At 36.5% G+C, this 60,948-nt stretch overlaps 2 protein-coding genes across 4 annotated transcripts; one reads left to right on the forward strand and one right to left on the reverse strand.

Annotated features, from left to right (window-relative positions):
- Window positions 1-23,469: 23,469 nt before the first annotated feature.
- Window positions 23,470-47,119, reverse strand: LOC126817252 (tyrosine-protein phosphatase non-receptor type 9). 3 transcript variants are annotated; one of them, XM_050544061.1, is made up of 12 exons: window positions 47,069-47,119; window positions 41,362-41,505; window positions 40,148-40,237; window positions 39,454-39,578; window positions 37,987-38,092; window positions 36,280-36,390; window positions 34,870-35,531; window positions 34,134-34,294; window positions 32,782-32,860; window positions 27,028-27,178; window positions 26,179-26,383; window positions 23,470-25,468 (listed from the first exon to the last, which is right to left on the reverse strand). In XM_050544061.1, exons 1-12 carry the CDS (start codon window positions 47,102-47,104, stop codon window positions 25,245-25,247), a joined length of 2,094 nt encoding a protein of 697 aa, XP_050400018.1. In that variant the 5' UTR covers window positions 47,105-47,119; the 3' UTR covers window positions 23,470-25,244. The 3 variants fall into 3 exon arrangements, with proteins under 3 accessions (XP_050400018.1, XP_055956464.1, XP_055956463.1); XM_056100489.1 differs by lacking the exon at window positions 47,069-47,119 and adding an exon at window positions 46,831-46,954; XM_056100488.1 differs by lacking the exon at window positions 47,069-47,119 and adding an exon at window positions 43,447-43,548.
- A 187-nt stretch (window positions 47,120-47,306) lies between these two features.
- Window positions 47,307-59,390, forward strand: LOC126817278 (ubiquitin-conjugating enzyme E2 R2). Its single transcript, XM_050544126.1, has 5 exons — window positions 47,307-47,607; window positions 51,286-51,372; window positions 52,495-52,592; window positions 52,970-53,104; window positions 53,690-59,390. Exons 1-5 carry the CDS (start codon window positions 47,431-47,433, stop codon window positions 53,898-53,900), a joined length of 708 nt encoding a protein of 235 aa, XP_050400083.1. The 5' UTR covers window positions 47,307-47,430; the 3' UTR covers window positions 53,901-59,390.
- The last annotated feature ends 1,558 nt before the right edge of the window (window positions 59,391-60,948 follow it).

The following is a 60,948-nucleotide window of genomic DNA, read 5'->3' on the forward strand; positions in this document are numbered from 1 at the left end:
AAGTATTTATTTTAAGTAATAAGTATTTATTTTAAGTAATAAGTATTATTTTAAGTAATAAGTATTTATTTTAAGTAATAAGTATTTATTTTAAGTAATAAGTATTATTTTAAGTAATAAGTATTTATTTTAAGTAATAAGTATTTATTTTAAGTAATAAGTATTATTTTAAGTAATAAGTATTTATTTTAAGTAATAAGTATTATTTTAAGTAATAAGTATTTATTTTAAGTAATAAGTATTTATTTTAAGTAATAAGTATTTATTTTAAGTAATAAGTATTTATTTTAAGTAATAAGTATTTATTTTAAGTAATAAGTATTTATTTTAAGTAATAAGTATTTATTTTAAGTAATAAGTATTTATTTTAAGTAATAAGTATTTATTTTAAGTAATAAGTATTTATTTTAAGTAATAAGTATTTATTTTAAGTAATAAGTATTTATTTTAAGTAATAAGTATTTATTTTAAGTAATAAGTATTTATTTTAAGTAATAAGTATTTATTTTAAGTAATAAGTATTTATTTTAAGTAATAAGTATTTATTTTAAGTAATAAGTATTTATTTTAAGTAATAAGTATTTATTTTAAGTAATAAGTATTTATTTTAAGTAATAAGTATTTATTTTAAGTAATAAGTATTTATTTTAAGTAATAAGTATTTATTTTAAGTAATAAGTATTTATTTTAAGTAATAAGTATTTATTTTAAGTAATAAGTATTTATTTTAAGTAATAAGTATTTATTTTAAGTAATAAGTATTTATTTTTTAATTGCTATTGCCTACTCTTATTTAGAATTCCAACTGTAGAAGTTTGTTTCACAGGCGTGTTAATTTTTACTCTGGACCTAGGTTTAGACACTGTCCTTGCGGCTCTCCGTCCTGCACCACTGGTCGAGAAGGAGGGGAAACCCCGGAGGAAACACCCCGAGGAACTTTCTCGGCCAACACCGGGAACAAACCCGATACCTTCTTACTCAATTACCTACCGCGGTTGCACACGTCCTTAAAGTAGCTAAGTCTCTAAACCAATATCATCCAAAGTTTTCGACATTGAAAACACGAATTATTTGTCAATTTTAATGAACATTGATGTTGTGATCTTACCGGGAAAAGATGGACTTCTGATATCTAATATTTAAGACAAAATAAACATTTTATCATTGGTACACGAATCCTGTGGCATAATGTGTTTCAGCGCCATTTGTAACAAGGGACACAAAGAACGAGGCTAGAGATATTCCACAAGTCATGTCAAACTTTGACTGCATAGTCTTATCTGGATAGCATGTGCAATAAATACTATCGGTGTAGACTGGAATAACCAGATTGCCATTCGATTGAGACTTTTGACATATTTCGCCGAATAACTGATTAGAAATTAAAGTAAAAATGGAAACGATTGAATGTAAATCAGTTTATATACATTCATATTACATTATTATATGCGTTGCGACCCATTTGCGTCCATATTAGCGATTTAGCTCTTTTAAATCTATGCTATATTTTATTAAATGCGACTGATGTTTCTGTGTAAACCCAACGACAGACGTTTATTTGGCAATAATGCCAGGTGCTCATATGATCGTGTTAATCCATGATTTATAATGTCGGTAATCTACTTTATATTTATAACATAAATATTTAATGGAAATGAAATGTTGATTAATATATATAATAGTTCAAGTATCGGTATTGTAAACGAGGGAATTGATTTTTAGTTTAACTTAAAACTTGTATAGGGATTCATAGAACTCAGTACCGTACACGCCATATATATAACATTGTCCAGCGCGTGTTGGTGCCGCCGTGAGGCGACCGTGTATAGGATCCAATATAACAGTTTGTACGGCGAAAACTTTCTCCGCAAACTGTGACAGTTGTTGATGACACAGGAAGTAGTGGACCGATTCGGGACATCGTTTTCCTAAATTGTGTAAGTAGTATAAGTTATTATGTAAGTCCGGAGTCTCAAGATGAAGGGGAACTCCCGGCATAGTTTATAGTATTTCTGACATAAACCTGTGGTCTTAAACATCTCTCACCATCCTCAGCTTTACTCAATTGTGTTCAAATCACACTTCCATCTTCCTCTAGTCGTGAGTGTAGGGGGTTGAGGGCCGGGGATGGGAGCAAGGGTGCAAGGGTGGGGGTTCATCTCTTCATCTAAATCCGACCCAGCGCAAATCTAAACAAGATAAATCAAACGTACATGTTCTATTCGCCATTTTCATTTTGCGGGACCTTGGTTTGTTTGGAGTTTGGTGTGGGTTTTTTTTTGAGGGGGCGGGGATATTTTTTTTTTATTTTTATTTTTTTTTTTTTTTGCAAGACTTAATCCATACTATACATTATGTACACAGAGATCCATCTACTTCATACTTTGAGAATAAATCTCTGCTCTAAATGGCCGCCATATTACTGCTTTGTAATGCGGTTCTACTCCGTTTCACATCTGTCATACACGCAAAGACTAAATAAACTTTTTCAATTTATTAAATGGAAGTTTAGTGTCTGTTCTTAACAACGAGTTTAATCCTACACGTGGCATGTTCATAGTTGCCAGGACTTTTGGAAGATATAAATAATTTTGTTAATTCACCATTGTCTTCACTTAATAAATTACTAAGAAACGACAGTATTGGATATCTCTTATATTGAAGGTAAGCTCCCTACTGTATAATTTGAATGGCAAAACCTTGTTCAAACTTTATATATAGAGGATATTTGTCGTTTTAGAGTGAATAACATATTTTATTTCATCGAGAAGCAAGAAAACTTATATTTGCACGAATGCGTAGCATGAGTGAAAATATAAACGTTTTCTTGCTTAGAGATGAAATAAAATATGTTATTCACGACAAAACGACAAATGTTCTATTTATTTTATGATTTTACAATCATTTTAGGTAAAAACAACATGGACTACTGCTAGCCAGTGGAATAACACTTTTATTACTGATAAAACGCGGTATTCCACTACTGATCATAAAATAAATATTTTTATTTTAACTTGTGATTTAGAATTACATCCTAATATATCGGATATGTACGATTAATAGAATCGAGAATTACTTTAATAGATATTTCTAAATGTACGTAAGCATTAATTAATAAATGGAAAAGTCCATTTATCGACGAAATACTTGTTTTTTTAAATATGTTTCAATTAATGATAATTAGTGTCTCAAAATAATTAAAAATGGTTCGAGCTTAAATAAACGGGAAAATAAGAATTTATATGATTTATTAAGTGTTTAATTACTAGCGAATAGTTTACAATGTATATATACTATTCAAAAAAAGTAGGGGATATTTGATTTTTAAGTGTTATTAAAGTCACCTAATGAAACTGACGAAGAAACAAATGACAAAATGAAATGAAGTTCATATTCATCGATTTATTCCAAATGATCGTTAGACTAAGTAAGGCACAGACTGACCATTATAAGGGTAAAATGATACCCGGGGTCAAACAGCAAAGTTACCACAGCATCACAACCAAGTCAGTAACGGGTAAATCCTCCTCTGTTTGCCAAACAAGCATTGATCCGACGTGGCATACTCCTAATGAGACGTCTAAGGTCATTTTGGTCCAGATTGTCCCATTCCTGTTGCAACGCAGCAGCAACTTCTTGGACATTGGCAGGACGTTGTTGACGTTGACGTAACCTCTGTCCAAGCATGTCCCAGACATGCTCGATGGGGGAGAGGTCGGGACTCAGTGCTGGCCAAGGTAATGTGGTGATGTTCTGTTGTTGGAGGTAACCTGTAACGATCCTGGCCCTGTGACATCTTGCGTTGTCATCCTGGAAGATGAAACGGCGGCCATGACGTCGTGCGAACGGCACAACATGGACTGCCAAGATGTTGTCCCGGTAGTACTGGCCTGTAACACGCCCTGCAACAACATGTAAAGCCGTTCTTCCAGCAACAGTGATGCCTCCCCACACCATAACAGAACCACCCCCAAATCGATCATGTCTGATGACGTTAACGTCTTGGAAGCGCTCGTTTCGACGACGCCACACCCTCCTACGTCTGTCCAAAAAATCAACAGTGAACCTTGACTCATCTGAAAACATCACATTGCTCCATCGTCGATTATCCCAGTGTTGACGATCCCTACACCAACGATGTCTTGCCTGAATGTGATGATCTCTCAAACAAGGGATCACGCGAGGACGTCGGGCGCGAAGGTGACCCCTATGCAGTCGATTCCGAATCGTCTGGCCACTCACTCTCACACCACTGTCTGTTTGAAGACGAGCGCTGATCTGATTTGCTGTGATGACACGATTTCTCAAGGCCAAGGTACGGATAAATCGATCCTGGGCTTGAGTTGTCGCCCTTGGTCGACCTGAGCGTGGTCTGTCCTGTACAGATTGTGTATCACGGTATCTGGACCATAGCCTGCTTATGACAGACTGAGAAACATTCATCGTCCGCGCCACAACCGCCTGTGTTGTGCCGATCTGTAGCATGCCAAGGGCACGTAACCTTTCATTTTGGGTAAGCCGACGCATATCAAAATTTGTTTTCTGGTCACTAAAACAATTAAACTGATGTTTCCACCCTGGAATTCAATGCCACAATGACTGTAACATTCAAAGTCAGAGTCGTGCAAATCTTGGGTTGGACCCCCATGATGATCCCAAGCATCACCTGCATTCCATGCGGTAGCTATTGGTGCGTTTGGGCGTCACATGTAACTGGAAATGTTTCTTCTGTTAGGTTCTATAGTGACTTTTTTCGTAGTCATTTGCATATTTCAGTATTATGCCCCCAAAATCAAATATCCCCTACTTTTTTTGAATAGTATATATATATATTTAATAAACCTAAAAGTACTATGTATTTGATAGATTGTTTGTTTATTAAACATACATTATGCAAGAGCTAAATCTACATATTGCAGGTCTTTCTTTTGGTCTGAAATGTTTCCTAATTTATTAATTAGACATTAATTAACTCATCCAGGTCATAATCAAATCTCGATGGCATCGGATTTCTCTGAAATTAAATAGATTAGAACAGTTCAAGCTATATTTTGATTTAAGCTAAAAGTGGAGAAGCGAGACTTAGCTTCGAACAACCAGTACGGTGGTTGAAATTATTGCACACGTCTTGTCAAACCTTCACAGGCTAATATCTTCGCTCGCAATAGAGTAATTTGAATGAAATTTTCAAATTATTCATTTTACATAATCTATTTTCGAACTATTATAGCAAGAATGGCTAGTTCTTTATTTAAATCTTACATAATGTATCTTCAAAGAAATTTGTTATTTAGATCTAGGCGGTCTCTAACTAAGGTGTATAATTGACACTGGCATAAGCCTTTATATCTGCTAATGGGTGATCAAGCTGTTTATTGCCGGGAAGGAGCACAGCGAATTGTTAACAATAGCGTGATTTAAATGCGACGATAATTAAACGAACTCCAGAGGTTGAACAATATCCTGGAGATCAGCAGTGAACGTTACGAAATGTCCTACATTTCTACAACGACTGGGAAAATGAAGACGAGAACAATCATTAAACATACCTGGTTATCACAAGGTAATCAGTACAACTATTATTTTATATTAGTTACAATGTAGAAGTATTTTTACATCTGAAGCAAACTTATTCCAGGAGATGATGAAATGCGACACGCTTACAAGTAGAAATTACAAATAAGTAAGACGCTATTAGGGTTAATGTCATTGCTATAGCTACACAGCTAGGAAATATTACGTTAGTGTGGTATTCTGGTGTTCTCAATATTAAAGTAGCTAAGTTTCTAACTCAATATCATCCAAAGTCTTCAATATTGAAAACACGAATTATTTGTCAATTCAAATCAACACTGATGTTGTGATCTTACCGGGAAAAGATGGGCTTCTGATATCCAATATTTAAGACAAAATAAACATTTTACCATTGGTACACGAATCGTGTACCATAATGCGTTTCAGCGCGATTTGTAACAAAGGACTTGAAGAACGAGGCTAGGCATATTCCACAAATCATGTCAAACTGTGACGTCATATTCTTCTCTGGAGAGCATGAATAATAAATAATATTGGTGTAGACGGGAATAATTAGACGCTAAAGATTGCTATTCGATTGAGACTTCTGGCGTATTTCGCCGAACATAACTGATTATAAATTACAGTAAAAACGGAAACGATTGAATGTAAATCAGTTTATACACATTCATATTACAGTATTATATGCGTTGCGACCTATTTGTGTCAATTACTAGGTCCCAAATATTGGCGATTTAGCTCCATTAAAGATACATTATGAGAGATTAGATAAATAGCTGACAGTTCTTACTACAATAGCTAAAAACTAGATAATGTAAAGGGGATTTGCTGGAGATGTCAGTTCAAATTAATTTATTCTAAACGAAGTCATCACTGTTTGGAGTTTTCACAATATCTGGTAAATATTGTTTATTATCATAAAAACGAGACTTAGCCTCGCTTCTCCATTTTTAAATCAAATCATTAAATGGCCGAAGCTTTCTGATCTATTTAAAACTGAGTCATCCGAAGCCTTAGAGAGGGTTGATTATGGTCTTGTCATGTGTGTGAAATAGGCTTCATTTAACGCTCGCTTCCATCGCCGACAAAGGTCTTGTCGGAGCCATCTGATGAAATGAAATGGGGTTTAACGTCCTACTGTTCTGCTCCTAACCTGGGCAAATGAAGACGGGCATACGACATACAGTGTGCTATGAGGGAAATTTTGCCCGGGCAGCGGCGCTACGGCCTGCTCTTATATCGAATTCCAACTGCCAAGGGATCTTTTACGTGCACGCCAATGTGTACACGGGACCTCGGTTTTTCGTCCCATCCGAACGACTAGACAGCTGTCCTTGTCAGACCCTCCGTCCTGCATCACTGACAAGGGGAAACCACGCCGGAAAATCGGGATGAACATTGTCGGCCAATGCAGGGATCGAACACTCGACCTCCAGACTAGCGAGCCAGCGTCTTACCCACTTAACCACGTGACCCCCCTCATCCGATGCCTTAGAGGGTTGATTATGGTCTTGTCGTGTGAATAAATGTTTAAATAATAATTTGTTTAAAATGTGAAGCCACAATAAAGACACGCAATGGGTAGATTTAACTCTTATATAAATATATTTTTAATAATAAAAATTGATAAATATTGATTTAGATGGTTAAAGCTCTGTGATATTTTAATAATGATAATTGATTAATATCGATTTAGATGGTTTAAGCTCTGTGATATTTTATGTCATTAATAAGACTTTAATTATACTGATTGGTGTAAATTAATTTATTAATTCACATAATTTACTTTTTTTGTATATAAAACACCTTCATGTAATATCCCTTGTTTTTACGTTGATAACATCGTTAAGGCTAGGTCCTCACGGTCAAGCGATGCGTTACGATATGAGTGTCTCCACTGTGAAAAATGGGCGTAATTAAAAATTATAAGCAGTGTTTATTTTAAGTGTAAATTTTACACCACGGCTAGCATGACTACTGAACACCTGAATAGGTGTAATTGTGGAGGGTTTTGGATAAGCTACACTACTACCAGTGTTATACTGGATTTACACCAAAGGGTGTAACTATACTATTCAAAAAAAGTAGGGGATATTTGATTTTGGGGGCATAATACTAAAATATGCAAATGACTACGAAAAAAGTCACTATAGAACCTAACAGAAGAAACATTTCCAGTTACATGTGACGCCCAAACGCACCAATAGCTACCGCATGGAATGCAGGTGATGCTTGGGATCATCATGGGGGTCCAACCCAAGATTTGCACGACTCTGACTTTGAATGTTACAGTCATTGTGGCATTGAATTCCAGGGTGGAAACATCAGTTTAATTGTTTGAGTGACCAGAAAACAAATTTTGATATGCGTCGGCTTACCCAAAATGAAAGGTTACGTGCCCTTGGCATGCTACAGATCGGCACAACACAGGCGGTTGTGGCGCGGACGATGAATGTTTCTCAGTCTGTCATAAGCAGGCTATGGTCCAGATACCGTGATACACAATCTGTACAGGACAGACCACGCTCAGGTCGACCAAGGGCGACAACTCAAGCCCAGGATCGATTTATCCGTACCTTGGCCTTGAGAAATCTTGTCCTCACAGCAAATCAGATCAGCGCTCGTCTTCAAACAGACACTGGTGTGAGAGTGAGTGGCCAGACGATTCGGAATCGACTGCATAGGGGTCACCTTCGCGCCCGACGTCCTCGCGTGATCCCTTGTTTGAGAGATCATCACATTCAGGCAAGACGTCGTTGGTGTAGGGATCGTCAACACTGGGATAATCGACGCTGGAGCAATGTGATGTTTTCAGATGAGTCAAGGTTCACTGTTGATTTTTTGGACAGACGTAGGAGGGTGTGGCGTCGTCGAAACGAGCGCTTCCAAGACATTAACGTCATCAGACATGATCGATTTGGGGGTGGTTCTGTTATGGTGTGGGGAGGCATCACTGTTGCTGGAAGAACGGCTTTACATGTTGTTGCAGGGCGTGTTACAGGCCAGTACTACCGGGACAACATCTTGGCAGTCCATGTTGTGCCGTTCGCACGACGTCATGGCCGCCGTTTCATCTTCCAGGATGACAACGCAAGATGTCACAGGGCCAGGATCGTTACAGGTTACCTCCAACAACAGAACATCACCACATTACCTTGGCCAGCACTGAGTCCCGACCTCTCCCCCATCGAGCATGTCTGGGACATGCTTGGACAGAGGTTACGTCAACGTCAACAACGTCCTGCCAATGTCCAAGAACTTGCTGCTGCGTTGCAACAGGAATGGGACAATCTGGACCAAAATGACCTTAGACGTCTCATTAGGAGTATGCCACGTCGGATCAATGCTTGTTTGGCAAACAGAGGAGGATTTACCCGTTACTGACTTGGTTGTGATGCTGTGGTAACTTTGCTGTTTGACCCCGGGTATCATTTTACCCTTATAATGGTCAGTCTGTGCCTTACTTAGTCTAACGATCATTTGGAATAAATCGATGAATGTGAACTTCATTTCATTTTGTCATTTGTTTCTTCGTCAGTTTCATTAGGTGACTTTAATAACACTTAAAAATCAAATATCCCCTACTTTTTTTGAATAGTATATTATTGGGGAATAAATACTAGAACAGCGTTAATTTTACACCTTTTATTGGGTTGCAAAAGTGTAATCGATATTCACGAGTACTGAACACCAGAATAGGTGTAATTGTAGCCGCTAAAGGGTGTTTGGGATGAGCCACACCTCTACAAGCGTTTTATTGCATTTACACCAACAGGTTTAATTATTTTAGGGAAACATTGCTCCGAATAAAATGTTAATTTTACACCGTATCTTGCGTGACAAAAGTATTTGCGTTGCACAATTTGAGTGAGTTTTGGGGTATTTTTTGGTAAAACATGGCGTTAATTGCTCTTTTAGAGTGTTTACTAATCAGAATATTATCATGTATAATAATCTTAATAATATTTCATATCGCCTCAAGTATAAATTATTTTAGCTTGTATACACTTAAAGACGTGTAAATGTTTCAAAATATTACTAAGTACTAAATCTTAATTAATTATTCTTAATTCAGGTGAGGTGCATAAATGAATAAACCACATTTTTTCAGCTAAGTAGTAAGGATATGTGTATTGAATTTTCCTCACGATTTATATTCATTGTAAATTGATACACATTGTCTAATTGCCCAACATCAGTTAAATTTAAATCAGTCTGGTGGATATTTGTCAATTTAATGTCATTGTAAAATGAAGCGAAGTAGCCGACGGTCTATATGTAAACTGGGTCGGGCTAAACGCCCTGTACTTATTATCATAGAGACCTATAGCCAAGTTGAAGTTTTCTGAACTTGGAAGTCGTTGGCTTGAAATAAATATCCAACAAAACATATTATATCCGCGTTGGTGTAATGGAAGTGTAATTTAAGCGTAACATTACACTGTCTGAGTGAATCAATCAGGTTACACTACTGGAAGTGGCAACTAGTTTCCACCTGAATTGGTGTAATGTTCTACACCAATAGGGTGTTATCGGTTTGCACCACTAAAGGCTAGGAGTTACCCCTATTTAGGTGGCAACTAGTTTCCACCATAACTGATGTAAACTACTTTATCATTTTTAACAGTGTATTGAGTCCACGATCTGGCACGTGCAGATACGGTCGGATACTTTTCGATACGACCAACACGATTGCTATGACTAACCTCAGTATATGATAAGAACTGATAGGATCACCACGATTACTTCACGATTAAAACCACGATTTCAATCGTAGCACGAATCGTGCCAGTGTTTTAATCGCCAACTAATTAAAGGGGCTAAAGCGCTAATATTTGGGAAGTAGAAATTGACACAAATGGGTCGCAACGCATATAATAATGTAATAGGAATATAGGAATGTATATAAACCTATTTACATTCAATCGTTTCCGTTTTTACTCTAATTTCAAATCAGTTATGTTCGGTGAAATACGCCAGAAATCTCAATCGAATGGCAATCTGTAGCGTGTGGTTATTCCAGTCTACATAGTATTTGTTGCGCATGCTCTCCAAATAAGAATGGCGTCACCGTTTGACAATACTTGTGGAATATGTCTAGCCTCGTTCTTCTAGTCCCTTGTTACAAATGGGACTGAAACGCATTATGGTACGTTGCTACCCTTTCCCGGTAACATCACAGCATCAAATAATTCGTGTTTTCAATGTCGAAGATTTTGGATGATATTGAGTTAGAGACTTGGCTACTTTAATGTTAGGTTCCTACTGCGAGCGTGCACAGTTTTTATTACCTCGACGTATATTAGGACTTCTTATGCGGGGGGTGTAGCTTTAATACGTCGAAGCACAGCGCTCTCACAATATTTATTATTCAAGGAGCTTAAATCTATAAGAAACATTAGTACTAATTATTTGACGTCGAACTGGGTTTATTAACGAATGTAGTACTACGGACTTTTTTATTTGTTGTGGTTCCTTATGATCGTAAATAATACTACAGTAATAATAGTTTCACAGCTTTATTGGTAAACTGGAAATAACTTTGCAGGTTCCTCGTTCTCAAATATATAATGGCTTCTTGGAATAATCTGGTGAGAGTCTAATTTAGCTCTCCTCTACACCCTAATTTATACCCCCTAATTTCTGCAGGTCTTCGATAACCTTGACGTTAATTTCCACTCCATATAAGGAATAAAACTCTTTATTTCCCACCACTAACAGAGATAGATATTACCTTATTTGGTCTAACAACTATAGGTTAATAAACAGCCAGAATTTGATGACTATTTTGACAATGATTATAATTTGACCAAAACATCACTGTTTTTTGCGAATAACTATATCCACGTTCATTTAGTACGTGTGATTTGACTTTATAGACAAAATTGAAGAGACAATTTTATAAAGACCCAAAATTGTCTCAAGGGCCAAAGTGCTACACGAATGAACATAATTGTCCGTATTTCGTCTCTTATATTTATACCCAGTCGCTATCGCCAACTTAATATCTTAATAATAATTAAACTAGGAATATTTGAACATATACATGATAAGAGTTAAACATATAATACAAAATGTGATAGAAATTAACATATTTACATTATTGAGACGTAACTCAAATATAGGTACATACTAAATCAATGACTAAGATGCATGTTAAGTAATATTAAATTATTTTAAGATAGATGTTCAGAAAAGGTAAATAGATAAGACGGATTAGAACAAGCAGGGTTCGGAATAAAGATTAACTTATCCATTTTAAAGCAATTAGTCAGTTTAGATAAGTAATTACATGTATATCAAAATATATACTATAACACAACCATCACGATTCGCTTCGATTAAAATCGTGATTTTAATCGTGGAGTAATCGTGGTGATCCTATCAGGTCTTATCATATATCGAGGTCTGTCGTGGCAATCTTGTTAATTGTATGGAAACGTATCCGAGCGTATCTGCACGTACCAGATCATGGACTCAAAGGGATAATTCTATCGTAACGCATCGCGTGACAGTAGGAACCTAGCCATAATCCACATACAAACCTAAGATTAAAAGGGGGGAAAATGGAGAGCCTGTAGATGAACCAACAGCGCCCATGATTTGATGTCAATATTGATGGGTTAAGTAGGACGTTTAACACCGTTTCATTTTATTTCTCAGTAAAGTGCCGTCTTCATTAGCCCAGTTGGAGCCGAACAGTAGGACGTTAAACGCCATTTCATTTCATTTCTCAGTAAAGTAAGACGAGGTCCTGGTATCGCGATAGAACTATTTTCACGAAATTCTATAAAAGGGATATTGTTTATTGCGCTGTGCCTTATTTGGTCGGTATTTATAATCATCATTATATTTAATATGTTTATTTGTGTCCTGGTATCGTGACGAAAATTTTTTTTCGAATCTCTAACAAAAAGGAATTTTTATCGCGCTGTGCTTTAATGGCTCGGTATTTAGTATCACCTGTATAGTTGATATGTTTGTTTTTGTCTTTCAGGTGATAATTGGTGTGGTTTAATGAGACCGAGACTGTAAATTGGATACCTTTTAATTACAGTGGATTTAAAAATGCTAACGGAGATCTTTAAACCAATCAGTGGACCAGCCAAGCAAGGATAAGGCCAAAACAACCAAGGATAAACACAAATAATAACGTTAAAACCACCAAGGAAAACGTTAAAACCACCAAGAATAATGTTAAATCTACCAGAAATAGCTTTCCAGTTATAACTTGAACTCATCGAGGCAAAAATTTGATTTATATAACGCCCGTTTTAGTCGGGGTGGCTAACTTTAAAACAACTGGTGGATGACGGTAAACAATCGGTGGATAACGTCAAAACAATCGGTGGATAACGTTAAAACAACCGGTGGATAACGTTTAAACAATTGGTGGATAACGTTAAAACAATCGGTGGATAACGTTTAAACAATCGGTGGTTAACGTTAAAACAATCGGTGGATAACGTTAAAACAATCGGTAGATAACGTTAAAACAATCGGTGGATGACGTTAAAACAGCCAGTCGGTGGATGACGTTAAAACAGCCAGTGGATAACGTTAAAACAATCGGTGAATGACGTTAAAACAATCGATAGATAACGTTAAAACAATCGGTGGATAACGTTTAAACAATCGGTGGATGACGTTAAAACAACCAGTGGATAACGTTAAAACAATTGGTGGATGACGTTTAAACAATCGGTGGATAACTTAAAACACAAGGACAACATCGAATCACAACAGGGATATTTAACAAAGAATACACGCTATTCAAAACCATTTGTTAGAATGGCAAGTATAAATAACACTACGCTGACGTGTAAAATTAATAATTCAACGTCATCATTTATATCTGTAGCATTCTACGTCACTGTCGGAAGTTTGGAATCTTTATTTATAATAATTAGCAACCTCCTTATTTTAGTCAGTGTTATCCGGTTTCCTCATCTTCGATTGACCAGTAATATTTTAATTGCAAATCTAGCGGTAGCTGATCTGTTGGTGGGCGTGGTTCTAATCCCGGTTAACGTAGCCGGTATATTGGATCCAAAGTTTACCGAGACTAAATATGGTTGTACTGTGAAGGTTTTTAATTGGATATTTATTTTTGGAAGTGCCATATTAGGACTGTTTATCATATCTATAGATAGGCTAACAGCTATAATGGCGCCACTCACTTACAAGACCACCAACACAAGGCCGATAGCTCTGACAGCCTGTATAATAACCTGGCTATTCTGGCTATTAACTAGTATCTTGTCGTTTTTTGTTTTCAATACATGGCACTGTTCAAAGCTCTGTACAGTTGCTAACGTGATCCAGAAGGCAGCCTTTCAGTTTATAGCCTTTACCTTGGGAATTCCTTTCTTATTTAGCTGTTTATCGTTCTTAATAATCTTACGTAAATTGGCCAGGTTCGATAAGTCCAGCATCACTCGGGGAAATAAAGATATGAAAAGAAGAACAAGTTTAATGGCTATGGTGTTCGGTCTGTTCGTGTTGTTTCTCATTCCGTTGATAGTCAGTGCTGTATACGCGAGTAGTATAAGTGTGATCAGTAACCGCATTATGATAGAGTGGTTGATATTGTTAGGAGGAATGAATTCGGTCGTCAATGGTTTCATCTACGGTGTTAAAAGACCAGAATTTCGTAAAGCTTACTTGGCAATTATATTCTGTAGATCGGGGAACCGTGTGCATCCGGTTCAGACCACGATTCCCGTATCAACAATCTCAAGACGTTCTGATCAAATGACCACCACCGGTACTTCAGCCTGACCCCGAAACCACACGTTGAACTGTTTGCAACCGGATCAGCCCAAGATGCCCGTACCAACAGTCTAGACGTTCTGATCAAAAAGACACCTCCGGTACTTCAGCCTGAACTCCGAATCCGAACGTGGAACTGTGTGCAACCGGATCAGTCCAAGATTTTGGAATCAACAGTCTTTGGGTTGGTACTTCTGCCTGAACCCCGAATCTGAACGTGGAACTGTGTGCAACCGGATCAGTCCAAGATGCCCGAATCAACAGTCTTTGGGCTGGTACTTCTGCCTGAACCCCGAATCTGAACGTGGAACTGTGTGCAACCGGATCAGTCCAAGATGCCCGAATCAACAGTCTTTGGGCTGGTACTTCTACCTGAACCCCGAATCTGAACGTTGAACTGTGTGCAACCGGATCAGTCCACGATGCCCGAATCAACAGTCTTCGTGCTGGTACTTCTGCCTGAACCCCGAATCCGAACGTGGAACCGTGTGCAACCGGATCAGCCCAAGATGCCCGAATCAGTAATCTCTAGGCTGGTACTTCAGCTGGACCCGAATCCACCAAACCGTGTACATAAAGAGGCAGTGCAGTATCACAATCTGAATAAAATACAAATCTGACAAGTTGTACTCGAAGGTCGTGTCAGGGGTCGTACGAACGACTTTTGGCCCTATGACGTCAGACAGTGATTCTGTATTTATATGAGACATCTGCCTTAGTACTTGTATAGTGATGTTATAGTCCAATGATAGTGTGTATATAATTTATATGTCCTTTAAATAATAGTAAAAGTGTGTCACATATTATCAATGAATACTCCAATATTAGTTAGAATATTTGAATACATAGATAGAACTCAATAACCATTCCATTGAATACCGCTCCGGTTATTCAATGGTTCAAAAGACTGTCGCTCGTGGAATGCGGCAGAGATACACTCGAGTGAACCATTGAATAACCCGAGCGGTATTCAATGGTCATTGAGTTCTGTTTTTATTCTATAACTACATGTAAATATCAAAATACACTGTACTATCCAGATTATCAAAAAAAAAAAAAAAAAAATCATCACCAATAACGTTAGAATTGAATTCATCAAAGGTTCCGTCCCTTTTTTCTTTCTTTTTTTACAAAAATTGTGGTTTCCTAGTGTAGACGTCATTACAGTTTGACGTAATTCTGAAAGTGACGTCATCCTGGACAAAAGTAGTACGTGTCCAAGCCATTGAATACAACCATAGGTTATTCAGTGGCTGTATTCAATGGCCGTAATCAATGATATTTGCTTGTATTTGCATAAAGTTATTGAATAAATGTACATATACAGCTAAAACAAAAACTCAGGTTAAACATACGAATGCAATTTACAAGAAGATATCAGTGGATCAAATAATAAAGCTCGTTAATTTCAAAATCTTTCAGATTCTTTTAAGAATTTATGAAGTATTGTAAAAATCAATTAATTCAATGTGTATGGCATAGATTGATAACCATAAAGTAATAGATTAGAATTTAAACAAGCCATAATTATATTATTTAGTATACATTATTAATATCTGAGGACGCCCATAGAAGGTAGGCAGCTAGCTTATATGACTTAAGCGGCGCTTACACGATACACCCAATCCATACAACCGTCGGATGCAACATATTGGACGACCGTTTACACGATGCAATGGCTCTATTCGTTGTATGACAACATAATTTATTCCTTCTTAGTAACTGAATAAAATGGCAGTAAGACGACACTTCTCATCCCCGTCTTCTTTTGTAGTGTTGATGCCGCGGGTTCAACAAAGACCTTGCTTCCTATACAGAGTTATTAGATTTTCTAATTTAGTCCAGGATAGGTTTAGATCCATTTTAGAGGACATCAAAGTACTCGAAGCGACAGAAGAACAGAAGACATCTTTAATCAGGAATTCTGGTTGCCAAGTCAGATATGACGTCATACGGCGTATGACGTTGTCTAATAGTAATATAACGCACTTTGATTGGCTATTGCATGAGTTGGTCGAATCAGAATAGAACTGATCCTATCCATGCAATAAGCCGTCCATCCGACCATTTGTCGGATCAGTTGGTCGGATGTGACGGTTGCATCCGGCGGTTGTATGGATTGATTGTATCGTGTAAACGCCGTTTAAATGTATGTCAGAATGAAGTAAAGTGGGGAATTTTTTACCTGGACGTATTTTTTATTCATTTATGCATTTATCTACCGTAAACAAAGAAGTACTTGTACTTTATATACTTTGATATATATTATTTAGTTTATGGAGACCAGCATACATATTTCTCTGCGCTCTCTCGTAAAGTTCGCAAGAAAAATAGAAATGATTTGTAGTTTCGTTGTTGAAGCCTCATAAACATTTTGGATCTGGAATCGGGGGCCTGTTTCACGAAATTTTAACTAAGATAAAATCCAAATTTTAGTAATTTGATTGGATAATATTAGATTGATTTAAGTGCTTAGCCAATCAAAATTGTAGTATCTACTAAAATTTGGATTTTATCTTATGTTAAAATTTCGTGAAACAAGCCCCAGATTTGCATTATACGGATCAGATTTGAGTGTATGGTATTTGTTCCTTAATTTACTATGTAGAATATCAAATTGCCTTGTGCGTTCTAAATAATGCTTAAGAGGGGCAACCATAACTAAAACAAAACCTTTTCTTAAGTTTACGTTTAAAAGCTGATATTGCTTTCATTTCTTTTAGCAATCTGTTTCACAGAGAATTACGAGTCTAGTGATAAATCTCTGTCAAAGATGACTGCCTTAACACGTGCTGTCACAGCACGCGGCGTCAATCATTGGCTGAATGGCGCGTGCATTGTTTACATAAGACGTTACTGCTTCGGAGAAAATGCTGCATTTTAGTCATTTTAATACCCATTTACACTAAATAGGAAATAATTTTTACCTACAAATACGTCAAACGCCTTTATTTATTTTTCCAATACATAAAAAAAAATGTTTTAGAATTTAATTTGTCGCAGGAAAAAAGTTAATATTTCTGGCTCATTAAGCCACACCGATGTCATCCTTATCAGTGATTGTAGCGGCCTAGCAAATATTCACTGCAGATCAGTGTGTTCTTTTAGGTTAACATCTATGTTATTCCATAATTTTGATGTACAGTGGACTCTGTCAAATCCGACATCGTACGGGATCGTTACAATATGTCTGATTACGCAGAGTGTTGGAATACTCAGTTTTCTCAAAACCAGAAGTATTATTATAATGTAGCTTCGAATACCCAGAACGTTATTCCCTTTAAAAATGATAAACCTTTCTGTACATTCAAAATTTTATTACATTAATTTTTTTTTCATTTAACATGCGTAGGCATTTTGAATAGGTCAAGTCTGTCGTTAATTTATCTTCTTCATCGTCTTCAGTTGATTGCACACTTGTCTTTGGTGTCACGTGTTCATTGATAATCTGTCGTTCTATGTCCAGGTCGTCGTCACACGATTCGGAGACATCCGTAGGCACAATGATCAGAAGTGAATATTCGCTAGGCTGCTACAATCACTGATAAGGATGACATGGATGCGATTTAATGAGCCAGAAATATTAACTTTTTTCCTGTGACAAATTAAATTCTAAAACATTTTTTTTAAGTATTAGAAAAATAAATAAAGGCGTTTGACGTATTTGTAGGTAAAAATTGTTTCCTATTTAGTGCAAATGGGTATTAAAATGAGTAAAAGTTTCCATTCTGCCCGAACTAGAACGTCTTATGTAAACAATGCACGCGCCATTGAGCCAATGATTGACGCCGCGTCATGAGACGTCACGTGTTCAAGGTAGTCATATTTTACAGAGATATTAGAAGACTTTCGTAATCCTCTGTGAAACAGATTGTTCCGTAGGGTGAACAAACTTAGGTATTCAGGTTCAATCGGCATGCGCAACGAATGTTTCCAACAGGTGTTAGGAATATTTTTACGATTGTGAATTCGTGGGAAAATTCGTGGGTATTCTTGAGTGTTTGTCACAACTGTCTTTACAAGAGATTATAAAATTATCAAACTAATCAAGAAAGACCTACGCGTTCGAGTTTTAATCTCTCCGATAATCGATTGGTGATTGCTTGTTAATCTTTTGTGGCTTCACACCCACCGATTAAAGAACGGACTATACAATGTTGATTCAATGGAAATCGTGTGACGGGACGTCCCGGCTGATTGATGGAAAGTAAGAATCTTAATGAACTGAAAGTTTATTAATTTCAATCCCTATTCCTCAATTCACAATGTATTGTGTCTGAAACAGTTGGAGGAAGTCATTGATTATCAGCTACACCACCAAGAATATTTAGATATAATTTACTATTAGATTATTTGATGAATTCTCGGTTGCTATTCTAACCAGAATACATATTAATCTTCTAGAGTTATGGTAAATCATACCCCGGAAGTTCACGGTAAATAATTACAATAATTAGGATATCAGCTGGAGAGGGGGGGGGGGGTAACGTCCACTCGACACAAACTAGATTATTTCAGGACTAACATGGTTCAATTTTATTTCGATAATTTGCCTGGGCGTTGCGGTCTTTAGCAGTGGGAGGAAACCAGGGGACCCAGAGAAAACCGACGAGGTTGGACAGGCGACCCTACTCCTTGTCACATGCAACTGGGGAATCGAAACTACACCAGCTGACTCAATGACAGACCTTACGATACAGCACCCACTTGCTAACTATACGGTCATCCAACCCCTTACATATAGATATGAAGAGCCCCGGGGAAGAACTATCTAAGTCACTTTTTCAATGAACCCCAGTTCATTATGTAAAACATTTGTTCCGGATTTTATGCATGTTTGGTGTTGTTAAAAGGGCAAAATGTAAGAAAGGCCCCAGGCCTAATTTTCTACCCTTTTGAAATAAAGTGATTATTATTATTATTATTATTATTATTATTATTATTATTATTAATGGCGCCATCTGATAGCAAATTGTATAAACTTTCTGTGGAACTCTCAATTTCAGGTAAAAAACATCGGAGTAACATCGAACCAAAGCCCTTCTGAAATGACTTCCCGGACAAATACGTCCATCGTACCCTTTATTTGACCTTAATTTGGCTGAAAAGTGGAGTTTCAGTTGTATTGGTAATTATGATTCGTATTAAAACATCATTTTGAAGTTGTAATTAAACGCACTCGTTGTTCTGGTCGCGTCAAGCATTCTCGTCCAAAATTCTGTTTTGCCTTTTATGCGAAAAGACAAAAATGTGACTTAGATTGTTCTTCCCCTGGACTCTTCATATGGCTTGTTTAAATTCAAATCTATTACTACCTGGTGATCAGTCTATGGTGCAGTGGCTAAATGTTGAAAACAGAATTAGTGAATAGTACAACTGGTCAGATCTCAATGTAGTGTAGGCCATCGAAAGTATAATAAAAAGAAACGAAATATAGATCTGTATTTTAATCAGATTGGTTAAGCTGCTGATTTCATGAATGGAGAAATTTCAACATTTTAATGTCAAACTAAATTCTGTAAAGGCATGTCTCATCAGGGGCAGAAACGGGGGTGGGGAGAAGGGGGTATTTCTCCCTTTAAAGATAGTTTACCAGACAACGAAACATACGCCCACGTCAGCTAAATCATCCAGCAGTCGACAAGGAATGTAGCATATTTATTCTTTTGTAGGTAATTGTGGGCATTTACAAGACAATTTCATACAGATCATACAAACTGAAACAAGGGCCATAACTCTTTAAGTAATTTACAGAACTTGTTAAAATTTGACAGGCTTTTTCGTTTAAACAAGGGCCATAACTCTATAAGTAACTTTTAATGTTAGGGCGTTCACAAGGTGCAACAAAGTGAAACAAGGGCCATATCTCCAGAGGTAATTAACGGAAATTATTGAAATTAAATAGGATTCTGCATCTCACTAATGTGGACAACATATATCAATTGTAAAAGAATCGGGTGATAACTTTTGGTGCAAGTGGACGACGGACGGACCGACAGTCCGGGGCGACGATAATATACATCCACATTTCCACGTGGGCGTTTAAAAACAAGGCAATCCCAGCTAACCATTAGACAGGGGACGATCTAGTCAAACAGGGGCGTGTCTAGGAATTTAAGCAGCGGGGGTACAATTTGAGCCAAAACAGCGGCAATATTTCGCACGTTAGTTTTTAAGCCGTAAAGAAATTTTGCCCGGACGGCAGCTCTACGACCTACTCTTATTTCAAATTCCAACTGTCAAGGGTACTTTTTATGTTCATGCCAATGTGAACACTAGACCTCGTTTTTCTCCCATCAGAGCGACTAAAAGTTGTCCCTTGTCAGGCCCTACGCCATTGACAGGCTTGAACCACATTGGAACTTTTAATAAAGAAATAAGGGAAACTGAAAACTGTTTTTAACAGAAGAAAATTTATTATCATGACATCAAATATTACAAATATATTTATGAATGGAATAAATCTGTTATTTAATAATAGACAATAATAAGTTGACCTTACACAAGTTATATTACATTGAACTAATTACCTGTATTAATATACCTGTACAGGTACCTGTATAGGTGATGATGGTTATAGGAGAACAGGTAGATTATAGTGTGGTGGGGGTGGGGCACTTACAGCATATATATATATATATAGAGAGAGAGATGTATGGGCCATATGTAAAAGATGCGGGGGACCGGGATAGGATTGGGTATATTGAGTTACCGGTTATATGTGATAGCTGCGGGTGACCAGGATAGGATTTAGCGTTCCACAAAGGGATTGTGTACATAGAGAGGTATGGGTTTTATGTGACAGCTGCGAGTGACCAGGATAGGATTTACCCTTTCACAAATAAATTGGGTATATAGAGGTACGGGTTATATATGAAAGTCGTGGGTGACCAGGATAGGATTTAGCCAATCCTTTTAGAGAGAGAAAGCCTGTGATATATACTAAAAATGAATATTTGTTTGTCCAGGGTGAGTGAATTTTCGTATCTAATAGTTGATCAAGTTGTGGTATATATATAAAAACTTTACAACCACATCATTATTGTACAAAAATAGAATAAATGAGGTGGGGGATGGGGGATGGGGAAGATAAAAGGGTAATAAATAGATATTCAAGTGGATATTATTACAATAAATATAAATGTTGACAATATAATCTAGTCTGTTGTATAATTAACTCACAATGATCTAATGAACAAATGACAATAGTTGAAGAAATGGATTTGATTTTTTAAAATTTTCACACAATAATATCAGACATAGTTAAATAGTCGAGAGCGATACGTTAAGTAATATATGGATACGGATACTATACAGGGGTGTTATCCCGAGCTGTTGTTTCAATATATTACGCAATGTCTTGCTTTTGACCTTTAAACAATTTCAAATACAGACACCAACTCGGATGTGTATCAATCTGATTTAAAACACAGATCCTATTTCGTTTCGTTTTTTTATAGTTCAAAATTTCGTTTTATTTGTCTTTACTACACTAGGATCTGGAAGAGTTGTTATATAACATGCGTTCCTGATGGCATGAGGTATTAGCCAATGAAACCATCTGTTACGACGACTTCTTGGCATGTCATGCACGGAACTGTGGGTAAAGCACTAGAAACGTCAACACTGATTGATTAATCAGTGTCTGACGTCATAGGGTCAAAAGCCGCTCGTATGACCCCTGACACGACCTTCCACTACAACCGGTCAGATCTTCCTGTAGTGTAGGCCATCGAAGGTATAAAAACGAAACGAAATATAGATCTGTATTTTAATCAGATTGGATGTGTATTTGAATGAAATACTCACGCATGTCCAATATTTCACCGTAGTATAAAATAATGTATTGATATGGCACAAACCTGCATTTCAATGAAATCGTCACGCGAGTCCAATATTTCATCTAATATAAAATAATGAACGTTTGCCGTAACATTATTTGAATAATGGGATACCAACATCAAAGGATGATGTCACATCTGTATTTTAACTGGTTTTATTTATTAGTCAAATCACTTCACTTCATTTTCATCATGAAGTCATAACCTATTAACTGGGGTGGTAATGAAATGAAATGAGTTTTTACTGCCTACTTTTCTGGGCTATGAGAAAAATAATTTTGCCCAGGCAGCGGTTTTTCAGCCTACTCTTCAGCGAAATTCCAACTGCCAAGGGTTCTTTTATATACATGCCAACTTGTACGCGGGATATTAATTTGCGGTCACATTCAAATGAATAAACGATTTTCCTAGCGAGGCACTCCATCTTACACCCACTGGAGAAACCTAACTGGACATTCCTGAAAAGGTTTCCCTACCAACACCAGAATCGAATCCAGCACCTACATGTCAAGACAACTCATTAATTATAGATACTTGGCCATACGAATATTAATTTACAATTTAACCAGTTTGATGACGAGACCAGTATTAGGTGTTTATGATTGATTGACACCTAAACATATTTGATCTTTTTCAGCCAATTAAAGAGCCTTTACCAACTTTCTGCGTTAATTGACCAAATATAAAATGTCTTTGGTTAGTTTGACAAAGTCCATTTAACTCGCTCGACAGACAAAAAATAAGCTTTTAGAAAAAATGCCATTCAAATCTTTATGCGAGGCATAATAGGACCGCATCACGTTAGCAACCTTGAAATAGAAATAAAGTCACTATGGAAACCCAATCGGATTAAAACACAGATCCTACTTCGTTCCGTTTTTTATAATTCAAACTTTCGTTTTACTTGTCTTTACTGCACTAGGATCTGGAAGAGTTGTTACATAACCTGCGTTCTGGTTGATGTGAGGGAATAGCCAATGAAACGGTCTGTTATGGGGAGTTTTTGATGTGAGGTGCAAGGAACTGTGGGTAACCCACTAGAAAAATTAACGCTGATTGATAATCAAATGTTGGATGTCATAGGATCAAAAAACGCTTGTATGATCGCTCAAGCGACCTCCCACTACAACTGGTCAGATCTTCATGTAGCAGAGGCTATCAAAAGTATAACAAAAGCAAAACGAAATATATTTTAATCCGATTGCATGGAAACCATTACCTATTATATATATTTCTGGACAGTGTTTTTTTTAAGATGTAAGCTAAATGTTGTGCATAAACTACTTATATAACTTACAATATATAAAACATACTCTTGACATACAGTACGAAAATACACAAACTTTTATTCTATATAGGCAAATAATTTCACTATTACATCGGGTGGCGTAGCTACAATTTGTCATACAACACAACATACATCAAAAATATTTAGTAAACAAAAAGCAATGTTTTTGATGCAAAAAGAAATTGTGTCCGGTGTTTATCAATGTTGTAGAGCCTGTCCAGAACCTTACTAGTTAACTAATTGTTTAATACATTAAGGTTTGTATCATATTTTAGTCTAACAATACAAATTATTTATAACTGACATCTGGGGTCCAATTCACGAAAATTTAAAGTAAAAAATTTGAAGGATACAGCCATTTCATTGGTTGAGATTTTAAAACCTCGTAACAAAGGTTATCTCTTGATCAATGAAATTGCTCAGTTCTTAAGCGAGAGAGAGAGAGAAAAAAGGGCTTCAACGTCCACTCGAAACAAACTAGGTAATTTTGGGCCTGACATAGGGTTCAGTTTTATCGTAATTAGCAATGGGAGGAAACCAGAGGACCCTGATTAAATGGATAAAACCCGTGAAGTTGGATAGACGACCATACTCCTTGTCACGTACAAGCGGGGAATTGAAACCACACCACTTAACTCAATGACAGACCTTATGATCCAACATGTTAACCATTCGCCCCCCCCCCCCCACCAAGTTCTTAAGTTATTTAAATTTCATTCGGAAACAGTAATATGTCTAACTCAACTGTAGCATAACAGAGTTATCCCCCTTATATACAGATGTCTGCTAGAAAATATTTTTACGTTGTCCCTTGAATAACAATCTGATTAAAACACAGATCCTATTCCGTTTCGTTGGGATTAGCCAATGAAAGGGTCTGTTACAACGAACTTTTGGCGTGAGGTGCACGGCATTGTGGTTAATCAAATGTCTGACGTACTAGGGTCAAAAACCGCTCAAATGACCTCTGACACAACCTCCCAAAACAATTGGTCAGATCATCATGTGGTTTAGGCCATTGAAAGTATAAAAAACGAAACAATATATAGATTTGTATTGTAATCAGATTGATTGAATAACTTATAAAGTCAACATGGATGGACGACTTTCTCCATGACATCATATTGTCACATGTCATCGATATATTTATACATGACAATACATCTTTCAATATAGAACTAGTCCTTGAATAACTGATGTTCAATCTTTTTTATAATGACATCATTTGGCCCAACCAAAGTTAATTTCCTGTCTTAAAAAATTTCGGCACGGTCGCTTGGCAAGCACATACGTCATGACTGTTCCTCCCCCCCACCACCCCCTTAAATTTAACTCGGTAACTGTGACAAGTCAATTGAAGCGTACCTACATCAATGTTAGGACTACCACCAGTTTCACCTACTGTTCTATAACGGCCAATCAAAAAAGCTCTTTCACAATAACTTGATCTACATCTTGACCAATAATCCATGCTTTGACATAAACACCTGATTGAGATTGTGATTATAATAAATGGTTTGATATCGTATGAATGAAATGGCTGAATTCTGGTTGTAAAAGGGGAGATAACCAGGCAACAACATACACTTATTTGTATCACTCCTAAATAACCCATTGATGACCCCGTGAAAAATGTTTTTGTGTATTTTACGATGTTTGGACATTGCATGTATGAAGTGGCTGAATTCTGGTTGTGAAAGTTCAGATAACCAGACAACAAAATCACTCCTAAATAACCCACCAATGACCCCACGAAAAATGTTTTGCGTATTATATGAATATAATAAATAAGTAAAATAATGAATTGGTTAATCACTTTCAGTGTCACTATCTAACGACGACCATTCTACTTCCTTTAGTAAGCCCTGTCTGACGGCATGATCGATAACTCCCAGATGACAAAACACGTATTGATCCGGCATCTGTATACTATATGCTCGTTGACTGCGGATTCTTCTGACTGTTTCACGTATATCAACTGTTCCGATATCGTCTAGACGACGTAACGAGATATCAATAGTTACAAATGTACCTACAATTCAATAACATGTCATTTAGTACTGGTCGTTTGTAAAGAACGTAAATAAATACACAGACTAGGTCATTTCGGGACTAACATAGAGTTCAATTTTATTTCAATAATTTGCTTACGCATTGGGTTATTTAGCAGTGGAAGGAAACTGGAGGACCTGGAGAAAACCCACGAGGTTAGACAGGCGACCCTACTCCTTGTAACGTATAAGCGGGGAATCGAAACCACGCCAGTAGACTAAATGACAGACCTTATGATACAGCGTGCACATGCTAACCATTCGGCCTTCCAACACCCCTTATGTCGACGAACAAAAACACTGAACAATGATTGTTTTAGGTCGAACAATAAGTCTAGCTTCAGATAACATCACTGCAGATGATGAACATGGTCCCACAGACGAACAAATGTTTTAGCTTGAACAAAATATCCATATATTAACATACATCATATGTATGTGATCGTGGATTGGTGTAGCACGGAAAAAATCTTTGCATGTTCGGCTTCAACGCAGACGACCCAAATATCTAACAAGTTTGATTTCATGAACATTTTATCGAAACATTTTTGTTATTCTAAACCCGCAGATCAAATTGATCTGAAGAATGTTTGCATGGATGTTCGGCTAAAATGTTCCATTGTCTGCATTTGGCTTTAGACCTTAGTAGCAACACATAATGTTTGAATGAGTAACCATAACAACTACTGACCTGTTCTTCCGATACCAGCGCTACAGTGAATAACGATAGGTGGTCCGAGAGGATGACCTTGCCATTTACTTCCTAGGTCCTTGGTAGCATCTTCCTGGGCTTTACGTACGTGAAATAAGAAATCAAGGAAACCGGTCGCTGGTGGAATACCGTAATCTGGCCAGGCTGTAAACTGTAAATGGGTCACCATCCTTTTTTCTCCTGTCTGAAAACATAAAAATAAAATACACATATCATGGCATCTTTACAATTACTCTAACGTTCCCTGGATTAATCTTTACTTTTTATCCTAAATCTCAGTTTTCATTCTAGTTTTACTTCGTTTTACATTTAGTATTAAATCTAGGCCTTAACTTAATGGTTCCTGAAGTTTTTTCGGGCTAATTGATATGCATGTACTAATCAGCTATGATCAATGACACCTTTTGTGCGTTAGAGAATCTATTTATCCCTTCACTATGGGTACAGTCCTGTGTCAATACTACACTTGACTAATAATCAATATGCACTATTGTGTATGATAAAACAATGTAGACCAGACATAAGTTAGTTTCAACTTCTTCAATTTCTTTAAAATTAGCTGTTGATCATAATTAGGGAACAAATAGACCTAGGGAACGAATTATCCGGGGACAAATAGTCTGGGGACGAATTATCTAGGGATGAATAGTCCTAGGGGATGAATTGTCTTGGGACTAGTTGTCTGGGGAAGAATTGTAACGTACCCCATTATTATATGTGTTGAGACCCATTCGTGTCCATTTCTAGGTGCCCAAGGATAGGGATTTAGCTCCTTTAACGTGCACTCAACACTAACAAGAGAAGAGATATACAAGCGAAGGAACGTACCTTTTTATTGTGTATATCTAGTTTAGTTTCTATGTAATCTTTGTGTTGTTTGATAGAACTGTTAAAAACAACAAATTCTTCAAATTCTTCATCCATCGATTCTTCGTTAGGCCAATATTGTCCACATTTCATTCTCTGTCTTTCTATTGTTCTAGATAAAATAAAAATTATACACATGCTTAAATAGGAAACAGGAAAAGGGTACGGCAACACTCCCTTAGAGAGTAATTAAAGCTGGACAGGCTGATACATCTGCGTGGAGACTGGATCAACAGATGATACCGGCGGGGCGGAGTAGTAAAATAAAATTAAAGAATCCCCGCTCAACAGAATACACAACAGACTTGTAGAAGTAGAAGATTGTTTAATTTTATTTAACATGCTTAAATACTAAAAATTAACTTGTTCATTCGTTCCTGGAGTTTTACGTCCACTTCCAACAAGGGTGTCAAGAGTTAAAGTAGCTAAGTCTCTAACTCAATATCATCTAAATTCTTCGACATTGAAAACACGAATAATCTGTCAATTTAAATCAACATTGATGCTGTGGTCTTACCGGGTAAAGATGGGCTTCTAATATCTAATATTTAAGAAAAAATAAACATTTTACCATTGGTACACGAATCATGTACCATAGTGCATTTCAGCACAATTTGTAACATGGGCTTGAAGAACAAGGTTAGACATATTCCACCAGTCATGTCAAACGTTGACTACATATTCTTATCTGGGGAGCATGCGCAATAAATACGATCGGTGTAGACTGGAATAACCAGACGCTAGAGATTGCCATTCAATTGATTTGAAATTAGAGTAAAATGGAAACGATTGAATGTAAATCAGTTTATATACATTTATATGACATTATTATATGCGTTGCAACCAAATGTGTCAATTTCTAGGTCCCAAATATTAGCGATTTAGCTCCTTTTACTGGTGGAATTCATTGTGTATTATTTATTTTGCTTAGTAACAACTCAAGACCATTCCCGGACAGACCCTCCGTCCTGCACCAGTAACAAGGAGAAGCCAAGCAGGAAAGAGAACTTTCTCGGCCAACATCCTGGTCAAACCCCTGGCCCCAAGTTCGCAAAGCATTCTCAGACTTAAGTTGAGAATTTACTCAACTTTCAATCACTATTTATGAGAATTATCTTTGATCCAGAAACACAAAACTTTTCGCATAATTTCTTATTGATGTATTGGATAGATTAAAACAACAAAAGTTATATAAAGGGCTATATTCTAGTTTAAATATGGCAAACAATTTTGAGTAAATTCTTAACTTATGTCTGAGAATGCTTTGTGAACTCGGGGCCTGATCTCTTGGTTAGTGAGCCAGTGTCCTGCTCATACTAAACTTAGGCTGTCTGTCTACAGTTAGCTCATACTAAACTTAGGCTGTCTGTCTACAGTTAGCTCATACTAAACTTAGGCTGTCTGTCTACAGTTAGCTCCGCTTGAGAACAAACACTAAGCTAGTTGACCGTCATTTTTAGTCCGAAATCGACAAATTTAGTCGAAAACACTAAGTATATTTTGAGACGTATGTATTCTGCTTTCATTTATAGATACATTATGTAAGATTTAGATAAACAGCTGACCAGTTTTGCTATAGTACTGAAAATTTCATTAAAATTACTTGATTCTGAGCCAAGTTATCACTGTTTGTAGTTTTGACAAGATGTGTGCATTGTGGTAGCCAGGGCACTGGTATATTCAAGTCTTAGCGAACCATTCTAATCTAATTAAAATCTTGAGTATCCGGTGCCATCGAGAGTTGATTATGGTCTTGATAAGTGTAGCACCATGGGTCGTTTGTCAGACGTGGAAGGTGGTCAGCGCTAAACCTGGTCGCCACATCCGACGTATAACCCATGCATCGTTTTTTTTACTACATATTCTGGAACAGCCCATGATCGTCTAGTATTGTCTCTGGCCGCATTTGTTTCTTGTTTTCTTCTTGTCGGACTTCACTTTAAATATTGTGTATTTATTCTGCCATTCAGTTTATGGTTACACACAGTAACAACAATACCACATTTCGTTTCTATATTTTATATTAAGCACTGCTACATATAGGTTACAAAGTTACAAGCATAATAAAGTCATTCTCTCTAAACCGCTCTCATGCAGACTCAGCGAGTCTGCTGATGGAGATTCCTACATCTTCTCCCTACGAGAACTACATGGCTGTCTACCCTAGAACGCACATATTCTATTAATTATATATTCTCAGATTCACACCCATTAATTATTCTATTGGCTAATTATTATGTAATTAATCATGTGATTGGTCACTCTTGCCAAATATGAAATGGTAACTTTCCTTCCACGTGCGTTTCAAACAATAACAATTTATCCTTGAAAAATGCAAATGACCATCATGTTTACTAAACTCTAACTGCGTTAGTGTATCTAAACAACCAGCATACTTTCTCTATTTTTGGTTATGAAGTTAGAATCAATAATTTAATACATAAAGCTATTGTTCTAGCCATCATATTTCTACATTCTTGTCTTTAGACCCCATGTCTGGTTATTGTCACAATATTTATAGCCAATTTGAATTTGCGTTTCCGAATTAACTTATACCTTAGCTAATATTTTGGCAATGGAGAATAATTAATCAACACGCTAATATTATTTTACATAGATGTTTCAAAGCACAAATTCTTTCCCTCCATATTACTACATAAGTTAATTAATGTCTTATTAATAATTTAGATAACATTTCAGGCCTAAAGAAAGACCTGCAATAGGCAAATTTAGCTCTTGCATAATGTATGTTTAATAAAATAGAAAATGTTTATTTAGTAAGCCCTGGTGTAGTAACCCTGACAACAGGTAACCCTGAGATTATTCCAGGCCTACACAGTGATTCCAACCAAGGTATGGGATATAAACAGGGTTAGCACTAACCCTAGACCTAACCTACAATCTCGTCAACTAGGGTTGGGCGATATACCGGTATTTCGGTATACCGTGATAAAATCATCGGCGATTTTATCATATCGGACTTACTTAAAAATATCGAAAAACCGGTTTATCGTGACTTAAAAAAATTATCGCGATTATGATAATTATCATGTCCCAATATTGATGATAATACATCGTCGCTTGGACTAGTAAGCGAGGAAAATGTGTTTGGCAAGGTCAAGGTTGGAGAGTATTTACCCCAGTCGCAACTGTCACTGTTCTGATTTTCAGACAAGTAGATTTTAGAACCCTGCTAGTTCTGGTTACATATTATCGTTATATTAAAACTTAATATTCTGCTTCGACTAACTAGTATGTCATTCTATTGATAGAATTAAATTCGTCTACAAGTATAAAATATAGCATATTAAGTACCGGCGGGTCAAGGGTAAATATCCATCATGGCGTCTAGCAACAGTAAAAAAGTGACAACAAGCGACGATTTGCTGCCTAAAAAAAATTCCTCCAGTCCCGTTTGGACTTTCTTTGGGTTTAAGCCAAACGACGTAGACCAGGCCACAATATTCTGCAAAGTTTGCACAAATCCAGTAATGGCTAAAGGTGGCAACACAACCAACCTATATCATCATTTGCGAACACGACACCCAAGTCAGTACAAAAGCTTTTATTTATACGGGATTGCCAGGGTTGATATTAATAAAATAATAAACAGGGTACGAAATAACACGCGAACGGTCGTTCAGGTTACGCATCGGTTACCATGACCTGGAAACACGCGAATGGACTTCCGTTCTCGACCACCGAGCTATAATTTATAAACTAAAGGTTTCAGTTAAAATATTCCCTCCACTACTACATTAAAACATTTTACAATTATAAATAAATGTCTGAAAGATCGTTAAGTTCGCACCTGTCATTTTGGCGGTAGCAAATCAACTCGCGGACCCATCATACCTGGCAACGACATACTCATTTGCCTCTTTAGCGAACGAAAGCGCCAGATCAATCAACTGATTTCTATTGTTTTTATTTCTTAAATTAATGGTGATTGAGTAATAAAAATAAAACACCCAATGAAAAGGAATGTTATATTCGCAAATTATCAAATAAAAAACATACTTTTCAACAATGGATCTTCCGGTATTTACGTAATAGGTCAGAGGTGAAAATTCACACCGTGTCAATGACTTTGGCATTATTCCAATATTTTCACGTTGTCACTCACGGCTAATAATTTTATGACATGGAAAGTGAAATGGAATAAGATTTTTTATGATTTACTGCCAGGCATATCGTAGAACATGACAATGTCGAAGAAATCAACTATTTGTTATTTTTGGGGGACGTTATGAATGATGCGAAGCAGCCGAGATCAAGCGTGTCGGCCGCCATATCTTGGATACGTTTCCAGACAGACGATACCACAAAACTTATGGATAATAATTCTAGAGTTTGGAAAGCTAAATTGAATCAAAACTTTTAGGATTTAATACAAGCTACATAGAGGAATATTACATTGCAACTATATATTTTTATTTTCGATGCTATGAAGCAAAGAAGACGACAATTCCCACCATATATCCAACAAAGGCAGAAATGTCACATAGCGATGAAGTGACAGTCATTTGGGGCGATATTTCTTTCTAAAAGTTATATATTTATATTTACTTTGAACACTGTTCTTTTTTTTAAAATAAAATCTTAGGAGATACATGTTCACGTTTATTATGACAGAGAAAAGTCATAATTTTAGTGGAACTGACTTTTCAATATTATTTATAGTAATATACCGGTAATTGTTAGTTTGTACAATTGAATTTTATATCATTGGAAAGAACACAATCTGTACATTTTTGTATAAAAAATTTTTTTATTTAGTTATTTGCAATTTTGTAGAGAGTTTTAGTATTAACAATAATCCACTAATTCGCTTAGGGATATGGGCCCTGCTGATTTAATAAGCTTAGGGGTAGCTGGCTTATCTTTTAATTGGCCCCAAATCCCCCTAGGCTAATTCGAGGGCGGCTCTAAACAAATATGGCATCGTAACCTATAGGTTACCAGTTCAAATTTGATGCAGATTAGCGTAACCTATTTTGAGGTTACCATATAAGAGGCTTATTTCATACCCTGATAAATACAACATACCTTTTTCTTTATTAGTATTTGATACAGTTTGCACACAAGACAGGGGTCAAGACCGTCACAAGAATTCAAAATTAGACTTCTATAGACACACGTAAAAATTATCACGATAATATCGTTTATCGTGATATTAGATAAATTATTATCACGATATTTATTTTTCATTATCGCCCAAGCCTATCGTCAACAATCATGTGCCCAAACCATATAAATGAAATGAAATGGGGTTTAATGTCCTACTGTTCTGCTTCTACTGGGCTAATGAAGATGGGCATACGCCATACAGTGTGCTATGAGGGAAATTTTGCCCAGATAGCAGCAAAATTGGCCTCCTCATATACATGTATCGAATTTCAGCTGTCAAGGGATCTTAAAAACGTGCACGCCAATGTGTACACAAGACCTTGGTTTTTCATCTCATCCGAATGACTATACATTGTCTCTTGCCAGGCCCTCGGTCCTGCACCACTGACAAGGAGGAACCACGCCGGAAAATCCTGATGCACTTTCTCTGCTAATACTGGGGACGAACACGGGACCTTCAGGTTAGCGAGCCAATGTTTTTCCCACTGAGCCACCGTGGCTCCCTCTAACCATTGAACGAGTGTGTGACAGGATGTGGGAAAGGTGTAGTACTGTATAATCAATCGAAAACACTATTGTTGTTACCTGGTTGTCATGACAATGACTTCTGTTTGATTCGACCATACCATTCTCCAAAAATCAACAAATGTTTTAGGTAGTGGACCTGTAAAATATATTCACACAATACTTTATTGATGATAAGAGCAGACGAAATGTGTTCATGGGTGACAAATCAAATGAAACGAAATGAAATTTAACGTCCTACTTTTCTGCACCGTCTGGGTTAACGAAGAAGTACTGTATACCCTATGCAGCATGATATGGGGAAAATTTGCTATCCGACGGAGCGTGTTCATGGGAGACACAAATGATATGAAACAGAGTTTAACATCCTATGTTCTGCTCCAACTGCCATGCTGTGTGCCCGGACAGCGGCACTACAGCCTACTCTTATAATGAAGTCGGGCATACGCTTTGCCATATGATAAGGGGAAATAGACCACAGTTACAGGAAGTAGTTCTATAAAAAATTGGAATAAATCCAGAAATGTGACATAGTCTCAATTATCAAGAACACAACTGTGATAAATGTTATTGACAATCATAAAATGGTACTGGATAATCAAACATAATGAGATAAATGTAATGTCTTGAAATGTCTTGAAATGCCTTGGACAAAAAAACAAAACAAAAAAAATAACTCCTTCATACATCAGATTTTCAATAAGAATTGCGAACCAGAATATTTTTTGTAACAGCCTGGCCCCGGTTTCACAAAGCAATCTACAACTTAAGTTAAGAATTTACTCAAATTGGTTCACCTTAATTGAACTAAAATATAGCTCTTTAAACTTTTGTTGATTTAATGTATCAAATACATCAATAAGAAACTATGTGAAAAAGTTTGTGTTTCTGGGTCAAAGATATTTCTCATAAAATATGATTGAAAGTTGAGTAAATTCTTTCATGTGTCTAAAGATACATTATGGGAGATTTGATAATGAGTTGGCAGTTCTCACTATAATAGTTAGAAACTAGATAATGTAAAGGCAATTTGCTGAAAATTTCATTCAAATTGATCAACTATCAACCGAGAACTAAGCGATTGAAATTTCCGGTTAGCCTTGATCATCATTAATAAAGTCAGTACGATAAACAGCATAGTCTTGATTATCCATTTAATCTTTATATCATTGAAGGAAAGTTATGCAGTAAATCGGCTCATAATCCACTAAAGATCGCAGGCTAGCGATGCCATCTAGAGTTGATTATGGTCTGGATAGGTTAATTAATGTCTAATCAATAATTTAGATAACATTTCAGGCCTAAAGAAAGACCTGCAATAGTCAGATTTAGCTCTTGCATAATGTATGTTTAAGTTTGAGAATGCTTTGTGAAGTCGGGGTCTGATAATATTTATTTTGAGTATGTTTTACCTTGTGTACAGATATAAGCATTTTTCTGCATATAACCATCAACATAGTTAGCATTAATATAATCAGAGTTGGGATCTCCGTCGGTTAAAGGGAGACAAACACGACTATGATCTAATGCCAGGACATCTGTGTAACGATTCTTTGGTAAATTATGACGTGCTCTGAATTAAAGAAAAAAAAATTAAGACTGTAGAATAAAAACGAGAGAGAGAGAGAGATCATCTCCTGATTAAGGGTATATTTTTCATTTTAAAAATTTGATAGCCACACGCCGTTAAGAAAAGGTGATCCTACATATGATTCAGGTAACATGCCCTACATGTAGGTAATATGCCAAATTCTCCATCCCCTACAAGTAGATAAAACAGCAAACCCTTAAGTGACACAGTAAACCCCATGGTAAGATGGGTAACATGACAGTAATCTCCTAGGTAACACGCGATGTTAATCTCCTAGGTAACATGGCAAACTTTAAGGTAACACATCAAACTCTAGTTTACACGACGGCAAACTCTAAGGTAACACAGCGAACCCTTAAGTAACACGGTGAACTCCCCATTTCCTCGATAAGTCAAACTTCCCACCCTCATGATAACAAACTGAACCCCCCAATCCCCAATCATAACTCCACGATAATAACACGCCCAACTTCCCACCCTTATGATAACAAACTGAACCCCCCAATCCCCAATATAACAAGCGGAATTTCGTATTTTATACCAAGAAATTAGCTTACTTTGACTCATTAAAGGTTCCTTTTGGTGGTTCCATTTTAATATGGGCGTACTCGGCATATAAACCTCGTTTCTTCAGTTGTTTGACATGATCAACCAGTTGAGTTAACGTCAGACCTTGATCATCTGGCATGTGAATAGAATTATCCAAAATATTTGATCCTGACGACATCGGACGTTTCTTCTCGGCTGTTGGTGATATTTCGGAATTTCTCTTAAATCTATCGGAATCTGTTCCCGATGTTCGTCTTCGTTTACCGCCCGTTAAACTTGTTCCGTCCTTTTCGACAGTCACTTCCTTTTCCGAATCTGTTCCCTCGATCTCGTGCTCTTTCTCACGATCCTCGTGGTTGTGTTTTTCATTGATTGTTTCTTTTGATGCTTCAGAATTTGTGTCTATATCACTGATACGTAGTTCTGCGTCGCTCGACACGCTCCTAGACACGGAGCCTTGAGAGTCACATTCATCCAGAGAATCACGTCCCCGTTTACGCGTGATAAAGTATGAATCCATATTAGGACACTGATGTATTGCGACCTCCTTACAGAGTTCTAACCACTCCTTATGTCCGGGGGTCGGGTGTCGAATATTACTGTTAAAATATGGCGTTAAACACTCTTTTGGTAAAAACTTTGATAATTGCGTTAAATCGACGGTAAAAACCTAAAATAATAAATAAAAAAACAAGTTAAATTTGACCTACATAAAAAAGTGCTATAACTTGACATCAAATATTGTTGCTATGGCAACATACATCCTAGTCCTTTAGTTTTAGCAGCATCTGTACTAGACGTAGAATGAAATAAAACAGGGTTCAACGTCCTACTGTCCTGCTCTGACTGGTCTAATGAAGACAGGCATACGCCATACAGTGTGCTACAAGGGAAATTTTGCCTGGGCAGCGGCACTATGGCCTACTCTTATATATCAAATTTCAATTGCGAAGTGATCTGTTACGTGCACGCCAATGTATACACAGGACCTCAGTTTTTTGTACTATCCGAACGACTAGACAGCTGTCCTTGTCAAGCTCTCCGTCCTGCTGCATAGATGTACAATAAAGGCAATCTAATTTAGATCTTCAGGGTCAGCCTTATTATATTTTTAGTTTTATATCAAGACACAATTTTATGGAATACATGTTACTTTACAAGTTTATTTCTGACAATGTTTTCGAAGAGGGTCATCTTTTCTTTATCAATATTTGAATTACATGTATATCTTTGGGGTCAGATTAATTCTTGTACTGTGATAAACTATTAATTATACCACATGACACAATTATATGGAATACAAGTCAATTAGCAGTTTATTTCTGGCCAAGTTTCAACGATGGTTGTCTCGTCTTTATGACGTAAAGAATCAAACTCTTAGTTGATGAATTTCAAGATAAAACTGTAGGCCTACTTACTCTTTCACGTAATTTTTCTTTGACAAACATACGAAGTATTTTAAAAGGAGCTTTAAACCACAGCGGTGCCGTGACAATTAACACTTTTTTTAATTTTGCTGGGTAGGCACCCTACAGATAAACATAAAAAATACATTATTATAAACACAAAACTTACGAGATTTTTACCTGCTAGACTCAATCAGATTAAAATACAGATCTATATTTCGTTTCGTGTTTTTTATACATTCGATGGCCTACATTACATGAAGATCTGACAAGTTATAGCCATAGGTCACGTCAGGGGTCAAAAGACTGACTTATGACCCTATGACGTCAAACATTTAAATAACCAATCAGCATTGATGTTACTAGTGGATTACCCACAGTTCCGTGCAAAACACGCGTAAAGCTCGCCGTAACAGACCGTTTCATTGGCTTATCCCTGACACCATTGAGAACACGAGTTAAATAACAACTCTTCCAGATCCTAGTGTAGTAAAGACAAGTAAAACGAAATTTTGAACTATAAAAAACGAAACGAAATAGGATCTGTGTTATAACCAGATTGTGAAAGACTAGAAATTTATTGTTATCTGGAATATTACCCGAGAGGCATTTGTCAAGCAAATAAACGCCTTAGAATAATAAACAGGTCATTGATTGATACACACCTCTCGGGTGGGGAGGGGGGAAATTACCGGTCAACATTCAACTAAACCATAGTACCAACTACACTATTTATTGAGTTAATAAATGATTTTTAACGATAAACAAATGATAAATTGAAAGTAAACCATATGTATTCTTTCCCAGCTTAAAAACACCGGGCCCCGAGTTCACAAAACATTCTCAGACTTAAGTTAAGAATTTACTCAAAATTGTTCTTCTTATTTTAACTAAAATATAGCCCTTTTATACAACTTGTGTTGTTTTAATGTATCAAATACATCAAATACATCAATAAGAAACTATGTCCAAATTTTAGTGTTTCTGGATCAAAGAAATTTTCATAAACAGTGATTGAAAGTTGAGTAAATTCTTAACTTAAGTCTGAGAATGTTTTGTGAACTTGGGGCCAGATTTACAGTGGCTATGGCCTATATTCATATATCAAATTCCAACTGTCAATGTGTACACAGGACCTCGTTTTTGGTTCCATCCGAACAACTAAGTATCCTTATCACCTGACCACCTACTTGTAATTAGTGCCCCACCCCTGCCTGCCCACCTTCCCCATTCCGAACCACCTACATGATTTTAATATATTTCTGCCAAATAAGTGGGAGAGAGAGAGAAAAATGGAGTTTAACATCCACTGGACACAAACTACGTCATTTCGGGACTAACATATGGTTTAATTTTATTTCAATAATTCGCTTGCGCGTAGGGGTCTTTAGCAGTGGGAGGAAACCGGAGGACCTGGAGAAAATCGACGAGGTTGGACAGGCGACCCAACTATTTGTCATGTACAACCGGGGAATCGAAAACCTCCCCAGTTGACTTAATGACAGACCTTATGATACAACATGCACACGCGAACCATTCGGCCATTCAACCCCCCTATATTGAAAAAAAAAGACCTGATTATATATTGGGAGATATAGTGGAAAGTGGAATCATTATTTGGCTTATTATCACTCATCATGTTACAGTAGTAAGGTCGCGGGTTTCCTATGGGTCCTCTGCCATCCACCCCCCCCCCCTGCCAAATAAGTAAAAACTTACCTTAAGCATATTAAGAATTTTGCTGCTGAGTTCATAATCAAAATTAGCATATTTAGAATCTGTCATATCATAAACAAAGACTAATCCATTCTTCTGGGTGTCCTCACTATAACAAAAACATTAATAAACAAGTGGCTGTCATGCAAGATATGCCCACATTTTGCAAGAGATGGACAGAGAACAAGCTAAAAACGTGATTTCAGACAATCAGGGACCATAATCCAGGAAGTTACGGCACGAATTTCGAAAGGAACTGAGATGTTTGGGATATAAACATATATTTTAAGTTGCATACAAATTTTGACCTCTAGAGGATCCACAACCGTGCTATTATAAACTTTACATTATTTTCTTACAAGGAGCTAGCGGTCATTTTTTCAAGAATTTTTGGTCCGATTTCCACAAAATTGGAACTCAACTGTTATTGGGTGTAAGGATGCTATATTTGAACGTTTTTTTAAATTGGATAATAACTGTGACCTCTTACTATTAGAGTAGAGTTTTAACCCTTCGTACTGCAGAATGTTCTCGTTGTTGGGTTTTGCTCCTGTTTGCTCACTACACTTTTTTCGTACAATAAGGGATCATAATCCAGACGGTTACAGTATAATATGCAAACATATCAAAAGGAACTTCGATCAATGGGTTGTAAACATACATTTCAAGTTTCATCAAAATTCAATAAAAATTGTGACATCTAAAGTGTTCACAAGGCAAAAACGTCATTTCCTGTACAATCAAGGACCATAACCCATGAAGCTACGGTCCCATATATGCCAATATTGAAAGGAACCGAGATCTTTGGGAGATAAACTCATATTTTGAGTTTCGGCAAAAACGGATTACAATTATTGTGACCTGTAGAGTGTCCACTCACAAATTGTGAACGGACGGGCCCTTGATGGTTGGAATTTGAAATAACAGTCGGCCGTTAGTTTACCAGCACGTTACTCGATGAACCACCATGACTCAGTGATCTAGTGGAATTTTAATAAGAATATACATATGTACATATTCATGCTGAAGACGGTACAAAGTCTACGTATCATAAAATAGGCTGTAAATAGACAAGTTTTTAATTCAGTTTTGGCAGTTTCTAGACTGGATGTTAAGGGATAAGGAAGCCATGGTGGCTAAATGGATAAGACGCTGGCTCGCTAGCCTGGAGGTCGCATGTTTGATCCATGCATTTGCCTAGAAAGTTTATCGGGATTTTCCGGTGTGGTTTCCCTTAGCAGATGGAATTCGATATAAGAGTAGGCCATAGTGCCGCTGCCCGGGCAAAATTTCCTTTATAGCACACTGTATGACGTATGCCCGTCTTCATTATCCTAGTCGGAGTTGAACAGTAGGACGTTAAACCCCATTTCATTTCATTTCATTTATTAAGGAGTAAATGATATCAACATGACAAGCAGTACGGTGAATTGAACGACCTGAATTCTGTGAGGTGAGTAGTATTCTTACCTTTCTAATGCAGCATCTAACTGAAAAACCAAACCTTTTAACGTAATCTGATGTGTGGTGGTGGATGGGTAATGTAATCGGGCAGTGAATAATGCCACTGCAGCACCAGAATGATCCCGGTTCGGCTGAAATAGATATATATTCATTTCATTCAAATAATACTTTAAAAGGGAAATTTGGAGGTCGAATGGTTAGCGTGTGTGCTGTATCATAAGGTCTGTCGTTGAGTCAACTGGTGTGGTTTCAATTCCACGGCTGTACATGTACGTGACAAGGAGTAGGGTCATCTGTCTTACCTTGTGGGTTTTCTCCAGGTCCTCCGGTTTCCCCCCACTGCTAAAGACCCCTATGCGCAAGTGATTTATTGAAATAAAATTGAACCATGTTAGTCCTGAAATGACCTAGTTTGTGTGTGTCTCTCTCTCTCCATAAATGAATCAGGATCTATGTTTTAATCAGACTGTCATATGATGTGTTCCGTTACATTGTACAAATACTTCCTGTAGATTATTACTTCCTGATGATTACTTCCTCATTGATTTCTAAACTAAGGGATCCGTGTCCGTATTATCTCAAGGATGTACTTCTTTCTTAGATTTTCATGTCAATGTATTCTGTTGGAGTCCGTATTATCTCACAAACTTTTCATGTTAATGTCCTCTACATGGGTAGATAACTCTATTGCTTAACTTACCAGTACTGTAAATTTCTCTGTGTATAATTCTGTCTGTAGATCTTTATCCGATGGATCGATATAAACTAAATCTTCACGATCACGTATATTCTGATAAAAAAAAAAACATTATTTATATTTTACAATTATTACTTTGTATTGCAGAGAGAGAAATGGGATTTTAGCCTACCCGACCTGGACAGAGAGAAGAAAGACAGAGAGAGAGAGAGAGAGAGAGAGTAATGTCCACTCAACACCCACTAGTTAATTTTGGGGACTAACATATGGTTAAATTCTATTTAAATAAGTCCCTTGCGCTTAGGGATCTTTAGCAGTGGGAGGAAACTAGAGGACCCAGAAAAAACCCACGAGGTTGGACAAGCGACCCTACTCCTTGTCACGTACATGTACCTTAAAACCCCTGCCACTTGACTCACTAACAGACCTTATGGTCTAAAGTGCAAAATGAAATGAAATGAAATGAAATGAAATGGGGTTTAACGTCCTACTGTTCTGCTCCTATGCTGGGCTAATGAAGACTTGCATACGCCATACAGTGTGCTATGAGGGAAATTTTGCCTGGGCAGCGGCACTATTGCCTACTCTTATATCGAATTCCAACTGCCAAGGGATCTTTTTCGTGCATTCCAATATATACACAGGACCTCGGTTTTTCGTCTCATCCAAAGAACTAGACAGCTGTCCTTGTCAGGCCCTCCGTCCTGCATCACTGACAAGGGGGAACCACGCCGGAAAATCTGGATGAACTTTCTCAGCCAATGCAGGGATCGAACAGCTGACCTCCAGGCTAGCGAGTCAGCGTCTTACCCACTTAGCCACCGTGATCCCCCATCTAAAGTGCAAGCATTAAACCATTTTACTACGCTAGGATCTGGAAGAGTTGTTATATAACCCGCGTTCTGAATGATGCGAGGGATTAGCCAATGAAACGGTTTGTTACAGCGAGTTCTTGGCGTGTGTTGCATAGAACTGTGGGTATTCCACTAGAAACATCAACGCTGATTAGTTAATCAAAAGTCTGACGTCATATGGTCAAAAGTCGCTTGTATCACCCCTGAAGTAACCTCCCTCTACAACTGGTCAGATCTTCACATAAGTAGAAGCCATCAGAAGCATAAAAAAAACGAAATATAGATCTGTATTTTAATCAGATTGAAAAAATGACCGAGTGGCATAGTTTGAAACAAGAGCTGGAGAAGCTCAGTTCACCTTACCTCATGTGCTATAAATAAATCCTTGGCTCTTTTAAAATCAAATTTTCTGGCCATAAGAAACTTGACGGCCGTGTTGGATGATACAGCTGTCTTTCCTTGATTAGTACGCAAATAATTTATCTCTTCCAGAAATTTGTGGATGATCTGAAAATAAAATAAAAACAAAATTTAAACTGTATTCAGATAAACAGAAGAAGGTGATTTGTAAAGTCTAGGCCCGTCCCAGGTGATTGGTAAAGTCTAGGCCTGTCCCAGGTTATTGGTAACGTCTAGGCCCATCCCAGGTGAATGGTAAAGTCTAGGCCCGTCCCAGGTGATTTGTAAAGTCAAGCCTATCCCAGGTATTAATTACAAGTCGTTGCTATGGAAATTATAGTCGTATCTTTTCATAGTAGATCACAAGATTAGCCATCATGGGAGAAGCCACACTGATCAGCAGTGAATATTCGCTAAGCTGCTACAGTCACTGATAAGGATGACATCGATACGACTTAATGAGCCCCAAATATTAATTTTTTTCCTCCGACAAATTAAATTCTAAAACATTTTTTTATGTATTAGAAAAATAAATAAAGACGTTTGAAGTATTTGTAGGTAAATATTATTTCCTATTTAGTGTAAATGGGTATTAAAATGAGTAAAAAGGCACCATTCTGCCCAAACCAGTAACATCTTACGTAAACAATGCACGCGTCATTGAGCCAATGATTGACGCCGTGTGATGTGACATCACATGTTAAAGGCAGTAATCTTTTACAGTAATCCTCTGTAAAACAGATTGGGCCATTGAGCCAATGATTGGACACCGTGTGATGTGACGTCACGTGTTAAAGGCAGTAATCCTTTACAGAGATATTAGAAGACTTTCATAATCAACTGTAAAACAGATTGGGGAGAAGCTTCAGAGATATTAGAAGACTTTTGTAATCCTCTGTAAAACAAATTGGGGAGAAGCTTTATAAAATTAATAAGGTGCTCGTATGGTAAGTTGACGCCCACATCTTGTCAATAAATTGTAGATCAACATATTACTTTTCTTCTCCATCCGAGCTATTGAAGAGGGTCAAACAATTTACTTGTAAAGACAAAGAACGACTATTCAGAAAGGCCTATCAACTAATATTATAAATAAACTTGGTGCAAGCCTACAGTGAGGAATAGTCTTATTAATGTCTGCTTCCGTTGAAGTGATATCAGCAACCTATCATGACTTTTATATTAATTAGAGAAAGTAGCATCAATCAACAATTGTCTAATATCAATAATCATAGAACCAATATTCCTAAAACAAGACTTTCACACTTCTTACACAATACATAATAATAATTATTCTTACCAAAATAGGCCTACTACTAGTTCAAAATATTACAATAACTATTAAATCAATTGTAAGAGTTCCCATGGACCTCTAGCCACGTAAAGATAAACCATATAATAATCATTCTTATCAAAAAGAATGCTGGTTTAAAATATTGTAATCAGTGAATGAAATGTGAGAGTTATGGGCCTTTAGCATGTAAAGATCAAACTACTTTCAGTTTCACTTCTACTTTTATTTCTTATATCAGTATCTGAACTATTACTTATTTCTTGTCACGATCACGGGGTCAAGATGATATGTTACTGTTTATACCTACAGTGCCGGATGCATTACCTGACAAGGACAGCTGCCTAGTCATCTGGATGGGACAAAAAACCGAGGTCCCCTGTAAATACATTGGCATGCAGGTAAAAGATCCCTTAGCAGTTGGAATTCGATATAAGAGTAGGCCGTAGTGTCGCTGTCCGGGCAAAATTGGCATCGATAGCCTGCGATATTTACTGGATTAGAAACCTGTCTGCTGCTTCTGATTAAATCAAAAAATGGATAATCGAGACTATGTTTTTTATCGAGGCCGAAATTTCAATTGCTTAATTCTTGGTTCATAGTGGAACAATTTGACTGAAATTTTCAGCAACTTCCCTTTACATTATCTAGTTTTTAAATATTATAGTGAGAACTGCCAGCTCTTTATCTCATCTCCCATAATGTATCTTTAAACACATGAAATAAACCTAGATTTCAGTTATACAAATTTGTTTTACCATTTCTTGTTCTTCAAGCAATTTTGGCATCTGTTCAATATAAAAACAATCTACAGAACGATCCATCGTACAGAGAAAGCTTTTACAAACTAACGTCTTGTCTCACAAACATGTCCATACAACTTCATAGAACCACTTTCATACCGGTATTTCCTTAGAAATCTAAACCTATCCTTATCACACAATTCAGTGAATACCAAATTTCAGGAAATAGAAAGTAATTCAGTCTATATTTAACCTACTAGTATGAACTGTTTAAGATCCTGTATTGGATATAGATAGTTCTACACATTACAGCTGTTGATCATACTTATTTGATGGATATAAGGATATCAAAAATTACAATATAAAAATCATGGTGGATTCTTAGCAAACTATTAAGAGGTTTTTTTCGCAGTGTTGGCGCGATTTCTGTCGAAAAAAACATGAAACGAATAGTAATATGACAGTTGAATTTCTAAAATGAATACATGTACATGTATATTGATCAGTCCAAAAATGACCTTTGTTACTTGTACATATACACTAGATGTTAGCAGGTGCTCTGACATACAAATACGATGTTTGGATTTTCAATATCAGATGTGTGTTCACACAAGAAATCTAAATGTTAGTCAATCTGGTTAAAACACAGATCCTATTTCGTTCTGTTTCTTATAATTCCAAATTTCATTTTACTTGTCTTTACTACACTAGGATCTGGAAGAGTTGTTATATAACTTGAGTACTGCTTGATATGAGGGATTAGCTAATGAAACGGTCTGTTGCAGAGAGTTCTTGGTGTGCGATGCACGGGACCATGGGTATATGATTGGTTAATCAAATGGCTGATGTCATAGGTCAAAAGCCGATCGTATGATCCCTGACGAGACCTCCCACTACGACTGGTCTGATCTTCATGTAGTAGAGGCTCACGAAGGTATAAAAAAAAAACGAAATGAAATATTGATTTATAGTTAGCATAATGAAGAAGACAAATTCAATGTAGCGTAGATGAAAAGAGTTAAAAGTAAAAACTTAAACCAAGTATCATGATCCCAGCTAGGTCAGAATGTTGTCTTAATAAGTTCCAAATATAGCCCAAATCAGCCCCAACTGATCCCAGTTAGCTTAGAATGTTGTCTTAATCAGTCGTTGTTTTTTGTATTTCAGAGAAGTGCCAAAAAAAGCTCCCCTCAATCAACAAATAGAAAAAAATCACTTCCCTAAAAAAAAGCTCGAGATCCCAGTTTTGATAAGAAGAGTGATTTAGAAATTAAGGAGAGTAATCTGATATTAAGGAGAGTGATTAGTTATGTGAATGGGAAATGATTCTAAAAATCAATAACTGCATGTAATGGGGTTATTCCTAGTTTGATAAATGATAATGAACCCCCCATGACTTTGTAAAGGAGAGGGATTTTTAATTTTAAGGGAGGGAAAAAAAACTCCCCTTTGTCGACATTCAGGTGTGCGGCAGGCACTCAAGAGCGATCACTCGCCTTAAAAAACAATGACTGCTTAATAAGTTCCAAACATGGCTCAATTCAGTCCTAAAAGAAAAGGCTGCATCCATTTGTTAAAATATTTAAGTTCTTGTGAATAACAAGGATAAGTTGCTGTGTTATACATGTAGGCCTAATTAGTTAGAAGTGGTTCCACTACTGATGTATTTTGTCTTGCTCCAGCCACGATCGTTATAAGGCCTTCCTCAGAGCAGGTTTTATCATGATTTGATGATAAAAAAGTTACTGGCCTATAACACCCTTCATTTCCAAAACCGACCACAAACAGTACTGCACATAGCTTAACATATAACAAAGAGAGATAGAGAAATGTGGTTTAATGTCCACTCAACACAAACTAGGTCATTTCGGGACTAGCACATGGTTCAATTTTATTTCAATAATTCGCTTGCACGTAGGGGTCTTTAGCAGTGGGGGGAAACCGGAGGACCCGGAGAAAATCCACGAGGTTGGACAGGCAACCCTACTCCTTGTCACGTACAACCGGGGATTCGAAACCACGCCAGTTGACTCAATGACAGGCCTTATGATACAGCACGCACATGCTAACTATTCGGCCATCCAACCCCCCAACATATAACAAACCAATTTCCATTGAAATAAAGGTGAAACATACACGCATAATTAGAACACGCACATGATTTCACGTCACATCGAAAATACAGAAAAACTGTTCAGTACCGGTAATATATGATTAAGATTTCAGTGTTCCACTCTTCACTATTTGTAACATAATTACATTTATCCCTGCAAACTGTGATGATATGTGTTGAAAATTTTGTAATTGAACCTTATTTTACTTGCGCATGTATTAATTGTAGCCACAGACAATACAGGCCGCAGGGCAGGTACAATATTGGGCATTGTTCGCTGATCTGACTACTTTTAAGTTTTATAGATACAGTTAGAGAGGACATTCAACTGACTGGGTGAGTCCATTACCTTAAAGGACCTAAGTCCGTAACTCAAAATCCTCCAAAATCTTCGACATCGAAAACACGATTTATTGGTCAATTTAAATCAACATTGATGATGTAAACTTACCGGGAAAAGATGAGCTTCTGATATCTGATATTTAAGATAAAATAATTTTTTTAACATTGGTACACGAATCGTGTACCATAATGCACTTCAGCCCCAGTTGTATTGAGAGACTCGAGGGACGAGGCTAGACACATTGCACCAAATCAAATGGAGTTATGTAGACTAGAATAACTAGACGCTAGAAATTTGCACTCGATTGAGATTGCTGACTTATTTCGCCGAACATTACTGATTTGAAATTGGAGTAAAAACGGAAACCATTAAATGTAAATCAGTTTATATACATTCGTATTACAGTATTATATGCGTTGCGACCAACTTTTGTGAATTTCTAGGTCCCAAATATTAGCGATTTAGCTCTTTTAATAACTTCCTAATCAATATTTCCTCGCATATTCGTGGGTACTCTAACCTCGCATATTCGTGGGTACTCTAACCTCGCATATTCGTGGGTGCTCTAACCATAAAAGAGAAGAAGAAAAACAGAAATGAATAGATGAATGTAAAAAGTAGTCAGATCAACCAACAGTGCCCAATATTGCAGCAACATGTAGTAATTAGTGAAACTGAGCTATTAGTAAGAGGAGATGAATATCTAATCATAGTCGTTTAATAAAGCCCTTGGGCTATGACCCACTGAAGTGAAACTTATAGATAACTTATATTTAGTAAGATTAAGAATTCAGTAATTTTGTTCCTGGATCTAGTATTCATTAGTTTATCATTAAATTACTGGGGTCCTTAATTAACCAAATATTATTTACTCCCTTAACAAATATTAGAACTATATATATCCATGTAAACGGTTTAACAATTCCCCAGGATTAGGCCTTACCTCAACAGACGGGCCTATACCGGTAACTATCGATTCCAGGGAGGAAATAATAATAATGTGATTCTAGTTTCTGCGATGATTCACACGCCTAGCCATTTCGGTATAAAATACTGAATACCACTCAATGATAATGATTTTACAATTACATTAAAAACAATAACTAAATCAATCCAAAGCCGATCAGAATTTTTAGAAGACATTTTATGAACTGAAGATAGGTTAAAGCGCAGTAATTTACCGTTTCCTGACCATCCTGAGAAAGAACTGCAGCCATAATTCTAGACGGGAAACCAATGTCGTAAATGTGCACATTTCCGGGGAGAATTGCACAGGAATGATAAAAACTTAAATTTCCGATTTTTTGTGCACTCAGTCTTAAAATTGAATAATTTATCTCATCAATTTTGTCTATTAATTTAATAAATTTATTCCAAACATTGGTGTCGTAAACAATGACGTCAAATTAGATCGTGAAACGCCATATTTAGATGCGCAGATCCAAAACACAAAGAGCTATCGACAATATTCCGATTTTTTCAGTATTATCTGTGTAATTAGACACGTAGAAATCAGATTGGATTTTTAGTTTAGGAATCTGTTATGGCTCAGAGTCCAGCTGGAGGCGCAGTAAGGGCATTACAGCTGGAATTGAAGAAAATTCATGACGAACCTGTCGAGGGTTTTCGAGTAAAGCTGATCAATGAGGATAATTTGTTCGAGTGGGAAGTGGCGATTTTTGGCCCCCCTGGAACTCTGTATGAAGGGGGATATTTTAAGGTTATTTTGGTTTGATTATGTTTATTCGCTGCTATTTCTTGTAATCCACAGTTAACCCTATTGGGTTTCTTTTAGAAGAGCCCTTTGTGGCTGTTCTTTGTTGATAAAAAAAATCAGTTGTTTGTTTACATCGCGGAGAAAGAATGTTGTCACTTCCGTTTACCTCATCAACTGCCTTTTAACATTACAAAAGAACAACAGAGTTTTCAAGTTCTCTTTGTGATAATCTTTTGAAATAAATTCTCTATAATTAGACACGTCTGTGTCATTCTAGCTTATTTATTTTCAAATCTTGATCATAATTTAATTTTATTTCCAGTAAAATACAAGTCTGTAACAGAAAATTAAATCGCTTTGATGTGGGTAAATTAAGATTTGTCGACTTCATTGGATTTTATGTGTTGATTCCTTATTTGGATGGCAATTGTTTTTCATTAAATTATTAATGTTTGGCCGTTACAAGTAAATTTTTTGGCCGTTACAAGTAAATTTTTTGGCCGTTACAACCAAACTGTTTGGCCGTTATGACCAAAGTAGGGCTGTTTTGATATACATGTATGACAGACTTTGTTTCCCTCTGTCAACACAGTAAAGTAAGCCAACATTAGTACATATACATGTACATCATTAGTAGAAATGATGTCTTCTGTCTTTTCCTCCAGTTGCAGTAGTGGATGGTTCTAAGAATTTTCTTTGAGCAAGTTTTGCAATCATTTGATTACAAAATACTGGCCTATAACTTCCTTAAACTTAACTTAATTTCCAGTTGAACTTATCCCAAACTGAAGGCCAACTGCACATAGCTTAACATAGTTGACTAATTATTATGGAAATCCAACGGATAAGAGATATTTCTTTTCTATTAAAAATGTCTGCCAAACCAGAATTAGCATATAATCATACATGTACAGTAGAGTAGGATCCCGTACATGTATCATTGTTTCCTCAATATAGAGTAGGCCTGAAATGTTATCTAAATTATCAATTAGACATTGATTAACTTATCCAGACCATAATAAACTCTCGATGTCAAGGCTAGCCTTCGATGTTGGCTGGATTAGATTCCTATATGCCGCTAACGGCTATTGATAATTAAATCAATAAAAGTGGATAATCGAGACTATGCTGTTTATATTAATGATTTTAGTAATGATGACCGAGACTATGGAAAAATTTCACCCGCTTCTTTCTTGGCTCATAGTGGATCAATTTGACTGAAATTTTCAGCAAATTACCTTTACACTATCTAGTTTTTAACTATTATAGCGAGAACTGCCAGCTCTTTATCTTATCTTCCATAATGTATCTTTAAATTAAAGAACAATAATATATCATATTGAATTTAAAGGAATATAGCATAACGATATACAGATATACCATGTTAAATTAAAGATACATTATGGGAGATTCGATAATGAGTTGGCACAGTTCTCACTATAATAGTTAAAAAATAGATAATGTAAAAGCAATTTGCTGGAAATTTCCGTCAAATTGATCCACTATGAACCGGGAACAAAGCGATTGAAATTTCCACCTAGCCTCAATCATCATTACTAAAGTCAGTACGATAAACAGCATAGTCTCGATTATCCATTTAATCGTTAAATTGTGAAGAAAAGTTATGCAGTAAATCAGCTCATAATCCACTAAAGATCGCAGGCTAGCGATGCCATCTAGAGTTGTTTATAGTCCTGGATAGGTTAATTAATGTCTAATTAATAAATTAGAAAACATTTCAGGCCTAAAGAAAGACATGCAATAGACCGTTTTAGCTCTTGCATAATGTATGTTTAAGAGTTTTATAAAAGAGTTGGCCATTCTTGCTATAATAATTCAAAAATACATGATAAACACAAAAGAAAATGTTTAAAAGTTCAGTCAAATTACTTTGTTCGGAACGGAATTGTCACTGTTAGATGTTTGGACTAGAAATAGACATCAATTGTGTCTGCACCGTCTATGAGAATTGGCGATTGTTTGATTGACAGACGATAACTCCAACCACATATTCTCGATTATCAAGTAGCATGCTCAATGGCTATGTTAGCCTCACTTGGCAGGCCTTTCATCACCAGTTTCTTGTAGTGACATCAGCGACTAACGGTAAACCTTATCTTGGTCCACCATTTATTGATTTAATTTTAAATGGACGACTGTTTAAATCCAAACTTTATCCAAGCCATCCGTGGGTCTACAGAGTTAATTTTGAGCTTGTCGCGTAAATAAAGGTCTAATTAATAATTTCTATAACATCTAAAGCCAAAATATAGACTTGTAATAGGCAGCTCTTGTATAACGCATGTTTAATAATGATATATACTAAATGTTAATATGGACTTATAACCATGAGTTGAACTCAGTATGACCCCTAATGTATATATATACATGTATAGTAGTACATGTAGTGTTGAATGGATGGTTAATGCCTCACTACAGCTAAATTGATTGATCACTACGTCTACATTTCCCTATTAGTAAATGCAGGGGGACTGCACCACACATAATTTGCACAGAAAAAAATACATGGACAAGACATCATACTCAGAAACCACAAATAAACAAACAATTCAAAAAAAGTGAATGGATCTGGGGCATTCTGGGGGTTAGCCATGAGTCGGGACAGCTTGAATTTAGATACAAGTGTCTTATTTTGTGACTGACAGTGCCTGTGACAGAAGCCTTATTTCAAGGCTTGCCAGTTTGACTTTAAATCAAGCCTGGACATAAGCTTGTACCTGAAGCAGTTACTGCGAGTTTTACAACATCTGGACATTGCTAGATTACTTTACAATTCCCAGTAAACAGTAACGTCCAATCAGAGGTTGTGACATAGCGACCTCCACGGAAACCTTGACATTGAATGAACCTTGAACTTTGCAACTCGATTATCACAGGTAGACATTTTAGCTTGAAAGCACAAGACTTGGTATTCGCGATGATCGGGGAATCTGATACGCTCCCAAGCTGTGGGAATACCCAATCAAAATTAGTGCCGAAATAATCAGGGTGTTGCGTGAAGGCCTTGATAAGATGTACGTAGTTAAAGCAAGATCACACCTTCTATTGAAGACTGAACATAAGGCACTTGTTATAGACTTTGTCCAGTACAAATTATCACACAATGTATAATTTTATGTTATAATATAAATGAAGAGTCCAGGGGAAGAACGATCTAAGTCACATTTTTGTCTTTTCGCATAAAAGGCACAACAGACTTTTGGACGAGAATATTTGACGTGAACAGAAAATGTGTGGGTTTAATTACAACTTCAAAATGATGTTTAATACGAATCATAATTACCAGTACAACTGACTTCAATTTTTCAAGAAAATTAAGGTTAAATAAAGGGTACGATGGACTTGTATTTGTCTGGGAGGCCATTTCAGAAGGGCCTTGGTTCGATGTGACTTCGTTTGTTTTTACCTGAAATAGATTGTTCCACAGAAATCTTATACAATTTGGTACCAGATGGCACCATTAACTGGAGTTCGTTGAAAAAGTGACTTAGATCGTTCTTCCCCGGGGCTCTTCCAATACATTTTGTTTTGTGATGATTTTTGTCTGACAATGTTTGTTTTCGGTTACCCATGTCCAGGCTTCAATACATAAATCTATTTCAACTTCACTTGAAAAAAAATGGCTCCATAAATTGATGTTTTTGTTTTGTTATTTTTCAGGCTCACATGAAGTTTCCTAAAGATTATCCATACTGTCCTCCTAGTGTTAGGTTTATATCCAAGATGTGGCATCCTAATGTATATGATGTAAGTTGAATCTCTCTTTCAAATTTCCGATAATATGGAAAATACATTGACAGCTGGATGAGTGTCTATGACGTCATGCGACATGATTTAGCTTAAGCAAATTAATTGTCAGATTTTTCTGTAATTACAGAAATTCCGAAAGTGTTTTTTTTTAGCATTATTTGTTACTAAAAGTTGTTTATTTTTAGGTTTTTTTTTTTTAATATTTCTGAAATGCATTACACAGTGAACATAGTAAATGATAGAATTAAACTTTTACTATAGCATTTTGAAACTTAAAATATAAGTCGTACTGTAGCTGTACATGATGTTACATATGCCCGTGTACATCAACCCAGTTGATGGAGAAATATATGACATTAATTAATAATAAATTGAAAGAAATGAAATTATTATTATGATTATTGTTCGATTTATATAGCGCTTCATTACACATGAGTGTTTCTAAGCGCATTCAAAACAAAACAGTTCAACGTCCTACTGTTCTGTTCCGACTGGGCTAATGAAGACGGCATACTACAAGGGCAATTTTGTCTGGACTGCCTACTCTTATATCAAATTCCAACTGTCAAGGGGTCTTTTACATACACGCCAATGTATACACAAGACCTCTGTCTTTTGTCCCATCCGAATGACTAGACAGCATTCCTTGTCAGGCCGTCCGTCCTGCACCACTGACATTGTTTCATACAATTATTACTAATAGTATTGTTTATTTCTAATTATGGTAAGAATTTCTATTTATAATAGTATTGTTTATTTCTATTTATAATATTGTTTATTTCTATTTATAATATTGTTTATTTCTATTTATAGTGTAGTTTATTTCTATTTTAATATTGTTTATTTCTATTTATAGTGTAGTTTATTTCTATTTATAGAATTGTTTATTTCTATTTTAATATTGTTTATTTCTATTTATAGAATTGTTTATTTCTATTTATAGTGTAGTTTATTTCTATTTATAGTATTGTTTATTTCTATTTATAGTGTAGTTTATTTCTATTTATAGAATTGTTTATTTCTATTTATAGAATTGTTTATTTCTATTTATAGAATTGTTTATTTCTATTTGTAGTTTTATTTATTTCTATTTATAGTATTGTTTATTTCTATTTATAGAATGGTGAAGTTTGTATATCAATATTACATCCACCAGTTGATGATCCCCAGAGTGGTGAACTTCCGTCCGAACGCTGGAACCCAACTCAGACTGTAAGGTAGGTAATCCACACACAGACTAGACTGTAAGGTAGATACTTCCGTCCGAATGCTGGAACCCCACCTGTAAGGTAGATACTTCCATCCACACACAGACTAGACTGTTCGGTAGATACTTCTGTTTGAACGCTTGAACCCCACCCAGACTGTAAGGTACTTGTACACAGACTAGACTGTTAGGTAGGTACTTCTGTTCGAATGCTGGAACCCCACCCAGACTGTAAGATAGGTACTTCGTCCCACACACAGAATGTACGGTAGATACTTGGAGCTGATTTGGGGAAACCTGATTTAAGGAAAAATGGTTTGTACATTGTGTTCTGTTTCAACTGCAGATAATCAAATTTGTTTATATTATATCCATGTTGTATTTTAGGACTGTATTACTTAGTATCATTTCCCTGCTTAACGAACCCAATACATATTCACCAGCCAACGTAGATGCCTCAGTTATGTTTCGTAAGTGGAAGGAAAGTAAAGGAAAAGATAAAGAATATGAAAATATTATCAGGTAATTTATGTTGTTTCATCCTCGATTTTTCATGCCATCCCAACAACTAGACACCTTTTAATGGTAGACGGGGGATCACGTGGGTAAGACGCTGGCTCGCTAGCCTGGAGGTCGGGTGTTCGATCCCTGCATTGGCCAAGAAAGTTCATCCAGATTTTCCGACATGGTCAGTGGTGCAGAACGGAGGGCCTGACAAGGACAGCTGTCTAGTCCTTCGGATGAGACGGAAAACCGAGGTCCTGTGTATACATTGGAATGCACGTAAAAGATCCGATATAAGAGAAGGTGATAGTGCCGCTGCCCGGGCTAAATTTTCCTCATAGCACACTGTATGGCGCATGCCCGTCTTCATTAGCCCAGTATAGGAGCAGAACAGTAGGACGTTAAACCCCATTTCATTTCATTTCATCGTGCACCACTGGCCCCGGGGGTGGGGGGGGGATGAACCTGGAAAATGGCAAGAAGCTTTCTCAGACATCCCAATACAGGAATCTTCTGGTTAATTAGCAAGCACTATTTTCACTGAGCCACATTAGATTAACTTCATTCCAACATTATTTTATATTAATGTTTTTTTATTTTCAGGAAGCAAGTTTTTGCGACTAAAGAGGACTCGGAACGTGATGGCGTTACCGTGCCGACTACCCTGCAGGAATACTGTGTCAGTGCCAAACCGCTGAGTCAGGATAATCAGGTGGATGCAGATTTCTATGACGACGATTACGTCGACGATATGGATGAGGAGGATCCCATGTACGAAGATGACGACGATGACTCCGGGAACGAAGAATCTTGATCAACGCTCCCCATTTAAACGTTAGAAATTGTATAAATTATGCTATAAATGAATGCGCAAGGTTTCGGGTGATATAAATTCTGGCAGGAAGTGATGTTTACGTATTCTTAAAACAACTTGTTGATGTAGTAATTTCCGATCGATCGATTATGTTTTCAAGTTGTTGTGATTGTTGGGGCATTTGATGCCAAATATCTTGCATGAACAAAAGTTGTCAATTTTTATTTTTGTTCCTTTGAAAAAAAAAAAAAAATATCGTGTGCTGAGCCTGTTATGAGCACATACATGTTGAAAATGTTGATCTGAAATGAATATTAGGTGTGTGTGTGATTGGTCAATATGTTTGTGGAGAGTTAAAACAAAAATAGATTTATTATTATAAACTTAAGAAATTTAAAATTGTATGTATATCTGCCGTAATATTACTAAGAGGTAGTAATCTGATCAAATCCTCTTTCTTAATCAGAGAAATCTGTAACTTGGGTGAATGAATATAAGGCGAATTATAAGGAGAGATTTGAATGTTTAATGTAAAAAAATTAAAATTGTATGCGTATCTGCCGTAATATTACCAAGGGGCAGTAACTCTGAGTAAATCCTCTTTCTTAATAAGAAAATTCTAAACTTGGGTTAGTGAATAGGGAGAATTATAAGGAGAGATTTGAATGTATAATGTAAGAAAATTAAAATTGTGTGTGTATCTGCCGTAATATTACTAAGGGGTAGTAACTCTGAGTAAATAGTCTTAATCAGAGAAGTTTCGTAACTTGGGATAGTGAATAGGGTGAATTATAAGGAGAGATTTGAATGTATAATGTAAGAAAATTAATATTGTATTTGTATCTGCCGTAATATTACTAAGGGGCAGTAACTCTGATAAAATGCCCTTTATAAATCCGGAAAGTCTGTAAGTTGGGATAGTGAATATGAGGAGAAATTTGAATGTATAATTTTTAAAGTCACTGATATTTATTGGAGTGATTCTGAATCCCGTGTAAACTATAATATTGAGAAAGTTGCATCTCTAAATGGATATCAAAAAAAAATGGTTCATTTCCATTCAATATGATAAATTGAAAATTTCCCAACATTCAGTAGACGACATAAGGAAGTCAATGTTTCCTTAAACTGTAAAATATTTTGATGGGTCTCTTTTTAGTTTGTTTAAATCAAGACCTAGAATCAAGGCCTATAGTTTATCAACTGTTGATATTATAATTTGTTTTCAAATATTAAAAAATCAGTTTTAGAACAGTTTATTTTAACATGGACAATTTAATATGGTTTCGAAAAATTGAAATGACAGGGCTTTAATAAGATAATTTTGAAATAAAAATTTAGGGGATGTAGAAATATGTGATTTAAAATGATTTGGCATTTTATTTAGAACTATATACTAGAATTCAATTTACAGCAATTGCATTTCTAAACACAGTTCATCTTGTAAAATATCATCTTTTCATGACAGTCAACTGCCATGTTCAATTCGGTTTGATTTATTTATTAAATTGAAAAAAGGTGTATGAAATTCCTGTAGCTCATGCATGTACTTGAAGAATATGACCTTTTCATTGGTTTAGCATTAAAATTTCAAATATTACCCAATCAAAAGGCTAGATTAAAATATTTATGTGTTTTTGTGAATAAGGCCATTGGAGTTTGAAATTTAAATTATTTGTTATTTTGTACATTGTGTGACATTGAATTGAAGCAATTTTTATATTTAAAAACCTGTGTTTTTTTAATGTGCTTATTTATTAACTATTTAAAACAAAATTTAGATTAAAATAATACAGGAGCCTAATAGTTAACGTGTTTATTCACATGTTTTAAGAATAATCTGTCTTCATAAACCCGCTAGGTGTAGTAGGACAAACTCCTATTTCATTCATTCATTCATTTATCAATAGTTGATTGAATTTGAATAATTTTTTGAATAGTTGATTTTTATTCAACTTACTAGAATGTTTGAATCTAGTGTATTTTCCATTATGAGCATTTGTTGATTTCATTAATTTAATATTAAATGGTTTCCATGGTATTTAATAATTGAACTGGAATATACAGATCACAATTCTATGGAATACAATTACTGCTTATTAATGATAAAATGTAACGATATCTAATTTACACGTAAAATGATACTTGGTTAATGATGACTAACCAGAGACACCCTTCTAATTACCGTGAAGTTCGATCCCTGCATTGGCTGAGAATGTTTATCAAGATTTTCTGGTGTGGTTTCACCCTGTCAGTGGTGCAAGACAGAGAACTTGACAAGGACAGCTGTCTAGTCGTGCGGATGGGACAAAAAACCAAGGTCCCATGTATACATTGGAATGCACGTAAAAGATCCCTTGGCAGTTGGAATTCGATTTAAGAGTAAGCCATACTGCCACTGCCCGGGTAAAATTTCCTTTCTAGCACACTGTATGGTGTATGCCAGTCGTCATTAACCCAGTCGGAGTAGGACGTTGGACCCCCATTTCATTTCATTTTTAATTACCCAGAAGGAAACCTAACTTAATTAAAGTAATATAATATGAAAAGAATCAAATTTCCTTTATAGCAGACTGTATGGCATATGCCAGTCGTCATTAACCCAGTCGGAGTAGGACGTTGGACCCCCATTTCATTTCATTTTTAATTACGTGGAAGGAAACGTAACTTAATTAAAGTAATATAATATGAAAAGGATCAACCGAGGATTGGTTTTTTTCATCATTACTTGATAATGACTAGAGAAGCCAAGTTGTAACGTCGCTCATTAACAAACAGTAAATGTATATCATAGAATTGTGCCTTGAATTAATGTCAGGAACAAAAAGCTGATCAAATTGTATTCCATAGAAATGTGACCTGAACTAATATTAGTCGGGAACAAGTAGCTGATCAAATTCTGTGTAAATTTAATTGACATTTATTAAGAATTACCTTGAAATCAGGTTGTAGATGAGGACTGGAATCATCACTAGAATTTTGAAAGACTCGGTCAATGAAAGACTAGGATCAATGAATGACTCATTCAATGAAAGACTCGGTCAATGAAAGCCTCAGCCAATGAAAGACTCGGTCAGTGAAAGTTTCGGTCAATGAATGACTCAGTCAAAGAAAGTCTCGTTCAATGAATGACTCAGTCAATGAAAGACTCGTTCAATGAATGACTCAGTCAATGAAAGACTCGATCAATGAAAGCTTCGGTCAATGGTCAATGAAAGACTCGGTCAATGAAAGACTCGGTCAATGAATGGGTTTCAATATGAAGTCATATCTTTAAATTGGTCTCAGGTTTCTTTATAATCTGATTTAAATGCAATGCAGAAGATTAATAATCTACCGTAGTTATTTCACTTGTCTTCTTAATTAGATGTTAATTTAATTTGATTAATTTTTAATGTTTATTAGGCCTGTTTTCCATGTTCGCATTTTTACGGCATTTCCACACTCTTAACAGTGTAAAACATTCGATATTGTCAGAAAAATACACTATCGGGATCAGCGTCGTAAACTGATTGTGCATTTTTGATCAGGCAATATTAATTTTCCGATGCAAAATCATTTATTACTTAGAAATTTGTTTTACAAATCATGGACATTGTAGATAATTCCTTTAAATACATTTGTATGAATAATTCCCATCAATGGATACTACTAGTCCCCTTCTTTTCCTACTCATTTTATAATTGTTTGATGTTGGGGTCGGAATATATGTAGTCTACCTCCAGATGTTTCTTGATTTCATGGAATTGTATATTGGTTGTTGTTTTTTTGTCGGAATCATATTTTTTTTTTTTTTATCTTATTGCTCTCACATCATGGGTGCTGTTTCGACCGTAAATATGTCGGACATGTCCCACACGAATTGGTTAACGTCAGATCGGGATATTGCCAAGTCAGACAATAAGATACTTGTTGGGTGAATTGTATTCAAAATTTAAAAACAATATGCAATTTGTGAAGACAGAAATAGTAAATATCTTTTTCTTAAATGTGTAGGAGCCGCGGTAGCTCAGTCACTAGCCAGGAAACCTGTCCAACCTCGTGGGTGTTCTCAGGGTCATCTTGTTTCCAATGATTTATTGAAATAAAATTAAACCATATGTTAAGTCTTGAAATGACCTACTTTGTGTCGAGTGGACGTTAAACCCCATTTCTCTCTCCCTCTCTCTCGTTAGCCAAGAGGTCCCAGGTCCAATCCTGGTATTGTCACTGATGTAAGATGGGGAGGCCTGGCAAGGCACAGCGGTTTGTCATTCGGAGAGGTTAAAATGCTTGAAGTTCTGTGTACACAATGACATTATGTAAAAGAACTGTTGGAATTTAAAATAAGAATAGGCCGTATCAATATCTCCCCCATACATCTCTACATGGTGTTGATTAGCCAGAATGGTGTAGAAAAGTAGGCCTTTAAACCACGATTTCATCAATTGATCGTATCCAGTGTGCAAGAGATAGCTTCTGTATAACTAACGAGTAACTAGGCAACCAAATCAAATGTTGTAATTTACAAGGAGTAGGTTTGCCTGCCTGGTTAGTTTTGTGTTTTCAGCTTGTTTTCACTGCTCAACAACATATTGTTGAAACAGATATATATCATATGTTAGTCCCAGAATGACCTCATTTATGTTGACTTGTCATTAAACCCTGATTTATATCTGGTTCTTCATCGGATGATTTGTTGTTCACAAGGTTTTCTCTCAACCAGGGTTCTTAATCCATTTTGAAACGAACCGGCCAGAATTGGGTCAAATGAGGTTCCTATAGGAATTGGGTTTTAAAATTTTAAGCTTCCATTCCCTTTATTATAACCAGACTTCAATAAAAATAATTCTTGGTAATTTGTTATGAGAAATATTGTATTCTACTACATGTAAATACCACAAAAATAACGACAACAGCTCTAGGTACACCGTTCGGAATATTTTCCATATTTAATTCATGTATAGGCTTGAGACTCTCAACATTAATCCACAATCTAGATTTTTAACAAAAAAGAGTAAAAAACACGATTTGAATCTGTGTTATATTTGGAAGATGAACGATCATGTTCGTGAATGAACGGGAGGATCTGTTCCCGAGCCACAATGAGAAGAGGACTAACAACATATGATATATTTCTATTATTACACATGCGTTTCTATGGAGACATGTAATGCCATACACATGTGTTTTCACCTACGTCGTCCAAGTTTTTGTCTATACTGAACGACTGTTTTCAGAGGGTAGAATCTTGCCCGGGCGGAACCTTTTAGCCTACTCGTCTCCATGTTTCAACTCTGTACATGGGAACTCATTTCTCGTTCATTCCGAAGGACTATTCCCACTATGAGAGGAACATCTGGGTTATTCTATATATGACAAAGAATAATTTATCGTTGTCGTGTGGGATAAATCAAGGGGAGATAACTTTATTTATGACTGTATGATATTTATATGTGTAATATATGATGAGTAAATCAATTTGTAAATTATTAAATTTATTGTATTTTTGATTTTCTTCCTTTTTGATTTAAGGAAATGAAATGGAGTTTAACGTCTACTCTTCTGCTCCAACTGGGCTAGGGGGGCTGGATGACCGAATGGTTAGCATTAGCGCGCAGTATCATAAGGCCTGTCTTTGAGTCAAGTGGCGTGGTTTCGAATCCATGGCTGTATGTGACAAGGAGTAGGGTTGCCTGTCCAATCTCGTTGGTTTTCTCTGGGTCCTCCGGTTTCCTCCCTATGTGCAAGAGAATTATTGAAATAAAATAAAACCATATGTTAGTCCCGAAATGACTTAGTCTGTGTCGAGTGGACGTTAAACCCCATTTGTCTCTCTCTCTCTCCAACTGGGCTAATGAAGAAGTGGATACAGCAGCGCTACAGCCTACTCTTATATCGAATTCCAACTGCCAGGGGATCTTTTACGTGCACGCCAATGTGTACACAGGGCCTCAGTTTTTCATACTGTTCAAATGACTAGACAGGAGGACACCATGATGATCTTTCTCCGACAATACTTGGAGTAATCCTGTTTTGATCCATTGGGAGGAGGGTTTGTTAGGTGGTCGAGTGATCCTACACTTGTTTACTCCCGGAGGGGGGATGGCTGAATGGTTAGCACGTGCGTGCTGTATCATAAAGTCTGTCATTGAGTCAACTGGCGTGGTTTTGATTCCCTGGCTGTATGTGACAAGAAGTAGGGTCACCTGTCTAACCTTGTGGGTTTTCTACCGGTCCTCCGGTTTCCTCTAATTGAATTGAACCATATGTTAGTCCCGATATGACCTGGTTTGTGTCGAATGGACGTTAAACCCTATCTCTCTCTCTCTCTGTTTCCGCCCACTGCTAAAGACTCCTGGGGGGTCGGATGGCCGAATGGTTAGCGCATGCGCATTGCATCACAAGGTCTATCATTGAGTCAGCTGGCTTTGATTCCCCGGTTGTGTCGCGTGGAGAGTGGACGTTAAACTCTCTCTCTCTTGCTAAAGACTCAGAAGCTAATTATTGAAATAATAATTGTACCATAAATCCGTCCCAAAATGACCTAGTTGAGTTGACGTTAATCTCCATTAAAGTGTTTTACGTCAACTTCCACTGACAGGCATACAGACTCGATGAAGGTTAGGGGATCAGAACCTGAAATGGCCTAAAAAAATCGGATTACAGACGGTCGTCTGTGAGAGGGGAAGGAGCAGAGATTGCCGCCAACTAGATGAAATAATAATTTTTGTTTTCACCCCAAGCCACATATGCACTCACCAGGGATTGAAACCACAACCGCGAGTCAGAGGTGACCGGCCAGCTAGAGGTCGAAGCCAGACACTCTAGACCACTAGGCCATCCCAACCATCATAGTTAACTTTTGTATATTTCTATACTCTGTGCTGAGCCAGCTGGAGATTTAGCCTTCTCATTAGAAATGGAGTTTAACATCCTACTTTTCTGCACCAACTGGGCTAATGAAGACATGCACAGTGTACAATGAGAGACATTTTGTCTGAACAGCAGAACTACAGCCTACTCTTATATCAAATTCCAATTGTCAATTTACTTATTTACTAGACTC

This window comes from Patella vulgata, chromosome 4, assembly GCF_932274485.2.
Source record: "Patella vulgata chromosome 4, xgPatVulg1.2, whole genome shotgun sequence".
In the NCBI taxonomy this organism is placed as follows: Eukaryota; Metazoa; Mollusca; class Gastropoda; family Patellidae; genus Patella; species Patella vulgata.

Coding starts and splice junctions, on each gene's coding strand:
- LOC126817252 (XM_056100488.1), bottom strand. CDS start 43,512: ATGGATCGTTCTGTAGATTGTTTTTATATTGAACAGATGCCAAAATTG. Junction 40,238..41,361: donor ATTTATTTATAGCACATGAG/GTAAGGTGAACT, acceptor TTTTTTTATCAG/AATATACGTGATCGTGAAGA. Junction 35,532..36,279: donor AAGAAAAATTACGTGAAAGA/GTAAGTAGGCCT, acceptor TTATTATTTTAG/GTTTTTACCGTCGATTTAAC.
- LOC126817278 (XM_050544126.1), top strand. CDS start 47,431: ATGGCTCAGAGTCCAGCTGGAGGCGCAGTAAGGGCATTACAGCTGGAA. Junction 47,608..51,285: donor ATGAAGGGGGATATTTTAAG/GTTATTTTGGTT, acceptor GTTATTTTTCAG/GCTCACATGAAGTTTCCTAA. Junction 51,373..52,494: donor GGCATCCTAATGTATATGAT/GTAAGTTGAATC, acceptor TTCTATTTATAG/AATGGTGAAGTTTGTATATC.